The sequence below is a fragment of the Argopecten irradians genome, chromosome 2 (genome assembly GCF_041381155.1).
Source record: "Argopecten irradians isolate NY chromosome 2, Ai_NY, whole genome shotgun sequence".
NCBI lineage: Eukaryota > Metazoa > Mollusca > Bivalvia > Pectinida > Pectinidae > Argopecten > Argopecten irradians.
The window spans coordinates 53,306,039-53,378,127 of record NC_091135.1 but is presented as its reverse complement, the minus strand read 5'-3'; the positions used below and the strand labels follow the sequence as shown (position 1 = coordinate 53,378,127).

General features: G+C 35.7%; 2 protein-coding genes across 3 annotated transcripts; one reads left to right on the top strand and one right to left on the bottom strand.

The window, feature by feature from the left end:
- Positions 1 to 12,569: 12,569 nt before the first annotated feature.
- LOC138315926 (uncharacterized) lies at positions 12,570 to 22,593 on the bottom strand. Of its 2 annotated transcripts, XM_069257302.1 has the most exons (6): positions 22,462 to 22,593; positions 21,501 to 21,669; positions 20,355 to 20,447; positions 19,915 to 20,064; positions 18,880 to 18,929; positions 12,570 to 14,183 (listed from the first exon to the last, which is right to left on the bottom strand). In XM_069257302.1, the coding sequence occupies exons 2-6, from the start codon at positions 21,664 to 21,666 to the stop codon at positions 14,097 to 14,099; spliced, it is 546 nt and encodes a 181-aa protein (XP_069113403.1). In that variant the 5' UTR covers positions 21,667 to 21,669; positions 22,462 to 22,593; the 3' UTR covers positions 12,570 to 14,096. The 2 variants fall into 2 exon arrangements, with proteins under 2 accessions (XP_069113403.1, XP_069113404.1); XM_069257303.1 differs by lacking the exon at positions 18,880 to 18,929.
- A 23,296-nt stretch (positions 22,594 to 45,889) lies between these two features.
- Positions 45,890 to 48,833, top strand: LOC138317021 (uncharacterized). Its single transcript, XM_069258653.1, has 2 exons — positions 45,890 to 46,038; positions 47,244 to 48,833. Exons 1-2 carry the CDS (start codon positions 45,970 to 45,972, stop codon positions 48,294 to 48,296), a joined length of 1,122 nt encoding a protein of 373 aa, XP_069114754.1. The 5' UTR covers positions 45,890 to 45,969; the 3' UTR covers positions 48,297 to 48,833.
- Positions 48,834 to 72,089: the final 23,256 nt, after the last annotated feature.

Below are 72,089 nucleotides of genomic sequence, written 5' to 3'. Positions count from 1 at the left end.
GATGTACATGTACTTCCGCCAGCTCACACTGATTTTCTCCACCCCAGTACATGCCATGGTATGTTGATTGAATTAAATTATATCTAATACCTAATATGGTGTATGGGAAGGAGAGAGGGCAGTGAACTGAAGTAAAGTTGGGTTTTGGAAAGGTCGTATATATCATAATCACCTTGTTGGATTCTTGTCTATTCTTTGAAGTGACATGCCAAGTGTCTTTATAGGAATGTGATACATTATCTGTATAGCCGTGTATATATATATATATCTGTATAGATTATGGGTAATTATATATAGTTGTGAAGCAATATAAGTTCTTTGATATTTACTCCCCGCATTCTTCGCTATAGTTTTTACAAAACACTGTTACATATAAGTCCCTTTATTATGTAAAAAACAGGTACTCACATGTTAATTTGCACAAAAAAACAATTGTTATCGATAATTCTTTATCACTAAACTGGTGCACTTTTGAATCCCCCAATTGATGTTTAATCTGAATTTTTTTAATGAAACAAGGAATTTTTGGAAAAAGTCTATTACTTCTTATAAAGTATTCATATATTTCATATCTCTTTTTAATATTGAAATTTAACATTTTTAGGATTAAGGCCAGATGCCAACCATGCATATGCACGCCACCAAAGCAAAGGCAACATCCAGCGACAACTCCAGTCAACAGGGTGCTAAATGATGTGAGAGATGTAAATTTACTTCATAATCATTTGTAATAAGTCTTGTGTACAGATACAATGTTATTAGTTATAGTAATAATAAAAGACTGTCTTCTTCAAAACATTAAATATTAGAATGATCAGTACTGAGTTTTAAAGATAGGAAAAGATCAAGCACCAAGAATATAACATGGCCAGGTCATGTTAGCTCACCTGGCCTGAAGGCCAGTTAAAATCCTTCTTCTTTTGTAGGAAGTAAAGAATCTCCTTCTAATTTGGTCCGAAGCTTATATTATTTATTTTATTTCCTTGTTTTAACACATTGTACAGTTGAAATAAACTTATACAATATAACAATGCAGACAGTGTTGGACAATCATTACTACATTTTGCATAGCAAAACAGTACATTGTATGATTATTTATGTAAATATGCCATTTCAGATCATCAGACATAATATTATTGAACGACATTGAATTCCTAATGCACATTTCAAAAACTTGCAAATGTTAATATTAGTTAACTTAAATTCGATATTAAATTATCTCGTCGCTTTAACGCTGAATCTATGTATTTTCCTAACCTATTAAATTCCCCGATATTCTGGATAGATAATAAAAGTACCAACTGAACACTAGGGCATCTGTAACAATATGATTTAATATATTTCATTTCTTGAATAAGAGTAAGCTTCCTTGGGTAAGTGAAATCAATTTTGTATTTATTAAACAGTAGGTTTGACCCCCAGGTGCTTGATGGGCAGGGCCCAACAGGGGAAATGTAGTTTTAAAATCCTTAAAAACCTTGCTTTATTATCTCAATTACTTTTCAGATTCTTCGCAGTACAGCTGACTAAGAAACTATTGACCAGGTGAGTACGAAAGAGGTTTATTTATAAATTTTAAACAAATGTTATTTCACATAATCACAGGAGCATAAACTTAATGAATATTTGTCGAGTAAGTACCTAGATCAATAAGTCTTTACAAATAATTTTAAAGTCAAATGAGTTAATAATTTGATAATTTAATAATATGTAGTAAGATGTAGAGGATCTTTCTTTTGCGTCTTTTAATATGTGAATATAGATTTTAATACCAATGTTATGTGAAAATACAGTGTTTCAACCTATCCTGCATTGGAACCCGATATGGGGTAAAGTCTCCCTGTGAGGACCTAATGAAAGCCGAGAACAGTTTGTTTGTTTGATCAATTAACGTCCTATTAACAGCTATGGTCATGTAAGGACGGCCTCCCATGTATGCGATGTGTTGCGTGTATGTTGTGCGAGGTGCGTGTTTTAGGAGACTGCGGTATATTTATGTTGTGTCTTCTTGTATAGTGGAACTTTTGCCCTTTTTATAGTGCTATATCACTGAAGCATGTCGCCGAAGAAGTCAAGCAACACACCCCACTCGGTCACATTATACTGACAACGGGCGAGCCAGTCGTCCCACTTCCTGTATGCTGAGCTCTAAGCAGGAGCAGAAACTACCACTTTTTTTAGACTTTGGTGTGTCTCGGCCAGCGGACAGAGCCCAGAGCCTTCCTCACATGCCGGGAGGTCCCTGCACAGCTGAAGAAGGCTAGCGATTAAATTCAACAATTGAAGAAGGATGGTATTATTAAAACAGGCGATTTGAATGTCACCTTATACTAATCTTAAGTTGCATTTTTATGATCAAACCATGTTGTTGAACCAGACAAATCTTTGGCCATTTTCTAAATACTGAGATATCTTAATATAGGTGTCAGTAAAATTAAGACACTCACTTATACAGAATAGCCTGCAAAACTGTTTCCCAAATTTCCTCTGTTGCCTAGTGCAATGTGCATGTACATGTTATGGATACTGAAGTCAATACCTTTTCCATAATGTAAAGTATAGATACCATTACCATGTATTGTTTTTATGGTGTACATAGATACTTAAAATGTATCATTAAGCAAAAAAGGTTAGTTATGACTATTTTTACTTCACAGATGAAAACCCATACCAATGAAAATACAGGCATGGAACTGTAATGTATTCCATTAGTCAATCATACCAAGGTATATGAAGTTAACTCTTCTGAAGCTTTATAATAATATTTTATTATGATTATATTAATGTTTTCTGCCTTTTGTAGATGATTGAGCTTTTGCTTCGTACCGGTGTATATGTGTACCCAAAAACACATCAAGATGGCACAAAAGAAAATAGAGGGAACCCAAGTGGCGCGATACGCTATATCCGTATTCTATACGAATGCGGAGTTGCTTGCTCTTGGGAACTTGTCTTGGGTCGACGGTAAGGAAGGTATGGACCCTACCATTGCAGGAGTAATTGTTGATAGGTGATAGAAATGTCTTTTTAGATATGCAACAAAACAATATACATAATGATATCACATTTTTCTAATCATCATTATAGTCTACAATCTAATATGACTGAGTATATATGTATAGAGAAATTGTAAAAGAAACAAATTTCAATAATACATAAATCTCTATATTTACACTTGCTAGGCTTGGTCACTATACGCTAATACTAGCCGATTTTGTTTACCATAACTGCATGGCAACATTGAACTTTGAACTTGCGTAAGGAAATGTTCTGTGCAACGTAAAAGGACTACTTTTAAAAAAAAGAAACACATGGCTTTGTTTACATTTTGACGCAACATTACGTGTATATTGTTGTTTTTCATAGAATTTTGGAAAAATGTAAACAATATATACATGTTTTATATTTATATATGATTCAAACAATTTTTAAATTTACAATTGTATAAAGAAACGGAAAAATATCCCGACCGGGGCGACGTGCTTTCATTTTTGTTAAAAATGATGGGTGTCAAATGTAAACATTACCTCTGTGCCTATGTTCGTCCTACGATCGAGCCTTTGGGGTGGACGGGTGTGAGACCCTCTGATAGAGGTCAGTTATAAACATATCCTCTTGTCTTTGTTCTTTGAGTATTTAATCATGTGTATTATAAAACATGCACCGCTAATAATCCACGTGTTGACAGTTCCGCGTCACCACAAGTGAATTTGTTTCATCTATCGATGGCGATATGGATCTAAGCGTAGATTATATAATCACATGGCTCCCAAGGATGTAATACCGTCAAGTCAGACGACATCTCAAACACATTGAGCTACTTGAAAATCGGTGTTTTGCCAACTTCGGCAAACTAAAGTGTGTAAGCGTGCGTCAGCTTCGCCTCGCTGCACAATAACGGTCACCGAGTCCACACATGTGGCCGTGTACGTTATTACGCTATATATTAACTTTTAGCAAAATTGAATATATATTTAAAGTTCTGATCTGATTAAATAAAATTATCTCTGAAATTTACTTTGTTTGTCATGTTTATTTTACACTAAAATATTGAACTTTTTTGTCGTCGCGGATGAATAATTCTTCCTTACGTGAAGCGTCACCATTCGCTGTTCAAATGAGTAAGCTCCTCCCACTTTTGACCGACTTTTATTGAATAATTACGTCACTTTCAAATGACGATTTTATTGCATAAAATATAAATAAAAAGTCGTGTGAGTGTAAATATAGGGATTGGATTTCGTTTTTATGTTAACCATGCTTGTATGGAGCAATTCCTCTAAGAGTATATTCTATGGGGCGCGTTAGCGCCCCATATTGAATATATTCTTAGAGGAATTGCTCCATACAAGCATGGTTAACATAAAAACGAAATCCAATCCCTATATGATGGTAATATACAGCTTATGTTTCATTTCAATTTTTAAATCACTTCACAGATTATACAGTTGCTATACACGGCAAAGACTCAGTGGCAGAGGTGAAGTATTCTATGACAACGAAGATCCGTGTATATATGTATATATGTGTGTATGTATATCTTGCATAGTGACCAAAAATGAATATTATTTTAAAAGTATATTTATATGTAATAGTAACTATTCAAGATTATCAAGTCATATATAAATATGTGTATACAGTGTACAATATGTTGATGTAAAAATGACATTTAAGAATATATTGATGTAAGAATGAAATTTAAGAGCGTAATTTAATTTAAGAATAAAATGTAAGAGTGTAAATTAAGAATGTATTTATGTAAAAATGAAATTGAGGAGTGTAATGAGTGCATCGATGTAAGAATGAATTTTAAAGATTATTTTACTGCTTCTGTAAGGTGATCTAGTAATAATAGTAACTAATTTTAAGTAAGTTAATTTTAAGAGAGTATGATAAGTATGATATTTTTTTTTTACTTTTTTTACATGATTTATTGAAATGATTAAATCTTACTTTTAGTTTTATAAATATTTAATAGTTACTTTTCACGATTATTTATTAAATCATATATTTAAATATGTGCAATGTTTTAGTAAGAATAACTTTTAAAGATTATTTGTATGGTTCCGTATAAGGTCTTCTAATAGTAAATATTTCACATTTATCTTACACATTTGTCAAGCACATTTTAAGAGGGTATGATTGTACAGTTAATTTTTACCTTTTCAGATTATACAGTTAATTTAAATGGATTTCAGAAATGTGAATTCCAGTTATTCAAACATTCTCTATTTTTCGAACACTTTTGATTTTTTCTTAAAATAGATGTTTATGTATTTTATGACTGGCATATATATATCATAATTATAGTAAATTGTGAAATGCACAAAAAGTTGAACATTTACTGTTCATTTTAGATTTTTTTACTGTCATAATTAAGGGGGTACTATGGTATACCTTTTTCTGCTTTTCAATGATTCAGTACTTGAATTAAGACTGGGCGAGTATACCTTTTATGTTCCTATTTTCTGCCTTTGTAAAATTGTACCTAAATTGTGCCTTTTTGACTGTAATAAAATAACTGATTAGATCATGACATGTGTTGAGTGTACTTCTTTTTTTCTTTTTGGTGCCTTTTTAGTGCTAGGTTGGAACCCCTAACCAGATATGATACCAATCTAGCATTAAAAATTTACGACTTTTTGTGCCTAAATCAGTATAACTTTTTGTGCATTTTTTGGTATGGGCAAAGTTTGAAAATAGTTTGTAAATTCTGCTTTTATTTTAAATGCAAGACACTTCTTGGCTTGGATAAAAGTAAAAAAAAAAAAAAAAAAAAAAAAAAAAAAGATGTTGAAAAATATTAATTTTGAGTGATTTTATGAAATTTACAAATGACAAATATAATTCCATTGAAAATAAGCAACACCATACTTTGTAGTGTCCATAAAAATTGTTTAATCGATACAATCGTCCTTTTCACAGTTAGGTGACCCAAGTGGGTTCCTGACGATGATATTTCCTCATTAACTCTTACATGTAGCAAGTTGGCATGCAGTTGCAAATTTTGTCAAAAAATACATTTCTGTTCTTAGTAGATATTTATATACGGGGAATTTAAGATATGACCCATTTGGCTGCCATTTTGAAATTATGTCTTTTTTCGCTTTGTGTAGGGCCACAGTTTAACCATTTTTTACGTAAATTGTTTTTACTTAAATGATCACTGTGCCAGCATTTTTAGCTGTATCAAGCTATTAATTTTTGCTGTAAATCTTTACGAGGTTTTTGGTAATTAAAATATTGAGCATTAATGTGTGGAATTATACACTTTTGTCATTTTATTTTTACATTTAATGGCAATTTGAGCGCTTTAATTTTTTACTCTCAAATGTGGCAAAAAAAGTAAAAGGTATATTTTTAAAGAAGACTACTGGAAAATATGTTCTGCATAAATCCATATATATCAAACACCTCATTAGAAAAGTATGGCCTTAATCTATCGTTTATATGGTCAAAACGGCCAAATTCCCATACAATCCAAGATTTTGTCAACTAGGAATCTTTGAGTGACCAAATGTTTTTTCTTCCATTTTCTTTTATGGCATGACTCCTATTTCCAAAGATCTATATGAGAAAAAAAGTTTAATACAAGAAAATTTTGACTTCTCAGAGGAGAACATCCTTAAGATGATATTGTTTACAAGAAGTCAAAAATCTGTTTTGGTAAATAGTACAAAAATAGCATAATTTTTCTGAACATTTCAAGATGACATGATTGAGAATCCCAATATTTTATCAAGGAACAAAGAGTTCTTGGGCAAGGATACATAAGAGATTAATTACATTAACAACAATTTAACAAGTATTAGCTTCCCAAAAAGCTAAGAAGGCTACCATACAGCATTAATTATTCTGTTTACAGTTAGCTGCCATAGTTCTTATGACAATTCATTTTTGAAGAATGATAATTCAAATGCTATCGCATTCAATGTAAAAGACAATCAACTTCATGATATTGATGAAAGGGCCACTAGGCTACCTTTCCGAAACAAAAAAGTAAAAGTTTCTTTAAAACAATTATAACATAATATGTCCAAAGTTGAGGTTACAACGCCAAACAAGTTGAAGTTTTGCCTTCTGGCGCAAAAATTGTCAACTAACGTGTTGTAATTACATGACGACAACGGGAACCATAATACGGTCTGCGTTATGAAAATGAACGTTTTGTTTATTTTAATAAAGTTGTTCAGAAGGTGCAGTGGACCTTTTCCTAATGCTAAAGCAACAAGTTTTCAGTCTAATGTACACTGTACTGATATACATGTACATGTACTAGGACAAGTTGGTGTAATACATATACAAATAGAAACAAGCATAACATTTCGGTTAAAACTGTACTTTACTTAAGCGCATACAGTTGCACAAATTGAAATATCCCTTAAGTAAAGCCTAACTTTGTTTCAGCATCTCCCATGTACAGACAGTTTTTACAAGTAGGTCATGATCATATATAGATGCTCCACGCGCTCCCGACAATGTAAACAAAACTCACCGAACTATTTCCCTCAATTTCTCCGAGGGAATCCGATTGAGAACTTTTATTCTATTCTATTCTTTACGTGTAGCGCCGCCTTATGTGATTTCTGAGAATAATGTCCGACAACCAGAAACAACATTCGGACTTCTCTGGGTTTATAAAATGATAATTTGTTAGCAATAATTTCCCCACTGGTACCCCTTACACACATGAAATCTTCAACAAAAAGTAACCAATCAACACACGTAAATCGTTTTGGCCAGCCAATCAAAGTTAACAGACTATTTATAACCATGTGAAATCCCAACAACATGGCAAGCAAAGCGAGCGATTATAAAAGCTACCATCCTGGGATGCATCCTGGGATGGTAGCAACAAGATGCGAAATGATGGGAGCACACGGTAATCGAAAACGAGGCTGGCGAGTTGAGCGCAACCTATTCATTAGCATGAATTATAAAAAGCGACCCGCTCGCGATTCCACAATCCTAAAACTATATTTACAAGTAAATGACACGTTATAAAGTTGCCAGCAACGTTAACGCCTTGTAATTACTTTAGGGCTGAAAACTACTCCACTAAAGTAGCATTACAAAATTGATCTCCAAATAAAAACCAGTATACTGTGCATACATTTTGCGGAGATTAAGTTTCGCAGATTTAAAATATTTGAAATTGAATTGAAATACCTTTGAATTGAATTGTGCAATAATCACGAAAGATCTTAATTCGCGGTGATAAACTCTCGCGAATTTAACTCGATCGCAAAATTCGCGAAAATAAATCGCACGCGAAAGAAAGTTTGTGTATAGTATTATCTGTTTCTGGTTTAAAGGATACACACCTCTGAGGTTTCAGTCTCGTTGTCAATGTCTCATTTCGACCTAGATCAATTAAAGATGTTTCGAGATGATCAAATGTTGTTATTTGGTGAACAGTTTGAAAATGCCTTTCTCAGCTTTGAGTAGAACCAAATTTTAACCATTTCTTTTTCATTTAAAATCATCGCCGCGACAGAATTTTTAGCTGTTTTTATTTTTGCTGCACTAGGTTCATTGTAATTGAAATATTAAGCATTTATGTGGGAATTGATACACTTTTGACATTTTATTATTTTTAAATTTTAGGATAAAATGAGCACATTTATTTTTTTACTCTTTAAATATTAAAAAATAACATATATTTAAATATGACAAAAAATGAAGAACACGAACTCCCCATTTATCAGCCTGATTTAGAAAGCAACATGAATTTCCTATTGAAGTATTTCCAAAAGTTTAATACCAGAATTTAAATCTGACAAAACACGGTTTGAAAGGGTGCATTTTGTAAGAGAAAATTATGGGATAGGAGTTGTAGGGAGTCAAAGCCTGTACAAGTAAATTAAACGACCAACAGAAATCATTAACAAAATAGGTATTTTATTCAAAATTGTAATAACAATATGCAGTGTATGGATAGACAGGGACATAATTATATTAGATCTACAGTACATGTAGATAAATCATACATAATACATCATCAACATCACGTAGTAATTAGTACATCTTGCAGAAAAGTGTAATAATATATAACTGTTGGTCATGTTTGCATTACTGTTTCCTTACTCAAGTAGACATGAATTGTACAGTTGTAGTTACTGTAAATCACGCGAGTAAATTAATAAATCAGAATAATACAAAAAGGATTTCAAATAATATGGGGATAGCATTCAAATATGTCTGTCGAAAGTCACATAAAAACATGAGAAAAGAAATTGAGATTCCGATTATATAACAAGACTATAGTATGAATATAATTTAACATATTACACAACACACACATTAATGATGTTTTAGTCAGGCAAATACATCATCATAAAATTAACATATTGGGATAAATGTCCATATCACAATTACCATACATAACTTGGATATCCAAATTATAGTTCTGTTTAAGTGTTTCAGGCCTAGTTACATAGACCATACACCTTTTATGAAATCACATTCTGATTTATCAGATTTACTTCCCTTCTAATTCGTAACAATTCGTCAACTAGTACCGGAGGCTCTGTCGGTACTGATGGAGTGAATCGAGAGGCAATAAAAATACCATCACATTTACATTATATAAATTGGCAAGGTGCTGACACAGTAATAGGCCTAGGAGGTACATAATGTACCAATGACTATTTTCAACGTTTCTTTCTTTTACTTATTTTAGTGTCAAGCCAAACTAAGCCAAACTATTTACCCAGTTGTGAAAGAACAAAAAAGATCAAGGCTCGATTTACTGTAACAGGATTTAGATAATTTTGTTAAAAAATACCGCAAAGTTACACATATCCGCCATTACCACGTTAAACTAAACTATAACATTTCACACCTCATTCAATAATCGTTTACACTTTTATATAATATGCAATATGAATCGTAAAAAAAACATTGATATGTATTTTAAAATGTCGCGGTTAGCTATATATAGCTTGTGCGTGTGTATAAATACATGTTCAATTTATAATATTCAAGTCACCACTCAGCTGGAGGAACGCGAAAACACTTACAACAGTGGCCTACATTTGATATCACACAGCTATTTGATGGTATTCTAATACACATAAGCTACAACAAAACAGTTCATCATCTTTGTTTACAATAAATAGAAATTGTACATTGTGCTTATGTTAGGTAAATCGTTTTACCACAGGCTAAGTATGTACTTTGGTTTGGGAATGTTGTGCATCAAGGGAAATATAGACCATATATTCTAACCTCTGATTGAGATAGTTCCTTAGTTTAAATCTATACATAATCATTTTTAATTTTACAATTTCACAAAATTTGTATAATAGCTTAAACGGTCTCTTATCTTCAGAGTATTGCAAAAAACGGACGAATGGCTTCTATAAGGCACTTTCATTAATTAACTATAAATGTTTAAGTTAACAATTCTCACTATATAAAATGCGCAAAAATACATCATACATGTAAAGTGCTTGACACTTAAAAAAAAATCCCGAGTCCCAACAAAAACAATTGCAAGGCAACCTATATAAACAGCAGCCTATCAACATAGAAACACTATTTTCACCATAAATCGATTTCATATCAAAGCAAACTCTCAGATATAAAATAATCATGAAGTAAATTATTCTCTATTCTGCATCCGAACTATCCAAAATAACATCGGATATCCCCAGACAACCCTGGTAGCTCATATCAAAATACAGCATTAAAGATGTACATCCATTTCAAGTTGGGGGGGATTATTTCTACTACAAAACAAGAGGCCCATGGGCCTTAACGGTCACCTGTGTTCAGATACAGAATGAAACAAAGACATGCATATAAACGCTATATATTTGCCCATCAGGCCCTTGAAGTCAGTCAGTGATTTTATAAATTTGACTTTTTAATCTATGAAGATTATTTGGTTCCATCAAATCTGTGAAATCAGAAGAAAGATTTTTGAAATGTTATCCATTTTGACCCCTTTTGGCCCCACCCCTCTGGCCCCTGGGGGTCGGCCAGGACCAATATGGATATGATGTTAAAATGCTATCTCAGACTAATAATTCTAACCCAGTTTGACTAATTTCCTATGAAAAATAGGCAAATAATGTTCATAAATGTGTTTTTCCTATATAAACTAAAGTAAACTTGACCCCCCTCCCCAGAGGGAAACATGAGACCCCAGGGTCATATAATTCACAATTTTTTGTAAAGGACTTTAAGACCTTTCAATCTATGCAGAGTATTTGATTCTACCAGTTCCAGAATTTCAGAAGAAGATTTTTGAAGTTTTAGCCTATTTGACCCGTTTTGGCCCCGCCCCTAAGGCCCCTTGGGATCAGTCATAGAAAATTTGGTAATAAGATTCAATGGTCATCACATAGGGATAATTCTGACTACAATTGACTAATTTCCTATTATAATGACTAAATAATGCTCAAAAATGTCTTTTCCCTTTATAAACTACAGTAAACTTACCCCCCTCCCCAGGGGGAAACCTGAGACCCAAGGGTCATATAATTCACAATTTTCATAAAACACCTTAAGACCTGCCTTTTTTATGACGAGTATTTGATTCTACCATTTCCAGTATTTAAGAAGAAGATTTTTAAAGTTTTAGCCTATTTGCCCCTTTTGGCCCCGCCCCTGTGCCCTGAGGGGGTTGACCAGGACCAATATAGATATAATATTTAAATGTTATCTCAGGCTAATAATTCTAAACAAGTTTGACTCATTTCCTATGAAAATTGAGCAAAAAATGCTCATAAATGTGTTTTCCCTATATAAACTATAGTAAACTTGACCCCCTCCCCAGGGGGAAAACGTGATGGGTCATATAATTCACAATTTTCATAAAACACCTTAAGACCTGTCCATCTAAGAAGAGTATTTGGTTCTACCATTTCCAGTATTTAAGAAGAAAATTTTTAAAGTTTTAGCCTATTTGCCCCTTTTGGCCCCGCCCCTCTGCCCGAGGGGGTTGACCAGGACCAATATAGATATGATATTAAAATGTTATCTCAGGCTAATAATTCTAAACAAGTTCGACTCATTTCCTATGAAAATTGAGCAAAAAATGCTCATAAATGTGTTTTCCCTAGTAAACTTGACCCCCTCCCCAGGGGGAAACGTGAGACCCCAGGGTCATATAATTCACAATTTTTGTAAAGGACCTCAAGACCTTTCCATCTATGAGTATGTGATTCTACCATTTCCAGGATTTCAGAAGAAGATTTTTGTAGTTATAGCCTATTTGACCCCTTTTGACCCCACCCCTAAGGCCCCTGGGGGTCAGTTATGGAAAATTGGTTAATAGGATTCAATGGCCATCTCATACGGATAATTCTGACAATATTTGACTCATTTCCTATTACAAATGATCAAATAATACTCAAAAATGTGTTTTCCCTATATAAACTATAGTAAACTTAACCCCCTCCCCAGGGGGAAACCTGAGACCCCAGGGTCATATAATTCACAATTTTTGTAAAGGACCTCAAGACCTTTCCATCTACGAAGAGTATGTGATTCTACCATTTCCAGGATTTCAGAAGAAGATTTTTGAAGTTATAGCCTATTTGACCCCTTTTGACCCCCCGCCCCTAAGGCCCCTGGGGGTCAGTTATGGAAAATTGGTTAATAGGATTCAATGGCCATCTCATACGGATAATTCTGACAATATTTGACTCATTTCCTATTACAAATGATCAAATAATACTCAAAAATGTGTTTTCCCTATATAAACTATAGTAAACTTAACCCCCTCCCCAGGGGGAAACCTGAGACCCCAGGGTCATATAATTCACAATTTTTGTAAAGGACCTCAAGACCTTTCCATCTACGAAGAGTATGTGATTCTACCATTTCCAGGATTTCAGAAGAAGATTTTTGAAGTTATAGCCTATTTGACCCCTTTTGACCCCGCCCCTAAGGCCCCTGGGGGTCAGTTATGGAAAATTGGTTAATAGGATTCAATGGCCATCTCATACGGATAATTCTGACAATATTTGACTCATTTCCTATTACAAATGATCAAATAATACTCAAAAATGTGTTTTCCCTATATAAACTATAGTAAACTTAACCCCCTCCCCAGGGGGAAACCTGAGACCCCAGGGTCATATAATTCACAATTTTTGTAAAGGACCTTAGGACCTTTCTATCTATGAAGAGTATTTAATTCCATCACATCTGTGAGTGGAGAAGAAGATTTTTGAAATTTTAGTCAATTTTACCCCTTTTAGCCCCTCCCATAGCTCCCTGGGGGGTGGGGACCATATAATTCACAATTTTGATTGGCCTTATGCCTTAGAAGGTTTGTGCAAAATTTCATTGAAATTGCTTCAGCAGTTTTGGAGAAGAAGTTGAAAATGTAAATTGTTTACGGACATACGACGGACGACGCACGACGACGCACGACGCACGACGCACGACGGACGACGACGGACAAAAGGCGATTAGAATAGGTCACTTGAGACTTCGTCTCAGGTGACCTAAAAAGGATATTCCCCAAATCATGATACAAAAGACAAAATAGGAAAACGTGACACATATATATAATGTAAAATAAATCCCCAGTGTCAAATAACCCTATAGTCCAAATACAATAAGACATCCAAAGGGAAAACAGATGTATGTTTATAACCAAGTGGCCTATGCACCCAGATTGAGTAGGACTTTTTAAAACCATTTTGACTTGGAGTAAGAGAGTGGTCTTTTATACAGGGGTGGTAACTAGGGCAGTGTTTACATCCTAACTATAGTATACTATAGCCGTATTATACTTTAGACCTAGACTAATTATTGGAATCACAGACTTTTGATGCTAATTATATTACAACACCTCTATTTGTGTAATATTGTGTCCGTAATAAACAACAAATAGTATATCTGTATAGATAGAATTCTGTGATTCACACGGAATACATGATACGATGAATACCAGTCTTATGTTTTCAATTAAAACATAAATAAGCACTTCTACAAAGCGACCAAAATATCACAGATACAAATAGTGTCTTGATATCACCAAAAACGTGCTCAACATATTTCCGTGCTCAACAGATTTCCTTTAGACTTTTTGTGGCGTTTCCAATAACATTTTTCTTCCAGAGTCTCAGTCCAGATCACGTTTGGATAGTGATGTCAGCTTTCATACACAGGAACATCTCTTTTCTGTCATTGAAGACCACGATCGTGATGATGAACTCGCCCTGTAGGCAAAGATAGGGTAAGTTAACAAGAGGACCATGGGCCTTAGCGGTCACCTGAGTTCGGATTCAGAATGATACAAAGATATATAAACACTATATATTGGTCTATCAGGCCCTTGAAATCAGTCAGTGATTTTTTAAGTTTGACTTTTTAATCTATGAAGTGTATTTGGTTCCATCAAATCTGTGAATTCAAAAGAAGATTTTAATTTTTTTTAGTCATTTTGACCGCGTTTGGCCCCGCCCCACTGGTCCCTGGGGGTCAGCGAGGACCGATATGGATATGTTAAAATGGTTTATCTCAGGGTAATAATTCTAACCAAGTTTGACTCATTTCCTATGGTTATTAAGCAAATAATGCTCAAAATATTTTTCCTATATAAAATATAGTAAATTTGATAACATCCCCAGGGGAATTTTTTTGCTCCCAGGGCTACGAAATTCAAATTTTTTGTAAAGGGCCTTACGTTTGTCATTTTGACCCCTTTTAGCCCCGCCCCTCTGCCCTTGGGGGTAGGACAGGACCAATATGGATGTGATTTTAAGATAATATCTCGGGCTAATAAAGTTTGACTCATTTCCTATGAAAATTGAGCAATTAATGCTCTTTAATGTGTTTTTCCAATATAAACTATAGTAAATTTGACCCCCTCCCAAGGGGAAAACGTGAGACACCAGGATAATATAATTCACAATTTTTAAGACCTTTTAAAGACCTTTCCATGTATGAAGAGTATTTGATTCTACCATTTCTAGAATTTCAGAATAAGATTTTTTAAGTTTTAGCCTTTTTGACCCCTTTTGGCCCCACCCCTCAGACCCCTGGGAGGCTGGTACCGTATAATTCACAATTGGTTGACCTTTGGTCACGGAAGGTTTCTGCAAAATTTCAACAAATTTAGTTCAGCAGTTTTGGTTTTTCGTCTCAGGTGACCCAAAAATGATTGTTCTACTTTATCATGATCCCTAACACATCATTAAATTCTAATCCTGATAACAACATATCATTACAATCTAATCCTGATAAAGACACATCATTACAATCTAATCCTGATAAAGACACATCATAACAATCATACTCCTGATAAAGACACATCATAACAATCATACTCCTGATAAAGACACATCATTACAATCATACTCCTGATAAAGACACATCATAACAATCATACTCCTGATAAAGACACATCATAACAATCATACTCCTGATAAAGACACATCATTACAATCATACTCCTGATAAAGACACATCATAACAATCATACTCCTGATAAAGACACATCATTACAATCATACTCCTGATAAAGACACATCATAACAATCATACTCCTGATAAAGACACATCATAACAATCATACTCCTGATAAAGACACATCATTACAATCATACTCCTGATAAAGACACATCATAACAATCATACTCCTGATAAAGACACATCATAACAATCATACTCCTGATAAAGACACATCATAACAATCATACTCCTGATAAAGACACATCATGACAATCATACTCCTGATAAAGACACATCATAACAATCGTACCCTTGATAAAGGCACATCATAACAATCATACTCCTGAAAAAGGCACATCATAACAGTCATACTCCTGATAAAGACACATCATTTCAATCTTATCCTGATAAAGACACATCATAACTTGTTTGTTTGTTTGATTAATGAACGTCCTATTAACAGCTATGGTCATGTAAGGACGGCCTCCCATGCATGCGGTGTGTTGTGTGTATGTTGTGCGAGGTGCGTGTTTTGGGAGACTGCGGTATATTTATGTTGTGTCTTCTTGTATAGTGGAACTGTTGCCCTTTTTATAGTGCTATATCACTGAAGCATGTCGCCGAAGACACCAAGCAACGCACTCCACCCGGTCACATTATACTGACAACGGGCGAACCAGTCGTCCCACTCCCTGTGTACTGAGCGCTAAGCAGGAGCAGAAACTACCACTTTTATAGACTTTGGTGTGTCTCGGCCAGGGGACAGAACCCAGAGCCTTCCTCACAGGGGCGAACGCTCAACTACAATCATACTCCTGATAAAGACACATCATAACAATCGTACCCTTGATAAAGACACATCATAACAATCATACTCCTGATAAAGACACATCATAACAATCATACTCCTGATAAAGACACATCATAACAATCATACTCCTGATAAAGACACATCATTTCAATCTTATCCTGATAAAGACACATCATGACAATCATACTCCTGATAAAGACACATCATAACAATCATACTCCTGATAAAGACACATCATTTCAATCTAATCCTGATAAAGACACATCATAACAATCATACTCCTGATAAAGACACATCATAACAATCATACTCCTGATAAAGACACATCATTTCAATCTTATCCTGATAAAGACACATCATGACAATCATACTCCTGATAAAGACACATCATAACAATCATACTCCTGATAAAGACACATCATTTCAATCTAATCCTGATAAAGACACATCATAACAATCATACTCCTGATAAAGACACATCATAACAATCATACTCCTGATAAAGACACATCATTTCAATCTTATCCTGATAAAGACACATCATGACAATCATACTCCTGATAAAGACACATCATAACAATCATACTCCTGATGAAGGCACATCATAACAATCATACTCCTGATAAAGGCACATCATAACAATTATACTCCTGATAAAGGCACATCATAACAGTCATACTCCTGATAAAGGCACATCATAACAATCATACTCCTGATAAAGACACATCATTACAATCATACTCCTGATAAAGACACATCATTACAATCATACTCCTGATAAAGACACATCATAACAATCATACTCCTGATAAAGGCACATCATAATAACAATCATACTCCTGATAAAGGCACATCATAACAATTATACTCCTGATAAAGGCACATCATAACAATCATACTCCTGATAAAGGCACATCATAACAGTCATACTCCTGATAAAGACACATCATAACAATCATACTCCTGATAAAGGCACATCATAACAATCATACTCCTGATAAAGGCACATCATAACAATCATACTCCTGATAAAGGCACATCATAACAAGTATACTCCTGATAAAGGCACATCATAACAATCATACTCCTGATAAAGGCACATCATAACAGTCATACTCCTGATGAAGGCACATCATAACAGTCATACTCCTGATAAAGGCACATCATAACAATTATACTCCTGATAAAGACACATCATAACAGTCATACTCCTGATAAAGACACATCATAACAATCATACTCCTGATAAAGGCACATCATAACAATCATACTCCTGATAAAGGCACATCATAACAATCATACTCCTGATAAAGGCACATCATAACAATTATACTCCTGATAAAGGCACATCATAACAATTATACTCCTGATAAAGACACATCATAACAGTCATACTCCTGATAAAGGCACATCATAACAATCATACTCTCTGATAAAGACACATCATAACAATCATACTCCTGATAAAGGCACATCATAACAATCATACTCCTGATAAAGACACATCATAACAATCATACTCCTGATAAAGACACATCATAACAATCATACTCCTGATAAAGACACATCATAACTTTCATACTCCTGATAAAGACACATCATTTCAATCTAATCCTAATAAAGACACATCATTACAATCATACTCCTGATAAAGACACATCATAACAATCATACTCCTGATAAAGACACATCATAACAATCATACTCCTGATAAAGACACATCATAACAATCATACTCCTGATAAAGACACATCATAACTTTCATACTCCTGATAAAGACACATCATTTCAATCTAATCCTAATAAAGACACATCATTACAATCATACTCCTGTTAAAGACATGTTATTACAATCGTATTACAATCGTCCTATTAACAGCCAGGGTCATGGTAGGACGGCCTCCCATGTATGCAGTGTGTAGGGTGTGTGAAGTGCGAGGTACATGCGTTGGGAGATTGCGGTATGTTCGTGTTGTGTCTTCTTGTATAGTGGAGCTGTTGCCCTTTTTATTGTGCTATATCACCGAAGCATGTCGCCGAAGACACATTAATAACCGGTCACATTATACTGACAACGGGCAAACCAGTCGTCCCACTCCCTTTTTGGTTAGTGCTAAACAGGAGCAGAAATTACCAATATTATACACTTTGGTGTGTCTCGGCCAGGGAACAAAACCCAAAGCCTTCTTCACAGGGACGAATGCTCAACTCAAGGCCAAAAGTGAGGCAGTGCCAAGGGAGGCATTAGGAAACATGAAGTAAATTAGGAAGAAGCGAAAAGATAAGATTCTAAGTTAAGTCGCCTTTTACGATCATGCAATAGGGGAAGCAGGTACAATCCTTACGCCCAACCTGCAGGGCTCCCGATAAAGACACATCATTACAATCATAATCCTGATAAAGAGACAGGATTACAATCATATTCCTGATAAAAACACATCATTACAATCATAACACATGTAATTTTAATAAAACGTTTCATTTTCCTATCGAGATGTGCACCTGAAGTTACGGCGGCCATTTTATCCAAATATTTCTGTGCAGTGTCTGTAGTTGTTACCTTGCGACTTAGAAAACTCAACCCTGTGTCAAATTACTTAATTGCATTATGCTTGTATGCCATTAGAATCAATAAATATGTTATAACAAACCTGCGGAAGGGAAGGCACATCTGTTTTGGTGAGGGAAGTCTTAATAGTATCTGGAAGAATAATACAAAGATATTTTTTGAAATTCTTAACAAGATACATGCATATTTAACAAATACATTCAAAACATTTTATATATGTTTCGTTCTGGTTATACGAAATAGGTCGTCTAATTTGCAAGCCTCTGTAGCAAAAAAATGAAAACTTTTCCATCAGTTGCATACAATCTGGGATTAAATAAATAGCTTCTTTACCACATATCTAAAGTGATCAGGTAATCAATTCATCTCATCACAACGGTGAAAATGCGTAAGTGACATAATAGGCAAAAGTAATGGAAAAACCTCACGATAGAAAAGAATAATTATGTTATAAAATGTATCTGTAGCAGTGTATTATTTTTTGTAGGCTAGTTACTAAGGTTCAAATTATTTTTTGGCGGTTGACTGGTTTAGATTTCCTGGCATGTTACCATCAACCCTCCGACTCTGAATCGCGAGTTTGAATTCTATGTGTGTAAGTTGCCAGATACTGCCCATGCACTGGTCGGTGTTATTTCTCCGGATATTCCGGCTTCCCTCCACCTCTTAAACATGATTCCTAAAATGGCCCTTGCTGTTAATAGGACGTAAAGTCAAACAAACAAAAAACTTTGACAGGTACGTGAAATATGTAAAGATGCGTCAGACCTTTTTACATTCTGGAAGACAGGTTTCATAAGACATCAATCTGATTAAAATAAGACTTGTAATTCCGCTCCAACAGTGACTACGCTGCCATACGACACGCTCCAATAGTCAGGTGTCATAAAGCTTCCTAGTCTAATTCTAATTACATACATTAGATTGACCGATCGCCAGGTGTAATATAGCCACGCCTTGTGCTCACAAACGCAGGTATTTCTATTCAATGTCGGAGCAAACATCGTAGCACACAATACAAAAAGAAAGTCACGTGCGGTTTGATTGACAGCTGGCGATCTGTCAATTGTCGCTGTGACAGTTATTGCCCAATTTCTCGCGTTAAGCCGAAATTTACCTTTTGCTTTCACAGGACAGTTGAGATTTTTGAATCCGAATTTCTTTAGATTGGAGCAGCCTCCGGTCTGGTTATTGGCGAAGATGGGAGTGTCCGGAGCCACTTTGTCGGTTACATTCAGTGTAACACTTCCGGAATTCAAATCAACCGCTGTAAAATAAAGCCTTATCATTTGTAACTACAATGAACAATGCATACATTTACGGTATTTTCGTTACCATAAGAATGGTCTTACAAAGCATTTTGCCAATAAACATGTGATGTCATAAAAACCTTTACTACAGCATTACCGAATACAGTATCATTGGCTAACCTTGTCATTTTTCATTGGATGTATCTATGTTATTTCATCGTGAAAACAATTGCCATGAATTTATACAATATTGTACATCTACATGTAAATTCCACTTAATACATATAAAGTTGAATTATAAACCTACTTGCCACCATATCCAAGGTTACGACAAGAGTGTTTGTTGTGGTGTGTAAGACCTTTGGTGACCAACTGAAGTCCATTTTGTTCGCCGCTGGACCTAAAACACAAGTACACAGTCTGTTTATCATTAGATAGTACACAGCTGGACCTGAAACACAAGTACACAGTCTGTTTATCATTAGATAGTACACAGCTGGACCTGAAACACAAGTACACAGTCTGTTTATCATTAGATAGTACACAGCTGGACCTGAAACACAAGTACACAGTCTGTTTATCATTAGATAGTACACAGCTGGACCTGAAACACAAGTACACAGTCTGTTTATCATTAGATAGTACATAAGGTGACGACAAGGTATAACAAACTACCAATGTAATCACTATGTTATATTGTTGTAGGTGTTTGACTACTGGAACAACTAAGTATTGGTCATAGAAATTAAAGAAACATCGGATATAATTTATCTGCAAGCATGTACACAGCATTTTATACGTAAATATGCTTTATTTTCCGTTGTACGATTCCGATCCTTAAAATCATTTGATGTAACGGATCCTGATGCTGGTTGCGATATATGCCGCTAAAATAAGAACGTTCTTTTAAATGCCTTTATCATTAACACCAATACAGTTTTCGGCTAATGTTGTAATTCATCGTTAACAACACGACAGATCCTGGTCGTTTAATAAGAATTTTCGATACACATATTAAAAAACTCATGAGATGAAAGCATCCAAAAACGATCAGTTTTCAGAACAAAAGACCGCTTATTCACAGATGTCTTTGATAACTATATTTATGTAAGATGATATCAATTTATGATCATTGTCAGAAGTATTACAATATAGTTGATTGCTCATTGTATGACATTATAATAATAACTTCAGAACTGTCAGGACGAAGACACGTCGATTAACGTGAATACAGTTTTTATATTATGATGATAAAGACAAGTCAGTGTTTTCTTAACTAAGCAGCGAATCAGAGTTCACTACAGTCTACTAAAACCCCAAATTTTATAGACGGTAACGTTTATTTTTAGTATTGAGGTTAGGGAAAATACACAACAAAACGAACAATGAAAATCATGTTGGTTGCAAGTAAAATTGAGTTACACAAATGAACAAGCACATATGATGTAATTACCACAATTCACGGCGTGCCCACTATCGCTAATTGTCATGTTGCTTAGTCTCTTGTTTTCAGACATTTCATATGAGGTCTGCAGGTCTCTTGATGATTGTGATTTGAACCTCAGATTGCCAACACAATATTGCAAAACAGTCAAGAAGATTACATGATAAAGCCACATCTTCTGTAAATAAAAGAAAAAATAATATGTAAATATGATTATCTTACAGTCTATTTAAAATAACTGTAGGAAGTCATCAAAACAAAAGAAATCGACATAATCTGTACAATGGAAGGCACCCAAGCAGGGAGGTATCTAATTTATGATACTGAACGTGGAAGTTGTTATATGTATTTAAGTTACGGACACTATGTCGGAGCACCCGTACATACACGCATTAATACACACTTATTTTCGGAACGGGTATTACAACTTGTTGAATGAGAAGTCTTAGTCGTTTAGAAAGTAGATTGAGCATGACAGTATGTACATGTACGAGTATACTGTGAGTGCTCCGCGTGGTAGCTCTGGTAAATGGGCGCTCGCAATATAAATATTAATTTTACAAATACACGAATGTACTCTGGGTACATATGCCCAACACACAACCGAAAACCAATAAAACAGTGCTGATGTATGCACGAAGAACAATAATTCGACGAAACCTGAACCGGAACAATGACTACACAATAAATGATCATGTACATGTACACATATGACACTAATCACACACGTTTATGGGTTAAGTATTTTCATCAGCCGTGGTCCAGCAACAGGAGTCAATGGCCGTGCTCGTTAGAGGTTACACGACGTAATGTTTCATAAGTGTCTAGTCGTATTGCCCTCTAACATTAATTGTTAGAGTAACATGTACACGATCACATGGTAGCTGCATGCACCACGCGTGATTTCGCTACGGCGAGCTTTGTCAATCCTTACCATGTTAGAAAGATATTTAAATGTGATGATATATACCTAGAGTAGAATGACACTGCTCCCGCAAAACGGTACCTCTGATATCACTACAGATACGAAGCAAATGTTGCCGGTAGAGTACCACTTCCGTCTTTGTTGAAATCGAAACTAGAATTGTCAGATTTTGCTACTTAGAGTTATCTCCCGTGCGACGTACATTGTAGGAAACGCTATCATTCAACCCGTTTTAAGCCGGTGTAACGTTGAAAATGGACCCCCGTTGAAAACTGACCTCGGGTCAGTTTTCAACGTTGAAAAATGACCCCGAAAAACGTTGAAAACTGAACTTTCAGCGCACTTTTTACACCGACCCGTTGAAAATAGACCCCGTTGAAAAGTGACCCCATAAGAACTCGTTTTTACACAACAACACAACACGACACCACAACACCACGAAACCAAACAGCATCACACAGCACAGCAACACACCAACAACACAACAACACTACACAACACAACACCACACAACAACACATCACATCACACAACAAAACACAGCAAAATAACACAACAACACACAACAAAACATCAAACAACATAACATCACACAACATAACATCACACAACACAACAACGCATCACACTAAACACAGCATCACAAAACACACAACACAAGACAGCATTACACAACAATACGACACAACATCACAACAAAACATCACACAGCACAACAATTCCACAACACACAACCACGCAACAACAATACAACAAAATCCAACAACAACACTACACAACACAACATCACACAACACAACATCACACAACAGCACATCACACAACATAACACAAATACACATCACGCAAACACGCAACAACAACACAACACCACCCAACAACAACACACAACACCGCAAAAACACAACTCACCTCACAACACATCACAACATAACAACAAAACATCAAACAACAACACACAACCACAACAACACACAACACAACTACAATACAACATACAACAACAATACAACAACACCTAACAACACAACAATACAAAGCAACACAAAACCCGACAACAACACAACAGTACACAACATAACGCAACAACACATCACAAAAACATCACGTAACAACGCTTTACACAAACACGGAACAACAACACAACACACAACATCGCAACACATAACACAGCCACACAGCACACAGCAACACACACCAATGCCACACAACACGATAACATGACACAACCAACACACACAAAAACACAACAACACAACACCACATAACATAACAACACAACATCACACAACAACAAAACAACACACAACAACACCAGAAAAAAACAACACACAACACAAAAACACACAACTACAAAACAACAAAACACAACCATACGCAGAACACAACATAAGTGATCCATACGCAGATATATAAAACATTCTTGTATTGCAGGGAATAAATATATATTAAAAATTACTGAATATCTGACAAACGTAAAATCGTCGAAAATATAATAATAAAAAATCATTAAGAAACAAATTACTAATATCCCATAATTATAGTTTTGTAACACTATCCACTGGTACTCGGAAGTGAATACCACATAACAATTCCTTTTTATTTACTACGTTACCTCAGTGTCATATAGCAATTCCTCAGTCTGAGAACAATTAAATTAACATTATCTACACGGGCGAACAAAATAACTATAGAAAAAATGAAAGTTTTGTATTCTCCATAATAAACATACAAAATATTTAAATGAGGTATTTGATACGATGATAACAATACCAAATTTCAATTCAAATCGAGGTGATTACGCAATTTAAATACCAGCATAGAAGGGTCGCTTATATTAGGAATGGCGATAACAGAATTCGAGAATTATGTTTGTGCAGAATCATATATACATAGAGATTGGAAACTCCTTCTTTGTCTATGTTGACAGGCAGAGGGACCTCCAGTTTATAGGCATTTTCCCTTGGCTAACTACATTTAAGTGTATTCTTTTAAACATGATACTTTTGCATCAACACAAAGTTTAAACATTATATCATGGTTTGATGTGATCAGTTTTCCCAATTGATGTTATTTAATATGAATTTTGAAAGTATGAAAATGAGCAATTTTACCTGGTTTTTCGAAAATCAGGCATTCAAAACCGGAAGTGCATTTTGTTTTATTAACATATAAGTTAAGATATTATTTTTTCTTTCCAAAATCGTACTCAAACCATCTGAAAATTACTTAACTTTTATAACATATCAAAGTTATTCTGCTGTATTTAACTATTTAAGAGTTTATCTAAAAGCCCCTGGGGACATAGAGAGGTACATCTGCCTATCGTAAAATTGGCGAAATTGCCAATCTCTATGTATATATGTTTCTGGTTTGTGCAACAGTTTTATTTCAACAGACCATCCGTTGATAGTTTGCCAAGGTCATTTTTCAACGGTCATTTTTCAACAGACCTGGCGTTGAGAATTGACCCTAGGCACCGTCAATTTTCAACGGCATGTTCAATTTTCAACGGCATTCGGGGTCCGTTTTCAACGTTGAAAACTGACCCGAGGTCAATTTTCAACGGAGGTCCATTTTCAACGTTACACCGGCATGGAATTTTCTTTTTCTTTGGAAGGCGAGGGAGGGGGGATCTGTCAACACAAAATAAAATCATAAAATGAACAAGAAACTGCAACTGTTAATAAGGAATTTAATTAAATGTTAATAATTACTTTTAATATAATTAATATAATATGAATTAATTTCAAGGATCTGACAACATCCCTAGAGGTCAAAACCTAAATCCGCCCCTGGAAATGGCCAATTGAATCGATAGAGCTTGCCAAAAAAACCTGTCAGAATGATTTATATATATATTATGTACTGTACGAAATCATCTCGCCCAAACAACAAAGCTAAATGCATAATTATACTAGGACGTTATCAATTTAATTGTTTGTTTGTTTGCTTGATTAATTAACGTCCTATTAACAGCTATAGTCATGTAAGGACGGCCTCCCATGTATGCGGTGTGTTGCGTGTATGTTGTGTGAGGTGCGTGTTTTGGGAGACTGCGGTAAATTCATGATGTGTCTTCTTATATAGTGGAACTATTGCCCTTTTTTATTTTTTCCCACTCCCCGTTACTGAGCGCTAAGCAGGAGCAGAAACTATTATAGACTTTGGTGTGTCTCGGCCAGGGGACAGAACCAAGAGCCTTCCTCACAGGGGCGAACGCTCAACGCAAGGCCAAAAGTGAGGCGGTGCCAAGGAAGGCATTTTCTCAATACAATTTTACACACATATTTTCAAACCTTGGTAATTGACTGAAATATTACAAACAACAACATTTTTTTATCTTTAATATGTAAGTTTATATGGCTATCAATGACCTCAATGTCGTTTCCACTCTTAAAAATTCATTAATTGTGATTTTTTACGCGAATGCGTGTAAATGAGTTTTTTTGCATTTCAACTTAAATACCTAATTTCAAAAAATTGTGTCGTTTAATTTTCTTTATTTTTTGTCCACATAATTAGACAGTTGTTTGAGTTATGATGAAAGAATATGAAAAAAATGACCGCGGAATTTTTGAGTAATTAGCCTTTCTATACCCATACCCCCTAAAAATAACTTTTTTCACAATTATATTATCAGATCAAAATCGAGCGGTAATATTTTTATAAACAACATCTTATATATTCAACATTATAAAGTGTAATAGTCTGATAATATAAAGTGTTATACCTGTTAATTTTATGTCACGATGCCACCGATTTGATACTGTACAAAGCTAAGAAATGGCACAAATAAGCCATTATTTTGCCTGGATATAATATCTGAGAGATGAATATGGAAAATTCCGTGTAAAGATTCCACTTTAATTACCCTTTAGACAATCCATGCTTTTATATTGTTTTAGCGGGAAAATATTTTATCAAAATCTATCTTTCCATCGTCAAGATATCCTAGCTTAAATAGTCGTTTGAGGCAGATATTCAAGCATAAATTTGAATTTGGTGCCAAAATTGTAGCGATGAAAAGCGTCTACGTGACAACGATCGAAGTTGATAACTTCAACTTGATCACAACAATGTCGATAAATCGATGTCATCATAAACAACTGTATGTCTTTGTATGTATTTTTGAGGAGATATCTGCATATCTAATACATGTTGATATATATTTATTATCCGAAGTACACTAAAACAGATTTTTGGATCCTCAATATAACCTGTACGGTAAGTGTACAGTACGCCTGAGAAAAAAATCTCTTATTCTGAATTCTCGATCTACGTTCAGCTGATTACTGTAGACAGATAAATAATTAGTCTATGTCTACATGTACCATGTAACTTCCCAAAACCGATCACCTCTAGAAACCGAACATGGATGGCATGTACGGAATGAATTCCTCTTTTTTAATAGTATATAAAACTTCCCAAAACCGATCCCTCCCAATTCCGAATACCGGACCGATTTTGAGATCGCAATAGTTAAATATATCTAAAATACACTTCTGAAAACCGGCCTTACCAGAGCGACACAGATAGATTGCATTGAGGTCTGATCAACCGACCGTGAAATGCACACGTACCTGTACCATACAGTATACCATGTCCTGGGGCATGTACATGTATACAGATGTGAAGGCTATAGCTACACGGTAATTATACCAGAGATGTTGGTGTTATTATTTAATCATGTCTATTGTTTAGATATTTAACGAAGGTCTACCACGCGCACGCGGTTTGTTTACTGTAGTTGTCGGATAACGTAAATTAAATGTACATGTTTAGTTTCTATATCACAGATATAATTAATACTGCTGTTGACACTAGCTTACGTGTGCTTTTTCGTAAGATAGTACAATGTATTTGATCAACTGAATCCGAGTACTTCCATGCATTTTCTCAAAACAGGAAATACATGCAAGTACAGTAGTTAGGCCTATGTCTTATCGTACATGTATACAGTAAATAAAGTCATATTTCCCGAACGTGTTAGTGCTTATTGAAGATCATATTAGCTAAACATGATACATGTAGACATATACATACGCAACATTCAAATATATTAGCTTGTACAAATTGAAGGAAAAGCAGGGGTGGCGCGATGGAGAGATAAAACTATTTCCGTGTCTTTAGTTTATACTAGAGGATTACTCGGTAAAGTTTTTATGTGCAGTTCTGAATGCACACATTGACCCGAGGAGGTCCGAACGAATGGCGCATTCGATCACTGTTTGGAACGTCCTTAACAGCAAGGATCATGTAAGGACGCCAGGTTTGTTGATGGAGGAAGCCCACATGGGATTCGAACCTGCATCCCAGAGGTGGAGAACTTGTGGTAAGATGTCGGGACATCTTAACCAATCGGCCACCGCGGCCCCTACTTTAATGAAAGTATGTAACAACAGCTTTTGCCTTGCCTAATAGTTTTGACAGCTCAGTGATACCAAGTCATTTCCTGACAATAAGATTGAGAAGATGCCCAAAGCAACCAAGTATTTGCATTCCAAGAGTGAAAGATTTCTTTTCATTTGCAGCGTTAACTGTGGTAGCGAAACAGGCAGGTAACTTCCATTCAGTTGTAGTTTATGTAATGTTAGATGCAATGTTCTCAGCTGTATGGGATTGTGAAAAATTTTCTGTTCTAAGAACAGCAGAGCGAAGTTCCCATTTACTATCATAACTTTCTGGAGCAATGGAAGTCCAAGTATCATGATTAATGCCAACAGGTTTCACCTTAGACAGAAGGAGTTCCAGGCTTGTCCTGATTTGTGTACATATTTCTTAATAAAGCGATTATTGCCTTCATTCCTGGTGGTGTACACCGGCTTTCAATTTCACGTACAAACTTGAATGACAGAAACCTTTTCTACCAAACTGAATGACAGAAGACTGTCAATCACAAGCATTGCTAGTTTTTCATCTGTTTTTTTTTTTATTTCTTTGCAGAAACATGAGGACGACCAGCAGGATTCTGATCTACAATTTGTTTCAAAGTATGTTGGATTGGTGATGCCACTTTGCCCGCTGTCAGTTCATGATGTTCATATTCTAAGTGGAAGTGAAGTGTCGTGGTGTTTCCTGAACTGAAATAGAATAGGGAATTTCGATTATTTCAAGATAAGATAAAAATTGAATTTGACTTCAAATGATGAAAATCTGGAAAAAACATATAAATACTTAAAACTCTTTTTCATGATGTAAATTGTTGAATTAGATTTGGCTTGTCGCCGGTATTGACCTGAAATAAACGTGTTTTAATCAATGTTTTGTTGTTGCGTTTTTCTCTTTAATTTATAAACAATATTGTCATAAATAAACAAAAATGTCTGATAAGCCGGTAAGTATTAATATAGCTCCGTATAACCACTTTAATACGTTCCCAAATGTTTATAATTTTGTGTCACACAAACGAAAGCGGACTTACCATTAAATAAGTAGTTTTTCCTGCAAAGTTTACAGATTGTTTAAGTTGTAAGATTTATCTTTACTAATGGGCCCTTGTGTCCCTTCTTTCTTTGCCAAAATATTTCCACACTGAAGACCGCGTGCCCTTCCAGGAATATCATACATTTTTTCATGTACTGCCAAACGTTCCATCATCGCTTATGCTTCCAAAAATAAAATCATACTCCTCTGAACGTTTACATTATTACGTAGTGCTTATGCGCTCTTCAATTCGTTAGACGCTTGATATTTGAAATGAGATGAGCGACAACACACACAAGCGATTGATTGCGACAAGTTTTCTATGTCATTTCTTGTGTGTTTTACTGATCGGCTAATTATACACGATGTCGGACAATTCCGACGAAACTCAATTGCAGATTTCTTACTCGATTAATTGGTCACACAACTCCAACCAACGATACTCGACGAATTCGATTAATCGGAATACCACTTAACACAGGTGGTATAAAGGTCGTCTGAATATGACCCCTTATGGAATGTTGTCAGGTCCTCTTTTGAACGGAGTGCTTATAATGATCTGTACTATTATCAGATTGAAGTGGCCGGAGTGGTCTTCGACTCGATATCGGTACTCTTTTTCTCGCACCTCGGACAGGGAAATCTCACATGATACCCAGTGCTAGATTTTTCAATCTCGTTCGATCTGTCTGGTACCTTTACGCGATTTTTGGCGGAATTTTACGCCATTCATGTAACAGTCCGCGCATGTGACGTCATACTCTCGAATCGATGACTCACACGCTTCAGACAATCAATATAATTAGAAATATGTACATTCAAGTATTTACCATGCATTGTTTGGTTGTTGTTTTTAATTATTAAAACAGTATGTACCGATTGATCAGATTTTTTCTTTGAACCGAACTATAGTTTTACGCGATATGACTAAATTCGAAGCGCAGATGAAATGGTCAATCGGCTTTGAACCAGGAGGCCCAAGACGGGATAATTTTACTCTGAATGCGTTTATAGATGGGTTTTTTTTTATCTTAGAGGCGCGAGAAAAAAAATCTGTTACCTTTAAGTGATCAAGAACGGGTTATCTCAGTCTCGGGCTAAGATTTTGTAACATCCCCACCTCGGCTAACGCCTCGGTTGGGATTATGTTACAAAATCTTAGCCCTCGACCGAGATAACCCGATCTCGATCATTTACAGGTAACATATTTTATTAGTCTTATACCTGGTCATATATGCGATATGTGTCCATTGTATCGATTTAATGCTGGCCCAATGCGACATATCCAAATGACTTTCTTCAACTGTCTCTTCAAGAGAGTGTCTATTACTACAGAGTTTTCCCTGTCGATCACATGTTTGTTTTCTCTGTGTAGTATGATCTGTAACGGTCGATTTTTTCTGCAATCTGCTACATTTTCTTTAGGTGTTGTATCCTTACGATATCATCCTTAGGGTGCCATGTCTTGTCTCGAGTGGTTTCGTGGTTATTGTTATGCCATGAACTCGGTATAATCTCTCTATGACTTTAGAGATTTACATTTGACATAAGGGATGACGATTAGGCCTTTCATATGGTTTTTGTCTTTAGATGGTTTTCCTTTGTTATTCCCTTATATTTGACAATTTTTTTTCAATCCGTTTTAGGGCCTAATCTGGATGTGCACTAGTTTTCATTGTCCTAGGTAAAATTTGCTTTTTATGCAAAAAAAAACAAGAACATCTGTGACAATGGCCCCGAATCTAATGAGAAATATGCACACTATGTCTAGTATCTGATGTAGAGGATGGTGATAATTTGTTTATAGTTATTGGCCTCTTTGGGCCTTTTCCCCCATATACCAATACCTTTACGGTACTGTCTTCTTTCTATGATTTTTGTCTCATATTAAGGAACAACTGCACATCGATCAAACCTAATTAAAACCATCGGTTGGTTTCTTTACTATACGTACTACACCCATACCAGTCGCCACTTCATGTACATCGTACCTTCAAATATTCAGGCAACAGAGGAAAAATAGATTGCAAATCGGCCAGGATCCAGAAAAGACTATAAAGTCTTTCATATGTGGATACGAAGGATAGAAATAATCTACCAGAGACCAGAATAGAATATCCCAGAGTTTTTATTTCATACCTCGACATTTTGATTAATATCTTACAATTATGATATTCCGTTATCTAGAAATAAGACTTCAGTAAATTCTCTAATTCCTTTTGTTTTGCGTTATTTATAGTAAAATCAGTCTAGTTTCTGAAAGTATTGTATGTTAAATTTCACCGAGAAAGTATTTATTTTATTGACGCAGCGACGTCGTTAGATCTGTTCACGCCTTTGATTCAAAGTACCGTCCGATCATGAGGCGCCTACAGGGGATATACATTTACCTATACTGGTACAAAGTTGGGCAAGACAGTGACAACGTTTCACTTGTACATGCATTTGTGAATGCTTTTCACATAGAACGGATAATCATACCATGCCCCATTCCGTTCTATAGAAGGTCTGTGACATTAACTTTCTGTCGTAGTTATACTGTATATCATAGTTTATACTTCTGATGAATTCTCCTCTTGTCATTATTTGAGAATGTCCATTTCTTGACGCTCCAGTACGGCATGGTTCATTCAAAATTGTTCTTCCTTTAGAATTTAGCCCTGCGAGTAGAGCGTAAGATTGTACCTACTGCCTCTATTGCATTATCGTTAAAGGCGACTTAATGTAGGATTTTATCTTTTCTCTCTTTCTTAAACAACTTTTTTTCCTTCATAATGTCTCCCTTGACATCGTCTCACTTTTGGCCTTCGGATGAACGCTCGCTCCTGCGAGGAAAGCTTAAATGTGTCCCCTTACCGAGACACACTAATGTCTATAAAAGTGCATGCTGCCGAGGACACTGAGCAACACACCCCACCCGGTCACATTATACTGACAATGGGCAAACCAGTCGTCCTACTCCCTGTATGCTGAGCGCTAAGCAGGAGCAGAAACTACCACTTTTATGGACTTTGGTGTGTCTCGGTCAGGGGACAGAACCCAAAGTCTACCTCACAGTGGCGAGCACTCAACATTATATAAAGAGTCCAAACATTTTATCCATCAAGTAATAAAAACTGAGAATCATTATCCTGTTGATTGTCCCTTACATGATGGTACACGTCTTAAGTATAATTATTATATTGTATCAACCAATCTATATAAAACACCTATTATATTACTTTTTAAATAATTTTTACCTTTATTAATGAAACCACTTCTCGAAATTATATAAATACATGTAGATTGTTGGGTTATTAATTTACTGAAAGAAATAATTTTCTATATATACTGAATTAAGTCCTGTTCTTGTCTCAACATGATAAGGTTGTTAATGTTACATTATCAGGTATATCTGTATCATAGATGTATCATGTCTCTTCGAAAACCGGCTACCCTGTGAAAACCGGATACCCTGTGAAAACCGGCTACCCTGTGAAAACCGGCTACCCTGTGAAAACCGGATACCCTGTGATAAGAAATTACAACCAGACATAATAATAAGTGGTTTCAAATGCATTCGTTTTTTACATGCACATCAACAAAACATCGTTAAAGCTTCAAAATTGTTTGTATAGAGTACAATATTATTTAAGTGTATCATCACAGTTAACAAATACGTAACGCAATCAACAAATATCTTCATACATTGTACTTTACCAAAACACTTGGCAATGTTTTCTTTACACGCTAACGATGGTTCCATGATCGTGATATCGCTTGTACTATTTCCGGTCTTTAACTTCAAGGTCCACAATCCAGTATTCTCCATTAACTATAGTATTTTCCTAAACCACACGTTGGTATGCAAAATTCATTATCTGTTTCTGTTAAATAATCCATTCGGAATTCATTTTTCTGCAAAATCATAATCGTCTCGTGAAGAACTCTATGGTGCAACCGATATATGTATGATGCATGTAGGAGTTTTATCATACACATAGAGGAAGTAAGAACTGTACCTGCTGCCTCTATTGAATGGTAGTAAAAGGCGACTAAATGTAGGATCTATCTTTTTTCTCTTTACTACAAAACTTGTTTTGTCTCCCTTGACACCGTCTCACTCCTGCGAGGATTGTGTCCCCTGGCTATGAAACACTGGATTGTGTTCCCTTGCCGAGACACACCATACACTGTAGTCTATAAAAGTGATAGTTTCTGCTCCTGCTTTGCGTTCAGCATAAAGAGAATGTGACGTTTCTGTTTAGCGCTGAGCATAACGGGAGTGGGACGACTGGTTCGCTCGTTGTCAGTATAATGTGACCGGGTGGAGTGTGTTGCTTGGTGTCTTCGGCTGTATGCATCGGTGATTTAGCGCTATAAAAAGGGCAACAGTTCCACTATACATGAAGACACAACATGAATATACCACAGTCTCACAAAACACGCACCTCGCACAACATACACGCATCACACCACATACATGGGAGGCCGTCCATACATTACAATAACTGTTAATAGGACGTTAATTAATCAAACAAACAAACAAGGAATGTGATGACTGGTTTGTCATGGATCCGTTGTCAATATGATATGACCGGGTTTCTTTTTCGTGTCTTTGACAACATATTCGAGTAATATAGTACTAAAAAGGACAATAATTCTTCTATTACAAGAGGACACAACACGAATATACCGCAAAACATGCACCACGCATTTTGCACACAACATAAAAGGGAGGTCGTCCTTAAATTACCCTGGAAGTTAACAAAGCAGTCTGCGTTTTAAATGAGTAGATCACATTATGTTACATTTTGTATAATACACATGTTAAACAGTGTAGTAAAATATTTTATGTTAATGTTTATATTGTTTTATCTAGTTGTCATATTGATATGTACAATGGTGAAGCTTTGTTTTGTATCCGTATGTAAAGGACAAGACACCCTGTAAATACTATACGCGCTTGTAGCCAGTGAAATGCACGTGCAATGATATCTGAGCGGTCCCGACCGGCCAATCAGATGGTATGTATGTTGTTGCCATTGTGTGTAGGTGAGGTATGGATAAGCATTATTACACGAGCTCTGCAGCTGGACACTGAAAGAAACAGCTGCTGTACAGCTCGAATCAGAATTATGTATCAGAATACCAAGGTCACAAAACGGGACTTATTGTCGATTCTCTAGCCCTATTGCAATATTAGGTTCACCTATAATATCAACTGAGGAAATATGATTTGTTCGTTTGATTAATTAACGTCCTATTCAACCTTCATCGCTCAGCAGCTGGATATAACAAATGCCAGAGACATAGTGTTCCAAATTACACACAGTCTCTGCCCGCGTCGTGTTGAAAAACCGTGGAGCGTTATTGCTAAATTCGTAGACCACCACGACTTTGACCGTGTATTAAAGACTGCTCCCGAAAAACTCCGTAACAAACCGGAATATTCCATACAGATGCAGTATCCGACGGATATTAATGACCGTCGGTCCGCCGTTTATCCGGTTATGAAAGAGTTTGGGCGAAAAGGTGACAGGGCCAAAATAGTGTACGATACACTATATGTGAACGATAAACCGTACTACCCACCAGAACTCACCCGAAATCAGCGAGATCTCCGTCAATCTTCGGATAGTCGTCATTCCAACCAGCGTTTCGGATCCGTATATCTCCTCTCTCAAACTTAGGAAGCAACAGGTCGTGGTGGTATCCTATTAAGGATTTTAAAAGCAGGTACAGATACTTTTACACCTATTTTTACATGACTTTTTAATCACTGTTCCTCTGTTGCTCACTTTCCAGCTGATCTAAAGAAGACACTAGTTCTACCTATTTCTAAGAAGAAAGGTTCCATGGACAAGAGTAATTTTAGACCTGTCAGTATTTTACCTACCATATCGAAAATCTTTGAAAGAATCATGCATGATCAGCTTAATGATTTTTATGCCTATTTTTAGCCCTTTCCTGACCGCGTTTAGGAGTGGTTTTGGGTGTCAGTCTGTCCTGTTGCGAGCACTTGAGGACTGGAGACAGGCCTTGGACAACCATCAACTTGTTGGTGCGATACTCATGGATCTGTCCAAGGCTTTTGACTGCATTCCTACTTGGGAAGTTGATAGCGTTAAGTCTCAGCGAGCAGGCCATCAATTTCGTTAGCAGCTACCTGAGTGGCAGGATGCAGCAGGTCAGACTGGGACCCAACACCAGCAAATGGGCAAAAGTCAAGAAAGGAGTCCTCCAAGGGTCAATTGTGGGACCCTTATTTTTTGATATTTTTATAAATGGCATTTTCACCTTTGTAGATAAGTGTAGCCTGTACAACTATGCTGATGATAATACTCTCTCAATGATCAGTGATTTTTTTTTATATATTAAAGACTGTTTAGAAATAGAAAGCAAAATACTTGATTGGTTTAATTCAAACGGCATGAAGGCAAACCCGGAAAAGTTTCAGGCAATTTGTTTTGGTAACAAGACTAGCAGAGTTTTAAAATATTTTAATGTTGTAGGTATGGAAATTTTATGTAAAAACAGTGTGAAGTTGCTGGTTGTTGATATTGATTTTCTTTTAAACTTTGATTAACATATTATACGCTTCTGCAGAAATGCATCTAAGCAACCTGCAGTTTTAAAGAGATTGGGGAATAATCTTACTAAGAAAGGTGAAATTACCATTTTTAAGTCTTTTATATTGTCAAATTTTAACTATTGTCCGCTGGCTTGGCATTTTTGCAATCTCTCAAACACAAGGAAAATGGAAAAGATGCAAGAGAGAGCTGTTCGTTTTATTGAAAACGATTACATTGCCCCTGTCAGAGACATTTTAAGTAAATTCAAGTTATATTTTCCAAAATGTTTTATTTCTAATATATAAATGCATTATAATTCATAAAAAAAAATCATTCAAAAATATTTATTGGTTCCAACAAAACTGAACAAAACAGAAAATTGCCCCTCCTGTTTAACCCTCCGTAACTCACAAGGGACTCCGACCTGATCTTAAAGCGAATAGTCGGGCAAAGGAACTAGTCTTAATACGTTCTTTGGCCTTCCAAAAGTCCTTGTTTACCATAATGATGGTCAAGTTCTGCTTACGGTGTCCAGTTTTGACTATTGAAATTATGGGGAAGTCCCGTGTAAGTTTAGCACAGTTCTAAATATAAATTCGCCTAACTCTTTGAAAACGAGACTGTGTGAATATGCTTTAAGAGTGAACTGCACTGATAGCCGGTCGGGAAGACGTATTAGGATTCCTATAATATATATTAATTTCTTCGCATACAGCAGGGCATCCATTAACCCGAGACCTCGGGTCATTGACGCAGCAAAAGTTATTTTGACGCACGATCTTTGCATGCCGTGCGTCAATCTGACGCTTCACATTTTTACTACCACTGTCCATCAGACTTGTGTATGTGTGTATTATGTGATACAGAGCGATTTTGATGGGATATTTTATTTTCCTATTTCATAAGAAATTATACTGGATATATCAACACTATTTTTACCGACTTAAGCCTTTGTTTGTCCGACTATTCGCTTTAATCATATGCCATATCATGATTTTCTTACCCCCGGATACTGTAAACAAAAAACAATAGCCACCAGAGGGCCCAAATTGACACTCCTCCTTTATTCCCGTTCATAAAATATTTATACTGATATCTATTGATTTGAATATAGAACAGCCTGATCAATTGTACCGATTGTAGGATTGATCGGACTGTTAGTGAAATTATTGCATGTAATGTATAAAATGCGTATAAGGAAACTATTTTTAAATTATTGAAATATACTATATACAGTATGTATAAAAATGGATGAAAATTAGTGATATTTTTGCAAAATACTGAATACTGTATGAGAATGCTAAAAAATGACATATAGATGAAATGTAAAAATAAAAGTGAATATAAAACCACTTTGATGAAATGAGAATATGAACAGTGAGCAAATGCAAAATCATCAGATGGTAAGTATATAGGTGTAAAAATGATAAAAAAGATAATGGTAATATTTGATTGTACGTAGATATATCAGTTTGTATGTATGGGTGTATGTATGTATGTATGTATGTGTGAGTGGATGAATGTATGTATGTATGTGTTTGAGAGATAGTGTGTGTGTATGCATGTATGTATTATTATTATTATTTTTTTGTATGTATGTTTGTGTTTAAATGAAGGGAAATATTGAGAAATCAACAGTAAGTTAAAGTGAATAGTCGGGCAAAGAAAACCAGTCTAAATGCGTTCATTGGCCTTCCAAAAGTTCTCGCATATTAATACGACGGTCACGTTCTGCTTAGTTTCCCAGTTCTGACCCTTAAAGTAAAGAAAAGTTGAAAGCATTGAAAGCGAGGGTGTGTGGAAATGTAACCACGGACATAGTGAGCCGGGAGGACCTTTTAGAATTCCCATACTTTAAATTAATTTCTTCGTTCGCAGACAGATTTTGACTAGAGATTTTATTTTTCCATTTCATAAGAAATTATACTGGATACATTCACACCATTTTTACCGAATTTAGCCATCCTTGCCCGACTGTTCACTTAAAAAAAACAATTGAGAATGATAAGCAGCTTGCTCACAAAAGTTAGATATATTCTCTTATCACACTTGAAAAAGTAATAATAATGCTTATCGGTCATGGCCACCAGAGGGCCCAAATTGACACCCCCTCCGTTATTCCCGTTCATAAAATATTTGGAAATAATCATTTTAACCCATTGTTTTCAGATGTGCAAGATCTAATAAATTTCGGGAAAAAAAGTCGTCCGACATGAAGAAGGTTTTGCTGATAGAAATGCTGTCAGATGGGATTCCTTGAAATCGACAGATTTTACACGAGAAGTTCAAAAGAAGTTCAAAATAACATGCATAATATTAATATGAATTTAGATAATATGTTACATAGTGACACTATAACAAGTGATCAAGTGAATGGTCTAGTGACAGACATATTTACAGGTCTAACAAATAGCGCTACAAACACGATAGGAGTGACTCATCGTCATAGAGCAAAGAATAAAAATACAAAAAAAAAAAACTTGGTTTAACAAAGATTGTAAACTTGCTAGAAACACATTTGATAAATATAAAATTAGGTACAAATTAAACAAATCAACAGAAACTAAGCACACGATGAATATAAAAGGAAGCGAATATACAAAAATATAGAAAACAGCTAAGAAAGAACTACAAACAATATCAAGCGAAATGCGCAAAAGGATTAACAGAGAACTCGAAACAGTGTCATTCAATGGGTTTAGTCAGAGGTATTCCGATACGTGTTAATATTCAAATTTTCCGCGAAAACAAACGTATCGGAATATATCTGATTAAACCGATTGAATGACATTGCAGGGGAAGTCACTCTAATCGCTCTTCACCAGGACGTTGCTTTCGATGTCACAAGTCAGAAAGCGCCGGTAATTTCGGATTAAAATATTGCGTTTGACTATATAGACATCGTTTATATGCTTTTGCATGGTTTGTGTGTGATTATGGATTATCGGAGGACTGATGCGTGATTATTACTCTAGGAAAAAAGGTATACTATTGTGAAAAAATTAACTTTAATCGAGGTGGGGGTAAAAAATCCAATATGGCGACTGTCGTCCCTTTCTCTGTTTTATAGTAAATATCCCGATTTTTTAATAATTTTTCAAATCTCGTATTTTTTGAAAAAAAAATCACATGACTGTCATATACTCATCAGTCCATCCTCCAAATACAAAAAAAATGTATGACAACATCCATTTTCATTGAGTTGGCCCCCTGTGGCTTTAGGCAAGACCACTCAATTATAGACAACGTTTTCGTTATGCACATTCTCATTTCTTTCAAATGGAAAAAAATATACTGTACCTAAAGAATTTCAAAGGGCATTTGATACTGTATGATACAATGGCCGAAGACGGCCTGACAAATCACACTTCTAATATGCATGTGACTTGTACATGAACACATTTTTCAAAAATGTATTCATGTACACGTCAACCTAATATTAGATGTGGCATATGTACATGAACATTTTTTTTCAAATAATTGTACGTCTACAAATGACATTTCCTATACCTATTATTCCAGAAGATCATATGTCTAATGTTATTTATTGCAATACTCGTATTACAACGTATTCGCGGGAACCAAATTTTATCCACAGGGACTTGTAACGTAGGCTGTGAGAAAGTCTGTTGTGTATACATGTGTACTACTAACTAGGCCTATATACTATATAGTATATAGGCCTAGTACACATGTATACACAACATACTTTCTCACAACCTACGTTACAAGTCCCTGTGGCTGTGGGAATGTTACAGCGCACCTGTGGCAAAATCTGGGTCACACAGTGAATATTTCATTTCACCGCTTACATGCACATGCATGTACTAATTATTTGGAAATGTTTCATGTATTAAATGTAAACTTTCTAGAACATGTAAGATGTAAGATAATACGACCATACTAACTACAGGTGTGATACTTTACACATGTACATTGTGTGGCCAACGCATTAACACATTAATGTGTGTTAATTTTTAGGATGTGTATCAACGGGCCAAAACAGAAAAAAATCACTTCAATATAAGTGTAATATGATATTTCTTTGTGATGCATACCTGGCAATTGGTTTAAATGTGTATTTAGCAGAAAGACTATGACAAGAGAACTACATCTTGCTTCGTAACGTTTCATTCATTGTAGGTTTGTGCTAAAGTTGTCTCCCAAATGTTGCAAACGATCCAAATAGGACTAAAAACCGAATATTTTTGTGACGTCAGGGCTCCAATCATGCATATTTCTTTTACTATGGTCTTTTAACGTTTAAACGTATTTTAAACCACTTTAGATACAATATGCAATAAATAAATACACACACATATATATACTTATATTTTTTTGAAATTGTATGCTTATACTAATGGACTCAGAACTTCCTTCGGTATCCATGCCTTTTATATTATGCCAATGGAAAACTACACCGTTTAAAAAATGTGACGGTTAGAGCACGCGGCAAAAATGCTTGGAATTTTAATAAGTATAAGAAGTGTCATGTGTACATGAACACATTTTTGAAAAATTTGTACATGTACACATGACATATCTAATATTAAGGTGAAGTGTACACGTCCATATTTAAAAAAAAAATGTGTTTATGTACAAGTCACATGCATATTAGATGTGTAATTTATCAGGCCGTCTTCGGCCATCGTAGTATGGAGAGCAGGCCTTTGGCAAACATTACAAAACAGTACAAGTGTTTGAGTGTTTAATGAAATAATAAATTTTGAAAAAATCTGTTAAAGTCTGGTTCATGTAAGGACGGCCTCCCATGAAATCAAACCAACCAAGCTACCAGGAGAGAAAACTCATTAAAGAAAAATAAATCTTTCATCCAGTTTGGAGTGAGACAGGAAAATCTCAACCCGAGGAGTAAGATTCTTAAGTTATCAGACATGAGGACTTTTTTCTTACCCTATGTGACCGCGTGCAAAGATCTCGTGTTGCTAATCTTTACCTTAGGGTGATAAAGAGCAATCTTATGCCGGTAAAATTGCGGATGTCCCTATTCGGGGTAATAGTTGTGTTGGGAATCACTTCATAAATTCATAATCGATCATCATCCTTTTAAAACGATCGGTCATCAACTAATGATCGATTAATTTTGTGTGCTCTGTCGGGCTTCCATGTTACAAAAATCTTTTTTTTTTTGCTCTTTTCTTTTCTTTTTTAAATTGTTGTGTGTTACGTATACTGTTTCCAATGTGTATTCTTTTATGCCATTTTTTATCCGATAATTTCTATGTGCTTTGTTTTTGTTTTGTTTTTTTAATTTTATAATGAATTAATGATTCATTGAATAAATTGTTTTCAAAATATTTCAAGACATTTGTGTTAATTATTTTACTATGAATGTGTTGACAAATTGACATAACAAGATCAACTTGCACAGACTATACTAGTACTATTGACAATATGCATGTAGATCTCACCTCAGATTACAGTAAGAATAAAGTACAGACCTAAGAAACATTAAGCTTTTGAGTTTTTGTGCAGAAAAATCATTTTATCAACATTTTCTGGGCTCAATTGAGATGTCTTTTTACGAACAATGTTACCGGATAGACTAAATATCGTTCGGAACGCACATATGATGCAGGAATTGTTGAGAATTCTTTTGCCACTTTTGCCACACTTGGATAAAATATTTCTTTTTCTTTCCACCAGTCCAGACCAGTATTACCACCAGCATCCCTATTGCATGATCGTAAAAGGCGACTAAATTTAGGATATTATTTTTTCCTTCTTCCTAACTGACTTTATCTTTCCTAATGCCTCACTTTTGGCCTTGAGTTGAGCGTTCGCCCCTGTGAGGAAGGCTCTGGGTTCTGTCCCCTGGCCGAGACACACCAAAGTCTATAAAAGTGGTAGTTTCTGCTCCTGCTTGGCGCTCAGCATACAGGGAGTGGGACGACTGGTTCGCACGTTGTCAGTATAATGTGACCGGGTGGGATGTGTTGCTTGGTGTCTTCGGCGGTATGTTTCAGTGATATAGCACTATAAAAAGGGCAAACATTTCCACTATACAAGAAGACACAACATGAATATACCGCAGTCTCCCAAAAACACGCACCCCGCACAACATACATGCAACACACCGCATACATGGGAGGCCGTCCTTACATGACCATAGCTGTTAATAGGACGTAAATTAATCAAACAAACAAACAAAAATCCTCTACAAAATATCTTTGAACTTCCTGCTCAGTAAGAACATCTTCAGTGATGTGACCAGCTTTATACTCCCCAACGATAATATCATCGAACCAGTCGCATTCAACCTTTCTCTTTTTAGAAGCTTGCACCGGATCAGAATCTGGTTTATTTCCAGGCCTTTCCTCTTGATCATTTAGAGATTCTGGGTCATCTGAGTGCTCTGGTAAATTAGGCACAGGTGTATTAGATGTAGTATCTTGATTCTCATCATCTTTCTTTTTCTTGATAACAACACAACCAGTAACTTTGGCTTTCTTTGCTTCAACTAAAGGTAGTGCATGTGTTTTTTCTCTTTCTTCTGTGGACAGAAAGGAAAGATGTTTCGTTTTTGGGTGAAGAAGTGATGCAATCAGTGCTACATCTATTTCAGGACCAAGCTTGACTTCTAGCTGACCTTTCATTTCCTTTTTGACCCTCTTGAAAATACTGATTTCATTCTCTTCTATCAGTATTCCCTGACAAAGTTTCTTCATGACAGGAAGGATCAGGTGATGTGATGGATTTGTTTTCAGGAGATAGCATTTCTGTAGTTGTTTTGAATCCTTCCAGTACTTCCACCAAGTGCCCAACTATAACCATTTCTTCATATGTGTAAAGATTCCGCTGCACTTCAAGCCGCATTTTTGAGAGAGATTTGTCCAATAGAGTGGCTTGAAGTGCAGCGGATTGCTCCAAGAGTCTTTTTAACATATCCAGAGACGAATTCCATCTTGTTGGTATATCTTGTATAAGTTTGTGACCTTGTGCTGTACTTTCCAACAACAGTTTTTGCTTTTGTTGAAGGACATCGGATGAAAGGGGGCTCTGATGGAAGAAAGCTACAATGGACCTTCCTCTGCTTAAGTTTTTGTTGATCTCTTAACAATTGAATTTGTTTTGTGACCAAAACAACCCACTCTTGTTGGATTCATTATTTGAAATGCCTTTTTTTCATTGGCCGCATTGTCTGTGACACATATAGGGTCTTTGATTCCCCATGTCTCAAGAGTGGTTTGCAGGTGACGGGCAATGTTATCTGCAGTATGTGACCCAGGGAAAAGTTTTGTCTGTAAAACAGCAGACTTTAGTTTCCATTCACTGTTGATATAATGTACTGTAACTTTATAGTATGGTTCTGTATTAAGAGATGTCCATGCATCATGAGTGATAGAAACCCCATAGAGACATTTGTTTAGGTCATCGACAAGTGCAACCATCATATTCTCATACTTCTCATCAAGTTTCTTGATAATGTCTTTCCTCCCTGGTGGTATCTTTCATCTAATTCACAGCTGCAGAAACGTTTTAATGAGTCACTTTCAACAAAATTCAGTGGTAATAATTTGTCAATAATCATATCACACAGTTTCTCATCAATTATGCGTTTTTTATCTGCAGTAAGTGGTCTACCATCTTCCTTGACTTGTCTTTTAATTATTGTGGGAATGCTTGACTGTTTGCTAGTACTCTGTTCTATGTGATTCTCTGTAATCCATCCCCTATGATGATGATGATGGTCGAGATGAAATTGCATATTTGTTGTGTTTTCTGAAAAAAAGATAAGGCAATGAGTAAAATTGTTCTTTATCGCAAAGACAAATTCAACTTATTGTCAATTTATTTTACTGAAATTTACATTAACTATTTTCACAATAAAATTTTTGGATATTTTTTCAGTGAGTTTAAGACTTATGACCTTATCACTGATTTAACAGATATTACTTCGTTTTACTATCTAAATTTTATGTTTATTGTTATCATCGCGCCATTACGATGTTATGATATATAAAACTAAAAGCGATGCTAGCCACCGAAAACGACAACGTGGTTCTTCTTTCATTTTCCGTAATCTTGATAAAGGATATTTACGATGTCACTGAAGTTCACCACAAGACAGCAAAATTATTGACTATTTTGTGAAGAATACAGAATTTCGGCAATACATTTAAGGGACATGAACCTTAATAAACCATGTAAATTTGAGTAAGATACATATTTAAGACGTGTCAGATACCTTACTAAGTAATATATATATCAGTGTTTGTGCAAATGTGTCAAATAAGATAATTATAATGGAAATTCCATCTTTCTGTATTTTGAACCGGCCCTGTCGAATTTTGTAACGATAGTATAGTAGTGTTGAACTTTAGTGACCTCCTACAATGCACTGCACAAATGTAAACAAAATGGTGGGTCAAAAACGTGGGTGAAGCGAACACAAACGAATTCTGATAGAAAACAGTGTACGTCAAGAGTCAGTTACGTGCGCGATTTGGAAAGTAGGTAAATATAAATGGATCGCTGAAATGCAAGAGACGGGAGCAACTCCCCACTTTATACTTGCGTGATGTACATATGTACAATAAGTCAGGAACCTCACTTCGCGGTGCCCTGTCGAATGAAAAGTTTCGTTTGACTTATCATTCTTACGCTAAATACAAATTGTTTTATAACAAATATGGCTTAAACTGCATTTGTCAACCATCGTAAATTAGAAAATAATCTTAAAATGTTGAAAACAAATATTCCTTTTCATGTCAGCATGTTTGGTATTCATTATAATCTCGCATTTGGCCAGCTTTCGTTTTGTGTTCCAATAATAGAATATGACGGTCTATTTTTATCATTTTTGAGGTAGGTATTCTCCAGGTTTTCCTGTCGTTTTAGATAACCAATCATTGTAATAAAATATTCAATAAACATTTGAAAACCATATCTAAGCATACAGAACAACTTATTTAAGGTTCATGTCCCTTTAACATTTTTAAAATTTCAAATACAGTAATTATAAAGACTCCGGGCAAAACACGTTCCGACGATTCTACTACCATTGAATTTGTATTTGTTTCCACACTTTTTGCAGAAGACAAATTCCATGTCGAGTTTCGGAGTACAGCTGTCTTTTTTTCTTTTGAATCCAAAAAAAATCCACACATGGGAACGTTTTGCCCCCTGATGATCGTATAGTTCGTCTGTCGTATTTGTCGCCATGTTCATTCATCGTCTGTTGCTACTGGGAGCTGAAGCGCTTGCAGCGACACCGGAAACGTATATAGTAACCAATCAGAAACCGCGTTACATCATGTTACAGATACATTGTAAACACTATATTGCTGCACACCGGAAAGCGGAATGCATCGAAGTATTTCTCATCTTATATCTGTGCCTCGTATTTTTTTTTTTTTTTTTTCGTTTTAGTCATTTTGAAATCGACTACAGAAATCATTGATCGATTAATCGATTTTCCAGAGCAAATGAGGCGACGTCGACTAAATCGATTAATCGGAACACCACTTGGTAACAGGAATTAAATTCCTTCCCTTATATTATCATATCATATTAGATGAACTTTTGAATCATTGTCAGATGTTTGGCCTGTAACTATATATTTACATTCGATACGGATTTTGTATAAACAGGCATGCTTCAGGCAGGGTAATTTTAGAAAATATGTAATACAACATTGTCATTGATATGTGATATATAGTATTAAAAATTAAAAGAAAAGTAATCACCGTGATGAGAAAATGAGAATGAAACACAGTATCAGCTATGCAAATTATATCAATATGTAATATGCGTTTGTATGTATGTTTGTATGTATGTGTGTGTGTGTGTGTGTGTGTGTGTGTGTGTGTGTGTGTGTGTGTGTGTGTGTGTGTGTGTGTGTGTGTGTGTGTGTGTGTGTGTGTGTGTGTGTGTGTGTGCGCGCGGATGTATGTATGTATGTATGTATGTATGTATGTATGTATGTATGTATGTATATATGTGTGTGTGTGTGTGTGTGTGTGTGTGTGTGTGTGTGTGTGTGTGTGTGTGTGTGTGTGTGTGTGTGTATGTATATTTGTATGTTTGTGTGTGTGTGTGTGTGTGTGTGTGTGTGTGCGCGCGGATGTATGTATGTATGTGAGGTTGATGGTGAGTGTATGTGAGGGTGTATGGACTTATGTATGAATGTATGAATTATGTATGAATTATGTATGTATGTATGAATATACAGTGTTTATTGCATGTAAACGTATAATTGATAAGTGTGTACTGTATGCATTTGTTAAAAGTGTATATTGTGTAGGTGTATGTGTTAAAGTAGAATAGAAAAAATTAAGTTTAAAAAAAATTGCTATTAGCTGGTGGTTAAGTGATTCTCTGCTGCTCTGTGTGAAAAAAAATCCTTCCTTGTGATGTTATATCTGATTTTCATATACCTCAACGGTCTGCTGCACTCAGTCAGTCATTCGAAACACACATAAATACGACGACGAGATTGCTATTTGTATAAATATGTGTCTTGTCAATGTGTAGGACTAATCCAGACGCCTTTTATTTAACTAGTATCAAAAGAAATTGGTTTTTAATAGTTATTCTACTCTAGTCCACCATGCCAGAAGAATGGATAAACAATAGTCTTTCATCGTTACGAGTATTAATTTTAACAAAGACCAATACGGTAAGTAATCGGTCTGACATGTAAAAATATCAATATATGGTGCACCCGTGAAATAGCGATTGATGACATTTGATTACCTCTTAAAATGTTTCGAAACCAAAGTCCTTTGTAATATGAAAAACATCGCAAAAGACAACTAGCATTGGAATTCGTTTCTTATTCTTGAACGATGACCTTGTGGCAACATGAAACTAACCTGGGGCCTAGAGTTGATTTTAGCATACACCCGTGTGAGAAAGACTGTGTTTAGTATATAAGCAAAACACAACACAGTCTGTAAAAGTTGTCGTTTCTGCTTCCGCAAAAATCTAATAATTCAAGTAAACTATGGCAAAATTTTCATGGAATAAAGCTATCTAACTGAATTTAATATTTGTTGAAGTACAAAATATCGATATAAAACGGCCATCACCATCAGATTGGGGACTATCCAAATCGCCTTTCGCCTCACATGTAGGTTGTGTGTTGCGTGTTTTGGGGGATTGTGGGCTATTCTTGTTGTCTTCTTGTATAGTAGAACTCTTGGTCTTTTGATAGTACCATATCACTGAAGTATGCTGCCCTAAGGCACCAAGCAACACACATCATCTGGTCACATTATACTGACAACGGGCGAACCAGTCGTCCCACTCCCTTCATGCTGAGCACTAAGCAGGAGCAGTAACTACCACTTTTACAGATTTTTGTGTGTCTCGGCCAGGGGCAAGCGCTCAATAGCAGGCTTAATCTAGAGGTGGTGTCAAGGGAGACGTTAGGGATAGAAAAGATAAGATCATAAATTTGGTCGCCTTTTTATGATCATGTAATAGTGACAGCAGGTACAATGCTAAAGCCTACTTGCAGGATAAAACTTGAAGAAGTTTATTCATTACCTTATTTATCACCTTGACCTTCATTCAAGATCAAAGGGGTCGAAGAGACTAAATGACTTCAATAACTTAGAAACTTTTTTCGATAAGGGCAGCAGATTTAATTCTAACGTCATATTACATGCAGAGCAAAAAATAAAATAAATTCGAAATAGGAAATAAGATACAAATCAATTTTGAACTTGAATCAATGCAACAAGAAATAAGGTTGTTTAATATTGATTTATAATGATAGATATAAAGATAACGCCAATGATTTGTAAGTGATAAATACAAAATGTAACTTATAAAAATCCTTGGTAATGCTAACAAAATTTCCGTTTCATTCTTTTGCAGAAAACCTTTGTGTATTTATCCGGTGCGTTTCTGGTATGTTTTCTGGTTCTGGTGTGTATGATAAAGAAGAATCTTACTTATGTCGATTACAACGTCTCCTTATCACCGATCCGGGCACTTCCGTTGACGGGTTACATTGTTTACGATTGTGACGATGAACATCCGGGCGATTGTGGAGGGTGGTCGGACCGCATGTCAGGCATGTTCAGTGCTTACGTCATTTCTGTGATACTGCGAAAGCATTTCATGATAAAGCATACACGGTCTGTGAATTTGACAGATTTTCTAATCCCGAATACATTCGATTGGAAACACAACTCATCCATTCTGAAAGGTAGATCATTCGACTATCACGATTTTTTCTGCCAAACGCCACTTGTTATTCAGAAACAGAACTTGACCGGTTTACATGCTTTGTTTTCCAAGGATGTCAATTTTGTGCGTATGAACTGGGACTATACTGAACACTTTAGAAAGTTTCTTGGTTTAAAAAATGTCATTCCGTGGGTCCTAAAGTTACACTTTGCAGATATTTATCTGAAGTTTTTCCAAACCCTTTTCAAACCCACTAAAACCATTTATGAAAGAGTCAACAAGATAACGCAAAGTGAAGACAAACTTGTATGTGCTCATATTCGTCTTGGTGACGCATTAGACCGAACAAGTGAGAATCAGCTAGAGACAATACTGAGTTTCTTAAGATCTATAAATGATACACAAAATAGGATATTTATTGCAACGGACTCGCAAATGGTCCATGATAGGACCAGAGGGATGTTCACAAACCTCCTGGAATCCGAGGGACAGAGCCTGCACATAGACCACTACGGAGGGAATGATATTGCTGAAGGTTATCTGAAAGTAGTGGTTGACTTCATGGTTCTAAGCAAGTGTGATACCTTGGTACTTACCACTAGTGGGTTTGGGGTTATGTCGTCATATCTGAATACTAATGTGACCAACCTCTACTGCCTAACAACTCACGAAGTAGTGCCATGTTCCCGCTATAGCGTCCATAATTATTTCTCTCACGAAATTCTTTCTCCCTTCTGAGGAAGGCACTCTGGTGCTTTCCAGCATAAAGAGTCTGGTTTGGACATTGTCGGTATAATGTAATAGGATGCAGCATGCGTGTTTGGTGTCCGAAACTATACACAAGACACAAAAACAGGAATATACCACAGTCACTCAACACACACACCACGTATCAAGCGGATATGAGAATGAGCAGTATAGCGGAGGTCATCTCAAAATTGCTTAGCATAACAACAATGTGAGTGATACAGGCCCTCTGGATCTCTTGGTTTTACAAATCATCAATTGTATAATAAAAAATAAGGTATACTATAATATTTTTTTCGCATTTTTCGATAATGTGGACATGACGCACATAGTAACTATTTTACATGATGAATAATTTGTGTGTCTCTGTGCTTGGGCTGAGGTGACCAAATTTACATTTTATGGTCCGGAATAGCAGTTGAGATGTGTTGGTTATATTATCTTGTACACATGTTCCTTCCACATATTCATAGAAATAACTGTCGAAAACAGATATATCTAGATCAAATAATCGATGAAATGTTACATAATAGGAGACCACGATCGAGTGCATCGTGGGTAGTCTAGATGAAACATTGTTTGTTTTAGTTATTGGTTTATGTAAATAATGAATATACATACCCATATTTCCAATTTTAGATAATTTTATTTTGCTGCAAGCAATATCGATGCTGGTATCGTTTGAGCGATGAGATGAGATGACGAAGTTTTGCCGAGTCATCTCATCTTTCCGTGTCGACATCAAAATAAAACATGTATTGTAAGATACTGGCCGTGTATTCTGTTTATCCTGCAACAATTTCATTATGCATGCAGATGGCATTCAGAACGAAAACAAATTGCCGGTTATTTACATGATTTCGCTCAAAGCGAGACGCTTCTTTGATGATCAAGAAAAGATGCATTCACTAAACCGAATGAGTATGTACTCAATTTTACTACTGTGGGAAATATGTAAGCGACGTCATTCCGGTGATTGTGACGTCACTGTTTGGCGGGACTGACTGACGTTTCATTCACAAATTTAGAATTAGGACTCAAAATAAAAAAAATAAGCATGGATTTATTGACATCGTAATATTTTCCTATCGCAGCTGTTACAGGAAATTCTTATTATCTGGTATCGAGTTCTATACCCGACTAATGTCGATATTAGTGCTGAAAATACATTTTTATTGATATTGTTCCGCTTCTTTTGTTAACCTTAAATTCGCAAATTCGAAGGGCGCTAGAACGCTTGTTTTCAACGGGAATAAACACCGCATTGACAAAGACCTTCCAAGTATGGCAACAGTGAATATTTGCATCGGAGGACTAGGGACACAAAAAGTTGATTTTCTTCAAAAGTAAGTAAGTTACAATATAATAATTTTGCTGGAACACTCATCATTCTGATTTCAGACAATTAATATTATGAAGATACCTTGAACAGTATTTTTTATTATTAATAATACATATTATGTAAATGCAGTTATGTAAATGTAATCATTATTCTTATTTCTTCCACTTTCTTCCGCCAGAATGGTTTCCGATACTTTTCTCAGAAACTACTAGGCCGATGATCATGAAACTTGATAGATATTTTCCATAGGGTGTTGGATGGAGCATAAAGGGTTTTTTTCCGGAACCGGAAGTCCAAGATGGCCGCCAGGGCCCACTTCCTGTTTTCAGGTTTCGATTCCGATGTCAATGAAAATTGGTCTATGGGGGTATTTAGGGATGGCGAACAACATGCAAACATTTTCGTAAAGATTTTGGTATTCCAAGATGTCCGCTTGCTTATTTCCTGTTCTTCAGGTTTTGGTCTCTGGTCTTAATGAAAATTAGTCTTTAGGGGTTCTAAGGGAGGACGAACAACACGCAGATATTTCAGTAAAGATTTTGATATTCAAAGACGGCCGCTGGGCCAACTTTCTGTTTTCATATTTCGGTCTCTGATCGCAATGAAAATTAGTATAAAGGGGTATTTAGGAATGCTGATAAATATGATAAAAATTTTGAAAGAATGTCGTTGGGTCGACTTCCTGTTTTCAAATTTGTGTCTGTAATTCATTGAAAATTGGTAAATGGCGGTTTTAACTTAAAATTGTAAGGAATGTGTTATGTATGACACTAAATACATGTAGTTATGAGATAAGGGAGATAACTCCTATAGCTTTTTTTATCAATACATCCTATAAAGGTCATATCATTAGTCTAGGTTATAGAACTGTCTAGAATATAATCATGTATAAACAAATATGTTTGTAAACATGTTGATTTTAAGTAGAGATCTAGAATGATCTATTTCCAGAAAGTTATGTGTGTTTATTTGTTTACTGCTTTTAGTTAGATATTTCTAGAAGTAGAAGGTTCTCCAATATTCTTGAATTATGGTTAAGCTATATATACTCCAGCTGCCCAACGCTAATCAGAACTGTAATGAGACCTGTAATAAGACATATCAAGAATTGTACAGCGCCATATAAGATTCTATTGGGAGAGCTATTGTGACTTTATCTGTGGATTATTACAACACTTTGTGTGGATTTATTCATATTGCCTGGAACTTTACAAATCGTTGGTGGACATTCAATTTCCTTGTGGATTTGTGATTATTGTTAATTTGAAACCTAGAAGGATCAAGGATTATACCAGGACATTCGCATACAGATAAGTAACACTTTAAATCATCGTACTAGTCTTGTACCACCACCAATTACTTTGGATATTGTAAACCATCTCTGTATAATATTGTATATATAATTAAATTGTGTTTTGAATTTAGCTGCTGGTTTCTCCTTTCTGTTATTCGTTAATGTAACAGAATTGGGGGCTCGTGTCCGAGATCGATATTTAATTTGTGAAATCTAACTTTGAAAAATTAATTTAGAAATTTTCAAAATTTGTGTACAAACTTTGAGTTTACATTTGAAACCAACAGCTAGATAAATATGACTACTATGCAGGTAGAACAGTTTGTTAAAGCGCCATCCCTGGAAGTTCTTTTGCAAGTTAGTAAGAAGGATTTACTGTTATTGGGTAAACATTTAGGCCTTACTATCAAAACTAATTTGAGGAAAGCTGAAATTAGGAATGTAATTATAAGATATTTTGTTGACAATGGCAAATTTGACTCTAGTGCATTAGATAGTATAGAGGAAACAGTCACTTCAGAAATCCAAATTAGACAAATGGAACTTGAACATGAAATGAAAATGAAACAAATAGAGAAAGAAATGAGAGAAAGAGAAATAGAAAAGGAGTTAAGAGAAAAAGAAATTGAGAAAGAATTAAAAGAAAAAGAGAGAGATCAGATGTTAGAGCTAGAGAAGCAAAAAATTCAAGCTGAAACAGAACTTAGAATTAAAGAATTAGAACTAGCTTCTCAAGACAGTTCAAGTAATCCAACTTTTAGGGGTTTACAAGGAAACAGAGGTTTTGATGTCAGTAGAAACATTAGGTTAGTTCCTCCTTTTCAAGAGAAAGAAGTTGACAAGTATTTTCTGCATTTTGAGAAAATAGCTGACAGTATGAAATGGCCTGAAGATAAGCTTACAATGCTTCTTCAGAGTGTCTTGATTGGTAAAGCTAGAGACATTTATTCTTCTTTATCTGTAGATGAGATTTCAAATTACCAAGTAGTCAAGAAAGCTATTTTGAAAGCTTATGAGTTAGTTCCTGAGGCTTACCGCCAGAAATTTCGAAACTCGAGAAAGAGAGATGAACAAACTCATGTAGAATTTGCCAGAGAAAAGGAACAATTATTTAATAGGTGGTGTGATTCTAAAGAAATTGATGAGGATTTCGGTAAATTGAGGCAATTATTGTTGATAGAGGAGTTTAAACGTTGTGTCCACACAAACATAAAAACTCATTTAGATGAGAGAAAAGTTGAAACACTTAGTGAAGCAGCTACAATGGCTGATGATTACGCTCTCACCCACAAAGGCTCATTTGTTAAAAACAGTTCTCAAGACAAAAACAGTACCACAGGTACTAGTAAATTTGGTCAGCCTAGGAACCCAACCTTTAGTGGCCCTTCCAACGACAAACCTAAATTAGGTGATAAAACTAAGTCTGATTCTAAAACAGATCATAGGGCAGGTGTGGGGTCTCCTTCTGATCCTGTTTGTAATTACTGCAAGAAAGTAGGGCATGTTATGTCTGAATGTTATTCTCTCCAGCGTAAGGAGCAAAGGCGTAAACAGTCAGTTCCTTCTGTGTTAGCTATGTCAAAGCCTAGTCAGAAACTTAGTGATATTGTGGAAGATTCTAAAGTGTCTGTTGAGATTAAGAGCTCAGAGTCTGATAGTGTCTTGGAGAAGTACTCTCCCTTCATTTCTGAAGGTTTTGTTTCACTTACTAGTGATATTACCAACTTGAAACCTGTGAAGATTTTGCGAGATACTGGGGCTTCTCATTCTTTGATATTAGATGGCGTAGTGCCTTTGTCTGAGGAGACCTCATGTGGTAGTAGTGTTTTGCTTCAAGGTGTAGAGTTAGGTTTTGTTAATGTGCCTCTCCATTGTGTTTATTTAAAGTCAGATTTGGTTACTGGGCCTGTCACCATTGGTGTTAGACCGGAACTTCCCATAGAGGGCGTGTCGCTCATTTTAGGCAATGACTTGGCTGGAGAGAAAGTTAGGGTAGATCCCTTAGTGTCCAGTATTCCAGATAAAACAGATGATGCTGAGACTATTCAACAGGAATTTCCTGGTATTTTCCCTTCTTGTGCTGTAACTCGTTCAATGAGTAAGAAGGTTTCTGATGTTGCAGTAGTTGAGGATCATTATAGTCCAGGGTTAGGTGACACTTTCTTGGCTCATGATTATAGAGGATGTCGGGAGCAAGTGTGATCTTTTGAGCAATCCTGTAGACTTTGATAGTGATAGAGTTGTTCCTAACAAGGGTACTTCTTTGTCTGACATGATGAGTAAATCATCTTTGTCTAGAGAGGAGCTTATAGTAGAACAGGAGAAAGATCCTGAAATCTCCTTATTGTGTAATCGGGCTTTGAGTGAGGAAGAGGCTGAAAAAGTCCCGGTTTGTTACTTCCGTCAGTCAGGTGTGTTGATGCGCAAGTGGCGCCCCCCTGATGTGTCTCCCGAGGAAGACTGGAAGGTTGTCAATCAAATAGTTGTCCCACCGAGGTATAGGCAAGATATTCTAAGTTTGTCTCATGACGTACCTATGGCAGGGCATCTAGGTGTGACCAAGACTTATAACAGGATCTTAGATCACTTCTTTTGGCCCAAGTTGAAACGGGATGTGGCTGATTTTTGTAGGTCTTGTCATACTTGTCAGGTGGTATTGAAACCTAATCAGAAAATCCCTGTTGCACCTTTGCACCCCATTCCAGCATTTGAGGAACCATTTAGTAGAGTCATTATAGACTGTGTAGGTCCTCTACCCAAAACTAAGTCTGGGAATGAGTATCTTTTAACTATTATGTGTGCTTCCACACGCTTTCCTGAAGCCATTCCACTCAGGAATATTAAAGCCCCTAACATAGTCAAGGCTTTGGTTAAATTCTTTACATTGGTTGGTCTTCCAAAAGCTGTCCAATCGGACCAAGGTTCGAATTTCATGTCTGGTATTTTTCAACAAGTCATGTACCAGCTCCAGATCAAGCAATATAAGTCTAGTGCTTATCATCCAGAGTCTCAGGGTGCTTTAGAACGTTTTCATCAGACATTGAAGAATATGATGAAATCTTATTGTTTTGAAAACAAAAGAGATTGGGACGAAGGTATACACATGTTGTTGTTTGGCGTTAGAGAATCTGTACAAGAATCTCTTGGCTTTAGTCCCTTTGAACTTGTGTTTGGACATACTGTACGTGGTCCTTTGAAAATTTTGAAAGACAAAATTTTGGACGAAGATTCTAAAGTGAATCTCTTAGAGTATGTGTCTAACTTTAAGCAAAGGTTGACAAGGGCATGTGAACTGGCAAAAGAAAATTTGGCCGTTACTCAAACCAAAATGAAAACATGGTATGATAAAGATGCCCGTGCAAGAAGTTTTGATCCAGGAGACAAAGTTTTGGCTCTATTACCAACACCGGGTCAGCCTTTGCAAGCTAGATATTTTGGACCTTATGTTGTTGAGAAAAAGGTCGATGATGTTAACTACATTGTACAAACTCCAGGGAGGCGCAAGAAAACTCAATTATGCCATGTTAATATGCTTAAGAAATATGTAGATAGAGAAGAGAGCAAGACCTCTCAACCTATTGCTACTTTGGCCTCTGTACCATCACAAAGTGAAAGTACAGCTGATATTTGTAAATTAGACTTAGATGGTGGTGTACAAGATGTAGGTTTAGACTATGGTGTTAAGTTACGGAATTGCTCGGGAACTTGGACAAGAAACTAACTGTGTCATCTATCAGAAAAGGAACGCAATGAACTGAAAGATTTGATACTTGAGTTGAAACATTTGTTTCCGGATACACCAGGCAAAACAGATGCTATCTATCATGACGTGGATGTAGGCGATGCGCCACCTGTCAAGCAACATCCTTACCGTGTCAATCCTTTGAAAGAAGAACACTTAAAGAAAGAAATTCAATACATGTTGGACAATGATATTATTGAACCAAGCAAAAGTGAATGGAGCTCTCCATGTGTTCTGGTGCCAAAGCCAGACAAGACATACCGGTTCTGTACTGACTTCAGAAAAGTTAACTCTGTCAGTAAAACAGACTCTTATCCAATTCCAAGGATTGACTCTTGCATTGACAAAGTTGGCAAAGCCAAGTATGTTAGCAAGTTTGACCTGTTGAAAGGATATTGGCAGGTGCCATTAACAGAAAGAGCTAAAGAAGTGTCGGCATTTGTAACCTCACAAGGTTTGTACCAGTACAAAGTTATGCCGTTTGGTATGAAGAATGCCCCGGCAACATTTCAACGTCTTCTTAACAGCGTGATATCAGACCTGGAAGGCTGTGATGGATACATCGATGACGTCATCAACTACCACGACACGTGGGAAGACCATCTACGCGGGATTCGCGAATTCTTCGAGAGACTCACTACCATGAAATTGACTGTAAACTTATTGAAATGTGAATTTTGTCATGCAACTGTTGAATTTTTAGGCCATGTTGTAGGACAGGGGCAGGTTAAACCTGTTCAGGCCAAAGTAGAATCAATTATAGATTTTCCAACTCCTGGAAACAAGAGAGAGCTGATGAGATTTCTTGGTATGGCTGGATACTACAGAAAATTTTGTCAAAATTTCTCTGTTATAGCAGCTCCACTTACTGCTTTGTTAAAGAAAAATGTCAAATTTGTCTGGTCAGACGAATGTAAGTCTGCCTTTGAGAAATTGAAAGCCATACTATCGAACTCACCAGTTCTGACTGCTCCAGATTTTAATAAACAGTTTAAACTGTTTGTTGACGCCAGCGATGTAGGTGTTGGTGCTGTTTTGATGCAAGAAGGTACTGAAAAAATTGACCATCCAATTTGTTATTTCTCGAAAAAGTTTGACAAACACCAGAGAAATTATTCCACCATTGAGAAAGAATGTTTAGCGTTGATTTTGGCCTTGAACCAATTTGATGTGTATCTCTGCACTACAGTTGTGCCTGTGTTGGTCTTCACCGACCACAACCCTTTGACATTCATTGGGAAAATGAAAAACAAAAACCAAAGAATTCTCAGGTGGAGTTTGACTTTGCAAGAATACAATCTTGACATCAAACATATCAAAGGGAAAGACAATATTCTAGCTGATGCTTTATCAAGGATTTAAATATTACTTGATATGTCAAGAAAGTTTCCTTTTCAAGAAAACTTTCTTTTCTTTAAGGAGGGGTGTGTTATGTATGACACTAAATACATGTAGTTATGAGATAAGGGAGATAACTCCTATAGCTTTTTTTATCAATACATCCTATAAAGGTCATATCATTAGTCTAGGTTATAGAACTGTCTAGAATATAATCATGTATAAACAAATATGTTTGTAAACATGTTGATTTTAAGTAGAGATCTAGAATGATCTATTTCCAGAAAGTTATGTGTGTTTATTTGTTTACTGCTTTTAGTTAGATATTTCTAGAAGTAGAAGGTTCTCCAATATTCTTGAATTATGGTTAAGCTATATATACTCCAGCTGCCCAAGGCTAATCAGAACTGTAATGAGACCTGTAATAAGACATATCAAGAATTGTACAGCGCCATATAAGATTCTATTGGGAGAGCTATTGTGACTTTATCTGTGGATTATTACAACACTTTGTGTGGATTTATTCATATTGCCTGGAACTTTACAAATCGTTGGTGGACATTCAATTTCCTTGTGGATTTGTGATTATTGTTAATTTGAAACCTGGAAGGATCAATGATTATACCAGGACATTCGCATACAGATAAGTAACACTTTAAATCATCGTACTAGTCTTGTACCACCACCAATTACTTTGGATATTGTAAACCATCTCTGTATAATATTGTATATATAATTAAATTGTGTTTTGAATTTAGCTGCTGGTTTCTCCTTTCTGTTATTCGTTAATGTAACAAATGCCATACATTCATGATCACTACCAAATCAATTCCTCTGAAAATAGCCTTGTATTATAGGTATGTACATTTTAGGAATTCCAATATAAAAGTGCATATACATCAAAATCTCTTAAGATGTTCATACATTGTGCAACTGCATTTCGCCACAGCATGCATAAGCATGTAAGTATATTGTGCGCTCTTTGTGGGCGAAGTAGCTACAAGCAAGAAAATAATTTTGACAGCTCCTGCAAATTGTGTCGGCGTCGTTACGAAAATTAGATTTGGTAATTTAATTGGTCAATTTGAAAAGTCAGACGTCAGAACATGATCCCATTTGAGATCCTGTCCGATCTTCTATCAAACGTTGATTGAAGTTCATGAATAAAGGTCGGCAAACAGATCTAGGGTCTTATAAATTTTCGAAGTTACCCACTTTCGAGGCTCTGGGTTCTGTCCCCTGGTCGAGACACACAAAAATCTATAAAAGTGGTAGTTTCTGCTCCCGCTTAGCGCTCAGCATACAGGGAGTAGGACGACTGGTTCGCCCGTTGTCAGTATAATGTGACTGGATGGGGTGTGTTGCTTGGTGTCTTCGGCGGCATGCTTCAGTGACATAGCACTATAAAAAATGGCAACAATTCCACTATACAAGAAGACACAACACGAATATACCGCAGTCTCCCAAAACACGCACCTCGCACAACATACACGCAACACACCGCATACATGGGAGGCCGTCCTTACATGACCATAGCTGTTAATAGGACGTTAATTAATCAAACAAACAAACAAACAAAATTAATATAAATTCAACATCATTAACTGACACGGTTAACCCGATGTTTGGATATTGCTGCCCCTATTGCATGATCGTAAAAGGCGACTAAATTTAGGATCTTATCTTTTCTATTCTTCCTACCTGACTTTATCCTTCCTAATGCCTTCCTTGGCACCGCCTCACTTTTGGCCTTGAGTTGAGCGTTCGCCCCTGTGAGGAAGGCTCTGGGTTCTGTCCCCTGGCCGAGACACACCAAAGTCTGTAAAAGTGGTAGTTTCTGCTCCTGCTTAGCGCTCAGCAAAAAGGGAGTGGGACGACTGGTTCGCCCGTTGTCAGTATAATGTGACCGGGTGGGGTGTGTTGCTTGGTGTCTTCGGCGGCATGCTTCAGTGATATAGCACTATAAAAAGGGCAAAAGTTCCACTATACAAGAAGACACAACATGAATATACCGCAGTCTCCCGAAACACGCACCTTGCACAACATACACGCAACACATCGAATACATGGGAGGCCGTCCTTACATGACCATAGCTGTTAATAGGACGTTAATTAATCAAACAAACAAATTTTAGCTACCTAGACAGTGTGCATACATGGTTTTCTTGATGGTGTCACTTACAAACTTTTCAAGATTTTAAAATGTTGCTGTTGTCCATGATGAAGTTACTTTAAAAGTTCACATTTTCCGAAATCTCCTTGTAAAATTAGTCCTACACATATATGTTTAGTTCTGACTGGATTACCAGTTCAAATGCATGTAGTAAACAGTGTCCATCCTTTGCAACTTGCAGCTGAGTTTTCCTTCTTGCTTGAAGGAAGGCATTTACATCTATGAGTGCCGTTCTCGTAGGGATTCTACCAGTACTTTATCTATAAATAAAATCACAACACTTTTTGGGATTAATTACACTGTTTACATTATCATAAGGACTTCATTGGTGAAGAAGAAACGTGTTCGGCCACATCTAACACGCATGGCTGGTCAATGTGTGTTTATACAACTGTACCCAGGTACTGGAGACCCAATAATAATTCACAGAACGAATTATGTATGCTAATATTGTAAAAACGCGAAAACATATGTTGAATTAAAATTGATCCTACAACACAACCTGACAAATTTATACACATTAGCAACAGTCCGCTAATGTGTTTGAGAAGTGAAAAGTCAATCTGCGTGTGCGGGGTAATATACATGATATGAGTTCAGCTAGAGTTCACATTCACAGCTCACTCTCGCATCCGCATAGTTGATGTCTAATAGGACGTTATCTTAACCAAACAAACTTTTTGTACAACTATCAAACAAACAACAAGCATCTTCAAGTTACCTTGAAATTATGACATACCGACATTTTATATGTAACAGCTAGCGTTTCCCGTGCGTTATATATGGCGTATCCCCAGCGTGAATAGCGTGTCCCGGTTTGTACGATTACCCTCGGTGACAATCGTCGGTGAGTTGAAGAACAAAGAAATCATTTCTTCTTAACTGCTAACTGCACACGGATGTTTTAAATAATTCAATGGTTTGATTGGGCTCATTTTGACGGCCGTATGCAGTGCTTTGCGTGTGTGTGAACGTTTGTATGTTTTTGGAGGATGTGGTATATTTGTATTGTGTCTCCTTGTGATAGTGATTTAGTGGCAAGAATAAGATTTATTTTGGATGCGCTGAGAGTATATTTAGTCCATGGAGGAATTTCCCAAGCCTTTCTTGATATCATATAATCATCAAATGTTTAGTAGATGTAGATAAATAATTTTTAGCCATAACTTGGGTTTTGCGTGGGCTTAACTGAAATTTTGCGTGGGGTAGTTTTGCACAGTTGGAGTTAGAAGAGAGTTTTGCATAGGGTCTACTTAACTGGAAGTTATGCGATGTCTTCGGCTTTGATTATAGAAATGCACTTGGGGATTGAGTTCCTAGTGGGATTAAATCATATAGTGTTTAGCATTTAGTAGGAGTTATGTTTCGTCGTCCTGCATATTGTGTTTATACATTTTAAATAATATTTGAAGATATTTTTTGTGAATTGCACTGGTGTGTAGAAATAGAAATATGATAAAAACAACCAAATACAGTCTCATTATTGCAACAAAACATAAAAAAATGAAAACGTTACAACTAGTGTCGGAATTGGGAAACTTCTGGATACACATCGCAAAAACGTTACACCGTACACGTCTTCGGACAACGCCTAACAGTCGCTGGTGACCAAATGTAGAATAGAGATACAATAAGGGATAATTGGTCGATGCATTGTAAAGATATAGAATCAATATAATTGAAAGCAGCAGGGACTTAAATGTGGGGTTGAACTGAGGTGTCGAATAAGAGGTAGGTGCCATTGTAGATATGGAGACTACAAGATATAACTTAATGTAATTAAAAAATAAGGGAACCGTGATGTCACAGACTAAGTCAATCGACTTAGCTAAAAAAATTGTTTTAAACCGAAGAACAATTTGAGTATATGCCAAGTGTTATTAGTTATAATGCCTGAAAAGTGTTATATACTCTAACATGTACTAGTAACCCAAAGTGATTAATCGAGTTCGTCGGGTATCGTTGGTTTGGGGTGTGTGACCAATTAATCGAGTAAGAAATCTGTAATCGAGTTTCGTCGGAATTGTCCGACATTGTGTATAATTAGCCGATCAGTAAAAAGACGCAATAAATGTCATAGAAAACTTGTCGCAATCAATCGCTTGTGGGTGTTGTCGCTCATCTCCTTTCAAATATCAAGCGTCTAAACGAATTGAAGAGCGCATAAGCACTACGTAATAATGTAAACATTCAGAGGAGTATGATTTTATTTGTGAAAACATAAGCGACCCAAAACATGGCAACACGTGAGGCAGTACATGAACAATTGTACGATATTCCTGGAAGCGTACGCGGTTTTCAATGTGGAAATATTTTGGCAAAGAAGGAAGGGACACAATGGCCACTTAGTAAAGATAAATCTTAAAAAAAAAACAATCTGTAAACTTTGCAAGAAAAACTACTCATTCAAGTCCGCTTTCGTCTGTGTGACAATAAAGTTTGGGGACGCATTCAAGTTGTTAAACGGAGCTATATTAATACTTACCGGCTTCCAGACATTTTTTTTTATTTATAACAACATTGTTTATAAATTAAAGAGAAAAACGCAATAACAAAACGGTACCGTTTAAAACACATTTATTTCAGGTCATTACCCAGTGATAAGCCAAATCTTATTCAACAATTTACATCGTGAAAACTAGTTTTAAAGTGAATAGTCGGGCAAAGAAAACCAGTCTAAATGCGTTCATTGGCCTTCCAAAAGTTCTCACATATTAATACGACGGTCAAGTTCTGCTTAGTTTCCCCAGTTCTGACCATTAAAGTAAAGAAAAGTTGAAAGCATTGAAAGCGAGGCTGCGTGGAAATGTAACCACGGACATAGTGAGCCGGGAGGACGTTTGAGAATTTCCACACTTTGAATTAATTTCTTCGTACGCAGACAGATTTTGACGAGAGATTTTATTATTCCATTTCATAAGAAATTATACTGGATACATTAACACCATTTTACCGACTTTAGCCATCCTTGCCCGACTGTTCACTTTTAGTATTTATATGTTTTTTTTTCCGATTTGTATCATTTGAAGTCAAGATCAATTTTTATTTAATCTTTACTGGTCGTATTGTTTCTGCAAAGAAAAAAAATGATGAAAAACTAGCAATGCTTTTGATTGACCGTCTTCTGCCATTCAGTTTGGTGGAAAAGGTTTAATTGATAGCCGGTGTACACCACCAGGAATAAAAGCAATAATCGCTTTATTAAGAAATATGTACACACAAATCAGGACAAGCCTTCTGTTTGAGGTGAAACATGTATGGACTTCCATTGTTACAGAAAGTTATGATAGTAAATGGGAGTTCTTAGAACAGAAAAAAAAAATCAGAATCCCATACAGCTGAGAACATTGCATCTAACATCACATAAATTACAACTGAATGGAAGTTACCTGCCTGTATCGTTACCACAGATAACGCTGCGAATGAAAAGAAGGCTTTCACTCTCTTTGGAATGCAAAGACCTGGTTGCTTGGGGCATCTTCTCAATCTCATTGTCAGGAAAGGACTTGGTATCAATGAGCTGTCAAAACCATTAGGCAAGGCCAGAGCTGTTGTTACATACTTCCATCAAAGCAGTGGCCGAGTAGTTAAGATGTCCCGACATATTACCACAAGCCCTGCACCTCTGGGATGCGGGTTCGAATCCCATGTGGGGGTTTTCTCCGGGTTCTCCGGCTTTCCTCCACCAATAAACCTGGCGTCCTTACATGACCCTGGCTGTTAATAGGACGTTAAAATGATAAATTTAAACCCACTTTCATCAAAGTCCACTCGCAACAAACTGTCTTTTAGAAACACAGAAAGTGTCTTGCTGTCTGAAGAAGCACAATGTCACATTATTACAAGACGTGGCAACGCGCTGGAACATCACTCTTGATATGCTTGTAAGGTTATAGGAACAACTGCTGAATTACATGCTGCCCTTATGGATGCCTCTCTGGGGAACAAAGCAGCAGAGATGAGATCAAAATTATTGTCATATGAAGAACAAGTTTTGATTAATGATGTCATCGAGGTGTAGGACCCGTTTAAAACTGTCACTCTTTCTGCAGAGAAGACGCCTGACACCCAGCACCTAATACTCCCAGTGATCAAAAAGCTAACTCAAATATTGGAGGCAAAATAATCAAAGAGTCTAGAAAAAAAATGAAAAATGTGATGCGGTCAGAGTTGAAAGCCAGAGACAAAAAGCATTACTGTAATGGAATACATGTAAGCATGCTGGCCTCATCACTATCCCTAGCTACAAAGCATCTTGCTTTTGTGTCTGAAGAAGAAAGAAATACAGCAAGAAATTTACTTCAAGGTGAGGCTTCAGCTGTAGGATTGCCAAATAGTTTCATCAAACATGAGCCTTTGATGGATGAAGTTGAGAGGGACCAGCATGTAGTAGAAACTTCTGCTGATGTTCCAAAGGTTCAAAGTTATCAAATTGTTGCCAATCAGAATACAGCAAAAAAGATTAAGTAAGGATGTGAACAAGAAAACTGGTTGTCAGATATCATATGCACAGGAGAAAGGTCATGTTTCAGAGGATGTTATTTCACAGCAGGAAATTGACAGATACTTGACAAAACCACCACAGAACACAGACACATGAAAGTGGTGGGAGAAAAAAGAATGTTTATTCTCTCCTTTAATTTCCCAGGTAGCAAAGAAAGTGGTATGTGTTCCTGCTTCATCTGTTTCTTAAATATTTAGACTTGCAGGAAACTTGTTCAACAAAACAAGGAGTAAACTCAAGTCAGAGAATGTGGACCTGGTGATATTCCTGCACAATAATATGGAACTGGTAAAAATTGATGCTTAATTTTATGAGTATCCAACTATTTAAGACAGTTTTCTCAATAGAATTTATTGAGGTCCAGTTTACTAATTCGTAGTCTGTAATTGTTTCTGAAGTGTTCTAAGTTTCTAACCATCAGATAATCAATTTTTGTTTTAATTTAGTGTGGGTCAGTATCTATTTTGTTGAAATAACAATGATAATTATTTGTTTTTGTTTTTTGCTCTTAAATCATTCTCTAAATATTTCAGATGAAATAACAAGCAGACACACAATTGTTATTTTATTACCTTGTTTGAAACTGCATATGACACAATAGACAAAAACACTTTTCCTTAAGCCTGATACTGCATAGAAGACTTGTTTATAGAACAAAAAAATATAATCGATATTAATCGATCATTGATTGATTACACAAAACTGATGATCGATCATAAAATATCAACAGATTCCCAACACTTGTAACTCCACATAAAACATTGATTGACTCATCTACAATATAAAGGCAAACTTTGGATCAAACTTTTACAAGATGTAACGATGCAACAGAAGTGCGCTGTTTTCACCAAATGATGGCAGTTTTACAATATTTTCTAATTTAGAGTTAATCTGTTTCGAAAGAAATACAATAAATAAGCGACCCATGCATAAGTAGCATCTTAACAACATTTTTCATATGTTAAATGTTTCTTAATTGCCATACGATACGGTGTATGAATGAAAGGTCTTAGCTAAAGGACCATTATTGGCTATTTTAAACTAGATGACACTGATAAAGTCGTGGTAGAACCGAATTTGTGATTACTAATTCCCTTCGAGATATACATTTTTGACGGAAAAAGGTAAAAATGTAGTTTGTAATTCCTTTGCATAGTATTTATCTCCATCTGTGCACGGTTCGCTATTTCATATAACGACAGTGTAATGGTGTTCATCGGAGCAAGACCTACGAAGGCCTTTATAAGACGATATATTATGGTTGAGTGATTCCGTCTATATTAATGCTAACAATTCTTTAGTGATATACATTTTACCGTATTATAACACTACCTTATAATCGTAATAATCATGGTTCTGTACATTCTAGTGACTATACTATTTTCTACCGAGCCAACGGGTATTTTGAGGTCATGCTAAGGAAGTGCTAGGTTCGTTGGTAGAGGGAAGGTGGATGTGTATACCAATACGTTTACAGTACCGTCTTCTTTCTATCTATGAATTTCTTCATTTGCACATCGACCAAACCTAATTCAAACCATTGGTTGATGGCTTTCTTTACTTAGCACTACGCCCATTCCAATTGCGACTACCTTCAAATGTTTAGGAAACGAAGGAAAAAATCAGATTGAAGGATCCAATACAGATTATTTCATGTAGATATGAAGGATAGGAATTATCCCGATGTGAGGATAGAATATCCATATCCTTCATATCCACATACGAAAGAACATTTTCTCTTACCTCGACGTTTTTATTTCAATAGTACAATTATGATGTTTGCCATTTTGAAATAAGTTCGAAGAAAACCGTGTTTGCAGGTCAATTCCACATTCTTGAAAATTGAAATTTCCTTTGCATTATTTATAGTGGAACACAGTGAAGTCACGAGAGAAAACATTATATATATATATATATATGTGTGTGTGTGTGTGTGTGTGTGTGTGTGTGTGTGTGTGTGTACATATAATGTGACGATACGAGATGTGGAACTTGTACGTGTATACAACCAGGACACTCCTTAACATTAAAACATAGGAAAATAATTAAACCAAACAACCAATGACACTTTTTATACCGGCACTAAACAGTAATCAGTGCCATGGGCATTTATTAACTTTCCATTATATAATGTTATTACCTTCTCTTTTTATTTGTTCGATTATGGTATGCCACAATGTTGTTTCTATGGCATAAAAATATCGCCTAAGATGGGGGCAACCCTGAAAGCGCTAGCGATACCAATATGACTTATTGCATTGTTGACTTTTTATGTTTGAATATATGTATATGGGTGTCAATACATAGCCTGTAGGATGATCTAGCTGAGATATTCCCGATACCCCAGTCGTTATTATTTAGGCTACATGTATCAATGGCATGAATATCAATGTATAAAAATATCAACTACATTGACTGTAACCCATGGAGAACCGAGGATGAGCTGTAAAGGTCGGGTGAAATGTAGTAGGAACTTGTATATTATTGATATATCATAGTTTGTACTTCTGTTATTATTTCTGACTCATAGACGCTCCAGTACGGCATGGTTCATTAAAAAACTGTTCTTAGGATTCCTTCAGAATTCCATACTGAACATTGATATGTCCATCAAAATTGTTATCTATACCTAATCTTTTCTATAAATGTAGAATTTGCTCATTATCATCATATATTATTACTTTTTTAGTTTCTGTTTTGATTAATGATTCTGGATGAAATAACTGGCATTCCATCTGAAATATCAAATTTGTACACATGTGACCATGCAATTTGTTCCCCTATCAGATACACCAGGGATATAATTATTGATTAGTACACATTGATAGGAATTAAAAATGTAACTATTGCAGAATGCGAAACCATATCATGTTCCTGGTCTTGTTAAGTAAGAGGAGCTATATTGTTTTCCTATTGGTCCAAAATTGGAATATATCATTAGGATACAATTTTATAAGAATAACCGGTAGCAACATTTAAAGTCTAAAATGGCTACATTATGTATAACCAAGACAACTCAAAAATAGGAAATGCACAACTAGGGACCAAACCTATGCAATGATGCTTTGAAAAGACTCCTTCTGTACTTCTGTTTCAAGATAAATCACAACTTATCTATACTATATACTCAAAATACTATAAAACCGCAGTTCAACCTCCTTAAATGACTTTTATTAATAAGGTGTAAAATGTTGAACTGAATAAAATAAATAGATAAACAATAACAATGATTCTTCTATCAGTAACATTTATATTGTTTAGTACTGAAAATGAGGAACATTATACAAAGAGACCAAACATATTGTCCATACAGTAATAGAAACTGTGGAGCACTTTCTTTTTGATTGCTGCTTACATGATCAAACACGTCCTAAGTATATTTGATTTACCAATGATAATGTATTACAAAACCGAATATGATCATAAATAATTTATAAGTAGTTGTAAACGATCTTTAATCCGACCACTTTTTAAGAGAATTTAAATACATACGCTTATATGATCAAACACGTCCTAAGTATATGTTATTTACCAATGATAATCTATTCCAAAAACCACATATGATATTAAATAATTTATAAGTACAGTAATTGTAAACGATTTTTTAATCCGACCTCTTTTCCAGAGAATATCAAATGCATGTCAATTTTGAAGTTGTTGCTTTACTGAAAGAAACGATTTTCTAAATATAAGTAAGACCTGGGAATAGGATGATTGGTTCGCCCGTTGTCAGTATAATGTGACCGCCATACTAGATTATTTAATCTTCCGGCCTCCAGAACTCAATTATACAACAATAGTTTTTTTCCGTCTTTAATGTCAGAATGGAACTGACCGTCCTGTCCGTTTCCCTCTATGTCAGCCATAATGAGATCGAAAAGGAATGCTTACAATATGGTATTTCCGATAATTTTCCAAAATGTTCGAAAACATTTATATATTCTGGCGAAAGACAAATGGATATCACATTATGTCAGTTAAGAAATTCTGCTAGTAATCTAAATTATGATTTATTTAACTCCCATATAAGTGATATTGCTGCCAGTCAGTGTGGTTTCCAATTGAAAAGTCATATCATTATTTCCTTTAATGTCCTCTCTACAATATTTAAAGATCTCGCCTTGAAGTATATTCATGCACTAGATATAAAAATTCCTCAGTCTATCTTCAGGAATCTGCCGAAATTCTAAACAATGATATGAGAAAAATATCTTCATGGGCTGAAAAATGGGGCATACTTTTTAATCATGATAAAACGTTTCTCAAGGCGAATTGACTAAAAAATTAATAATGTTACCAATCATAAGCACCTAGGAGTATATTTCAATTCAATGGCAAATTAGTCTACCCATATAAATTATATCTATGAGAAAGCACACAAAAGAATAAACATATTCAGAGTGCTGAAATTCAAACTTGATAGAAAATCTCTTCAAACTATGTATATTTTCTTTATTCGACCAGTTCTTTAGTATTCTAATATAGAATGGTCAAATTGCAATCAATCTGAGTGTGATGTTTTGGAGTCAATTCAGCTTGAAGTAGCACTCAATTATAACTGGTCTAAAGGTAGGTTATGCCCAATGAAATATAAAGACTACGAAATTGAAATTTATCCTGTATATAGCTATAATCTTCAGACCATTTTCAATGCATACAGTGAATAATATAGGTGGTCAGTTGCCTAGACTGACCAGGAAAACACTCCTCTAAAAATAGAGCGAAGTCAAGCTTTACATAGAAGATGACTATTTTCTTCCAAAACGAGGCCGCATCAACAAACAGAAGCGTGCAACAAAATGTCAGATACCAGTGACAGTCTTGACACGGTATATGTTTAGTAAAAGAAAAAGCTCGAAATGCGATGGATTGTTTATACGTAACATATAATATACAACACTTCATGTTACTGATATACGCTCGCTAGCTTAGTACATCAAACATATATAATATGTAGTTAGTCTGCCACTGAATGTCCGGCTTGCATGTGTTGAAATTTAACTGACCACGAGCAACATGAGTCCAAGAGAATCCGGGTAAGCTCCGCATGAGATGCGACCTCTGTTTCTTCTTTTGCTACACGCCATCTCTGACTTTCATTCCCTAAAGATACCCTAGGGTGCTGCCGATTTCAATCTAATTTCTTCCCCTTTGTTGCCGATTCAGATATTTTTTTTCTCACACGCTTTCATCCAGCCATTTTGTTTACTTTTAGTGCGCAACAATGCACATGCACGAAACTTCGACAACCCATTCCATCCCAGCTTCATTTGCATACTATCCAGTCAGTCAATAAATCAAGGAGTTCCTTCAATTCTGTATTCAAGACGCACTTGTTCAATATCATACGCATAGAGAAATTAAACTGAGTATCTTAATTTGTTTTTTTTTTCGTCTTTTCTTCCGTTTATCGGGTTTTACAAAAATACGTTTATTTGGTTGGGCTAAACCTCCCTTTAAGAAGGGGTACAAGTCACGTTATCATGTATAGAGAATCTGGCCTAGCACCACTTATTAAAAGAAGACATCTACATCGAAATATAACTTTTTTAAATATATTTAATATAGATTGTCCTTATCATATTTATGAATTATTACAACCCTCTATATAGGTGATATACACAATTTTCGACACACCAGATTATTTAATATTCCTGCTGCTAGAATCCAGTTATATAAAACACCTTCTTCCCGTGTATTATGACCGAATGGAATGAACCGTCCTGTCCATTTCCTACAATTTCATCTGTTAGATCCATCAAATGTTTTACAGTAAATACATATATCATTGATAATAGAGCTCATTTCTCCGATATTTTCAAATATGATGGTGATCGTTTGTCAAATACGGATCTCTTTAATTCTCATCTCAATGACAGTCCAGTCTACCTGTTTGGAGTTCAAACGGATTGTGAACACTATTTTCTATACTGTCCTTTATACGTCGACCCAAGACGGCTCCTTTATAGTTCTAATTTGGAACTTGATAATGATATACCACTGACAACACAAACATTTTTACATGGCTCTGAAAGACACGATATTAATATTAAGAAAGCTATATTTGATAAAGGTCAGTGCTTTGTCAGGGATACCAATAGATTTCGTTGAATTTCGTTGAATATCTTTTAAATCTTTTTTCTATTTGTAATGATATAAACTAGGAGACATTTTGTATATGCTGTTTATCAATGTCTAACTTGATGTTTTGGGATATCATCATCATTAGATAAAATAGCCATTGATATTATTTATGTATATACATATATATTGATTTGTATGTACTGTTAATATGTAAGAAGAGGGCGTGTATAGGCATGTTGCCTGTTGCCCGTTTCCGATTGTCTTTAACATCAGACAATAAAATGTTCTGAAATGAAAAATTTCTCAGTCTATCGAAACTTACCTCTATGGATACAATAGCCAATATCTTAATTCAAATGATACATCAGATACCAAACGCTTTATATAATATGTCATGGACACTGAGAGCATTTTCATTAAGATATTGTGAGCATTTATTAATATGAATATACCGCAAAGCTTGCACCATGCATTTTAATCACCGTATATATGGAAAGTCATCCTTAAATAACCTTGGCTGTTGTTAGGGTGTAATCAAACACACTAACAAAGGCATTTTATTTTCCCCAAGTATGGGGGAAATGTTTACTTAAAAAACCAGACTGGAGTTTTAGTGAGTACATTTTGTATAATACATGTATTAAATAGTTTGGTATAATGTACCAGAGCGAAATGTTTATATTGTTGTAACTTAGTTGATATTTTTGGTCATATTGATATGAATATGGTGAGGATGTTTTGGATGTAAACGACAAGACAGCTTGTACATACTTAACACTGTGAAATGTAATGACATCTGATAGAAAGCAGAATATGTGATTGGTCCCGACTGGTCAATGACAGTATGAGTATGAAATATCTGGATAGGCATTATTGCACGTGCTCTGCAGCTGTACATTGAAGGAAGCAGCTATCGTACAGTTTGAATCAGAATTATGTACAGGTCTCAGTTAATGCATGTTTTTTCGCCACGTACAAATGACTTAATTGTAGATTCCCCGGTCCTATTGCAGTACATGGTCAAGCTACAACATCAGCTAATGAAATATAATCAACCAAATTATCAGAAGAGAAACTCACTAAAAATAATAAATTCCCTTCCGCTGATGTTTGCTTTTGTTATATTTCACCGCCATGTACCTCAACGGTCTGCTGCACTCAGTCAGTCATTCGAAACACACATAACTATGACGACGAGATTGCTATTTGTATAAATATGTGTCTTGTCAATGTGTAGGGACTAATCCAGACGCCTATTATTTAACTAGTATCAAAAGAAATTGGTTTCACATATTTACCGTACTCTCAAATTGGTTTCACATATTTACCGTACTCTAGTCCACCATGCCATAAGAATGGATATACAATTATCTTTTTCGTTACGAGAATTAGTTTTAGGAAAGACCAAAAAGGTAGGTAATTGGTTTGGGATGTAAAATATCGTGAACCTGTGATTTGTTTGTTTGTTTGTATGTGTTTGTTTGGTTCATTAACGTCCTATTAACAGTCAGGGTCATGTAAGTGTAACGTTTCGGCTTTCACGTTTCGTGAAACTACAGCCTGTTACAAAACTTTGGATCCGTTTTGTATCAACTGTATCTTAGCACAAAGAACAAAGAATTTGAGTAAAGTTCAACATTTTAATTTGTGTTATATTATTCTTTTGACTTATCAATATTTACAACATATATATATATACAGTATAATGTAATCTCACAGCACTTACATACACTCAGTTACTTTGCAGCTATTCCCAGCATTCCGTCTATAGTTATTATGGAGATATTTCTAAAGTTCCAGATTTTGAACCATTCTGTGTTCCGAATCTGGAATCGGTTCCAAAATTGGAATTGGAACTTTTAGATACGTTTATACTTTGTTACATATCTTTCCGAATCTTAATTAAATATCCATTGCAAAGGTTTGACCAAAACTTACCAATTTGTCGAAATCAGCCATTTTTATAAAAATCGTCTATGATTCTCTGCTTGTATAGCTTCGGCTATCGTCTGCTAGAGAATGGCAAAGATGCTGAGAATTTCTGCCTTTTATACCCCCTATCGAACGCAATCTCGCGTTCAAAGTATCTTTAAAACTCCCGCACTTTATACGTCACTTCCGTTTTTTTAGAAAAAGCGTATATGGTCATAAGATACTTTTACAATTAAATATCGTAAACTAACACGCTTCTACTTAAAACGATAAACATAGCTATTTCATGCCAACACTCAATTCATATGAATCGCCATTTTTACCGCCAATTATTTCAAACTACATAAATATATATGGTGATATCGACACCTGAAATGAGGTACGTTACATAAGGAAGGCCTCCCATGTATATGGTGTGTTGCGTGTATGAGGTGCGTGGTGTGTGTTTTGGGAGACTGTGGTATGTTCGTGTTGTGTCTTCTTGTATGGTGAAACTTTTGCCCTTTATGTAAATTCGTTTATTTTTTGTTTAAACACAATGCAAATACCTATATTCATATTTGTTCTGTAACAAGATCTCTGCTCTTTTGAATTAAAGATGCTCCACCGCCGACAAAGCATAAATGATATTCATCACTTGAACAATAATTGGTGTTTTATCGTGTATATATGTGTCTAATTAGCACAAAAAATAATACAAAATAATTTATTTTGCATTTGGTGCATGCGCAATCAGAACTTAATTCCATACAGAATATAGTGCCACGGATTTTTTTCGGGATGCAATTAATTATTTGGTTTTTTTTCGTAATTTTAACTTGAAATAAAATTAAAAGCTCAAATTTTCCAATGGTGGTAATGGTGTAAAATAAGTAACTTTTGTAACTGAAGAAAAATGCTAAATCGTCTGCTCCTGTTTTTGATAGTGAAAACAATACCATTTCTCAATTTTTTGTCATCTTTAAATTAATTACAAACAACTGGTTTCTGAAATGAATAAGTACTCCGATGATTTAACTTGATACCGTCTGAGGTGCTCCCCCATGTAAATAGGGTTGTCCATGGTAGAAAAGTATCCCGGACAGGGATAGGATAGACAAGCTGACACTTTTGGCAATTTTAGGATGTTGGAAGAGGAAAATGCGGTTAAAAGAGTTTTTCTATGACCGTGAAAATGTAACAGAACCACATACGGAGAAGTTTGTAGTGAAGAAAACTAAGTACTTTACTCCAAATAAAGGTAGAGACGCGTGGCTTGATCTAGACATAGAGCTTGTAATGAATGATATTGTTAACAATTTGAAGAAGAAAGCAGACCAACAGACAAAGGTTCCGGGATTGTTGTAGTTGACAAGACTGAATATATACAGAAGTT

Coding starts and splice junctions, on each gene's coding strand:
- LOC138315926 (XM_069257302.1), bottom strand. CDS start 21,666: ATGTGGCTTTATCATGTAATCTTCTTGACTGTTTTGCAATATTGTGTT. Junction 20,065..20,354: donor AACCTTGGATATGGTGGCAA/GTAGGTTTATAA, acceptor TTTATTTTACAG/CGGTTGATTTGAATTCCGGA. Junction 18,930..19,914: donor CTGTCCTGTGAAAGCAAAAG/GTAAATTTCGGC, acceptor TTATTCTTCCAG/ATACTATTAAGACTTCCCTC.
- LOC138317021 (XM_069258653.1), top strand. CDS start 45,970: ATGCCAGAAGAATGGATAAACAATAGTCTTTCATCGTTACGAGTATTA. Junction 46,039..47,243: donor TTTTAACAAAGACCAATACG/GTAAGTAATCGG, acceptor ATTCTTTTGCAG/AAAACCTTTGTGTATTTATC.